Genomic DNA, 72,089 nt, shown 5'->3' on the forward strand with positions numbered 1-72,089 from the left:
GTGCATGACGCGTATGTTATGCGTAATAGCAGCATCCCTTATGTGATGGAACAGCTACAGAGACAACGTGTGTGGCTAATTGGTGACTCTGGTTACCCCAACCTGTCCTGGCTATTGACCCCAGTGAGGAATCCCCGGACCAGGGCAGAGGAACGGTACAATGAGGCCCATGGGCGAACTAGGAGGATCATAGAAAGAACCTTCGGCCTTCTGAAGGCCAGGTTTAGGTGCCTGCATATGACAGGTGGATCCCTGATGTACTCACCAAAGAAGGTGTGCCAGATCATCGTGGCCTGCTGTATGCTGCACAATCTAGCATTGCGACGGCAGGTGCCTTTCCTGCAGGAGGATGGTCCAGATGGTGGTGTTGTAGCAGCTGTGGTGCCTGTGGAGAGTGAAGAGGAGGAAGACGACGGGGACGACACAGACAACAGGGACACAGTAATACAACAGTATTTTCAGTAGCACACAGGTAAGAATCACCCACGCCATTTAACATTTACTTAAAGCCTCCTGCATCTCTACTTTGTGTATTTCCCCCCAGTTCTTTTTAACTGATTTTTGATTTTCCCTTCCCTTTTCAGTGCTGTATGACCCACTGCGTGACTTCTGCTTGGTTAGCCCATGGACTAAAGCTTATTGACATCGGTATGTTGTAAACACAAATTGACTGAACATTATTGAACAGTAATGTGTAATACATTTGTAAAGAATACAGGCTGACTCCTGAATAATTTCAGTGCAATGAGTGATTTATTTTTAGTGCTAGATATTGGTACATGATATTAAAATGGTGATGGGTGATGGTGGAGTAATGTCCATGGCAGAGTCCAGTTCTCAGTTTCACAGGTGCATTGTCCATATGCCTGTGGAAGGATGGAGCAGGGGCAGTTCAAGGTTGGACAGGGTGACAATGTGGGACAGTGGGATGACATCAGGGGGTATCTTATGCTGGCGGGTGTCTTGGCATCCTACTCTGTCTTCCTGTGAGATCTCAGGTTCCGCTTGCGGGGTGGTTGTTCTTCAGCAGGAGGTGGGGTTCTGGTGGTCTGTCGTTGTGGTGGGGCCTCCTGTCCACTAGCGCCGGCGGAGGTGGTAGGCTGTTCCTGGTCCTGGCTAGTGACAGGGGCCCTTTGTGGTGCCACATGGTCCCGCAATGTGGTTTCTATCCGGTTGAGGGCCTGGACTATGGTCCCCATAGCGGTACCGATGTTCCTGAGTTCATTGCTGAACCCCATGTAGCGTTCCTCCTGCTGTGCCTGGATCTCCGTGAACCTGGCCAGTACCGTCGCCATCGTCTCCTGGGAGTGGTGGTATGCTCCCATGATGGTGGTGAGGGCCTCTTGGAGAGTGGGTTCCCTGGGCCTGTCCTCCCCCCCCTGTCGCACAGCAGCCCTCCCAGTTGCCCTGTTTCCCCGGGCCTCTGTCCCCTGGACGGTGTGCCCACTACCACTGCCCCCAGGTCCCTGTTGTTGTTGGGGTGTTGGGTCAGCCTGGGTGCCCTGTAGTGGCGGACACACCGCTGATTGACGCGTCCTGGAGACAGAGGCATGGGCCCGCTGGGTGGGAGCTGTGCTGATATTCCCAGAGGGGGTTGGGTCTGCTGTGGCCTGTGTCTGTGTGTGGGGAACCGACTGTCCAGAGGTCCCCGATGGTCCGGGCTGGTCATCAGGTTCTAGGTCGACAGAGCTGCTGTCCTCACTGGGGGCCTGTTCTGGGGGTGGGATGGACAAATCTGGACCTTCCGTGGCGGTGTGTTGGCGTTCGGGCCCTGCAGGGGTAAAAGAGTATGGTGATTGCTTTTGTGTGTGCAATGGCGTGCATTTTGTGAGTGCCCTTGTCCACCAGTGCTGGCATTCCCTTGTGGGAGGTGTTGTGAGGGTGGTTGGGGGGGGTGGATGGGTATGTGCAGTGGTCATGCATTGGTGATGGATGTCTATGGTTTGTGTTGGCATTCAGGGGTTGGTGTTGTTTAGGGTGGGTTGTGCTGGTGAGACATTGGCAGGGAGGATGTGTGCTGGGGGGTTGAGATTGGGGGTGAGGGTGGGGGTGTGGGTTGGCATGCTGGGGGGGTGAAGTAGTTGAGAATCGACTTACCAGAGTCCATTCCTCCGGGTACTCCAGCGAGGCCATCAGGATGCAGGATGTTTACTACCTCTTGTTCCCATGCTGTGAATTGGGGTGGAGTGGGTGGGGGTCCGCCGCCAGTCTTCTGCACAGCGATATTGTGTCTTGACACCATCGAGCGCACCTTCCCCCGTAGGTCGTTCCATCGCTTTCGGATGTCTTCCCGACTTCTGGGATGCTGTCCCACAGCGTTGACCCTGTCTACGATCCTTTGCCATAGCTCTGCTTTCCTGGCTATTGTGGTGTGTTGCACCTGTGTGCCGAAGAGCTGGGGCTCTACCCTAATTATTTCCTCCACCATGACCCTGAGTTCTTGGTCCGAGAACCTGGGGTGTCTTTGGGGTGCCATGGGGTGGTGTGGATGAGGTGTGGGGTGGTGTTTGTGGTTATGTGCGTGGTGATGTGTGCGTAGATGTGGTGTGGGTGATGATGTTGGGTTCCTGTGTGTGTTGTGCTTTGCGTTCCCTGTGCTCTCTCTCAGTGTATTGCGCCTTCTCTCAGATATTTGTGGTCGTAGGGGTTTGTGGGTGATGTGGGGGTGTGTTTTATAGTTAATTGGGTGTGTGGGAGTGTTGTGTGTATGTGTATCAGGTGTGTGTATTTCAAATTGTCCAATGTGGCTGTGTTTTGTATGGGTGTGTGTATTTTGACCGCGGCGGTGTGTACCGCCAATAGAATACCGCGGTTGTAAGACCGCCGCGTGGATTCGTGGGTCAGAATGGCATGGGCGTGTTTGTGTTGGCGTGGCGGTGGAGGTTTGGTCATCTCCAGTTTATCGCTGCCCGCTGATGAGGCAGGCTTCCGTGGATGTTGGGTTTTTGGCGGTTTCACAGTTGGAGGTCAGAATGACCGTGGCGTTTTACCGCGGCCGCGGCGGTAGAATGGCGGACTTCTGACCGGCGGTAAGGGCCTTTTACCGCCGAGGTCAGAATGACCCCCTAAATTTGACAGACGGTAGTCCGTCAGGATGGCGGAGTTAATGTCCTCCACCACCCCGACCAATGGAGTGCTGTCGGTCAATCTGCAAATCAGGCCCTTAATTTTTCAAATATCTTTATATTCCTGAGTTTGATACCTGTCTCCCACAATTTAAAAATCCGTATTATTACATAATTGATTGTTTAGACTACATTACCTAGGAAAACCAGCACTTTTTTGGTATTGTCAAACTTCAGACATTCTGGGTAACATTTCCGTAGTGAGCTCTCTTGGAATTTATGTTTGCATTTATTTTATGTTATTTGAAGAATGAAACAAAATATTGAGCAAATTTGATACAAAATGAAATATTGCCACTTGTTTTCACTATATCTTTAGGCTGTACTGAGATATTTGTGTGGAGTTTGCATAAATAAGTGTATGTTTGTGATTTCACAGAAAATGATTTCCACAAAATCCATGCAATAACATAATATAATAAATATATATATATATATATATATATATATATGTATATATATATATATATATATTAGCACAGATCTGGCGTGGTCCCTCCGCACCTAAACGCCGGTGGTGCTTGACACCGAACGTGCGCCACCACGTTCATAAGTTTCCACTTTCCTCTCTTTGTAAAAAGGAGGATCAGCACTCCAAGGCGTGTGTTCAATATAGTTTATTTAGAAAAAACAACAAGAACGTGTTTCGGCATTACTGCCGTCATTGGCCTGTTGGGCTCCATCTTTGTTTACAATTTATACCACTCACATCATCGCGTCATTCGAAGTTACTTGAACCGAAATGCATTTTTCCATCTATTTCAGGAAAAGATTAGTAGTGTTTTGTTACATTTGCCATTCCATTAATTTCAATGTATAACATGTACAGTTTTATCTGATTTTAAACTCATCATTCGTAAATGCACCCTAAGCGGTCAAAACAACAGTGATAACCACACAATATCTGTGGAATGCCAGTCGTATGTACAACTATACTGCTCAGTTATTATTAATTATTATCAGTAAAGAATTCTTACTCACAATCACATTGTACTATTTTGTGAACCTCAACACTTTACACTATTGCTATTGTAGCCTACATAGAAAATATAAAATACATTTGCCGTTATATAATGTACATTGACACCTAATTTCTTCGTTCATACATGCAACTAAAAATGACATAGCGACAAAGATAGCTGCAGAGTAGCAGCAAATAGCCAAGCACTTGTGTTAAAATGCACATACTAAAAAATATTGTAAACAATATTTTGAACAGTGTAAATCCTAGTTCTCACCGCTTTTAGGCACATCATACTCATAATACTGTCTTGCATAATAACGTTATCAGCCAATTAAGAAACAAATCTACATTTCACTTGATTTGTATATACCATAGAAGCCGGCCTCCTAATTCAAAGATGCCTGCTTGTTAAATACATAGAACATTCTCAGCTGTCCACAAAAATACCATACATTCTATGTCCCTGGATTTGAAGTTCATAGTATAATAATGTACCAATAATAAAGTTTGAATTGGGAGTAACTATATCTTTCATACCCCCCACTAGAGTTCACCTAGGTAATTTCTTCCATTTTCGCTTCTTTTGATGTATATACAATTCCTCACTCCTTTTCAGTCCATTTGGTTCCTTTGTATCAAATGCTATTATATATCTAGACTCACGTATCCTCAACTTTTTCTCTCTGTCACCTCCTCTTCGATATTCCATCTATTACACTATATTTAAGATTCTTAATGGAAGTGTCTAGCCACTGGATAAGTGTCATCTCTATTCTGCACCGCTTTTAAGTGCTGCAAAATGCGTTTGTGCACTTGTAATTTTGTACTCCCTGTATACATTTTGGGACAACTGCACTTCAGAATATAAATAACAAAGTCACTTTTACAAGCATACACTCCCTTGATCCTGTATACAGTTTTGCATTTCATGACAACTGTTCTAATATTTTCACCATTTTTGCAAGCCTTACATTTAGAACATTTGAAAAAACCCTCTTTCTGGTCCAACCAGGTCTTACTGTTATCATTCTGCCTGATATCACTTCTTACTAAAACATCTTGCATCAATTTTCCTCTGCAGTAAGTAATTTGTGGGTTTTTCTTAATGTCCTCTCCTATAATCGGATCACTTCTCAACATATGCCAGTGTTTTTGTAACATCATTGTTGCTTGTCTGTGTGCCATATTATAAGTGGTTATAAACCGACAAGTTTGCCGTTTATCTGTTTTGCTCATCTTATCTTTAGGCATATCAAATAGAATACTGTCTCTTGGGCGTTGGCTTACTTTCCTGCTTGCATCTATTAATGTGGTATTGGAATATCCTCTCTCTTTCAATCTTGTCAACATATCCCTTTCAGCCTCTACAAAATTATTCCCGGTACTACAGATTCTTTTCGCTCGTAGTAACTCCCCATATGGGATACCTTCTTTTAAAGATTTAGGGTGAGAACTAGCTGCATGTAATAGACTATTGCCTGCTGTAGGCTTCCTGTATAATGTAGTCTGTAGCTTATTATTTTCTACTATGACCTTGATATCCAAAAACTCAAGTTCTTGAGTATTGATGTTACCCGTAAATTTTAAATTCAAATCATTGACATTGATATCATTTATAAACTTTCCAGCACTCTGCACATTTCCTTTCCAAATCACAAAGGTATCATCTATGTAGCACAACCACATTATGATATGATAATTCCATATATGTAAAGGTGGGCTGTTGAGAACCTGCTCCTCCCACCAGCCCATGTATAAATTAGCATAGCTCGGGGCAAAGCAAGTACCCATCGCTATCCCACACTGCTGTTCAAAGATTTCATTGTTGAAATAGAAGATATTGTGTTGAAGACACCATCTGACCATATTCATTAACATGACACTATGGCCCTCATTCCATCATTGACGGGCGGCGGAGGCCGCCCGTCAATGTTGCGCGTCAGGAATACCGCTCCGCGGTCCAGAGACCGCGGAGGGTATTCCAAGTTTTCCCCTGGGCTGGCGGTCGGCCGCCGAAAGGCCGCCCGCCAGCCCAGGGGAAAACGACCTTCCCACCATGAAGCCGGCTCGTAATCGAGCCGGCGGAGTGGGAAGGTGCGACGGGTGCTGTTGCACCCGTCGCGTATTTCACTGTCTGCAAAGCAGACAGTGAAATACATTTTGGGGCCCTCTTACGGGGGCCCCGCGACTCCCCCTCCCGCCATCCGGTTCCCGGCGGGAGAACCGCCAGGAACTGGATGGCGGGAGGGGGAGTCGGAATCCCCAAGCCGGCGCAGCAAGCTGCGCCTGCTTGGAGGATTCCTTGGGGGCAGCGGGAAACCGGCGGGAGACCGCCGGTTTCCCTTCTCTGACCGCGGCTAAGCCGCCGCGGTCAGAATGCCCCGCGGGGCATCGCCGGCCTGTCGGCGGTGCCACCGCGTCCCGCGGCCCTGGCAGAAGTAATCCGCCAGGGTCGTAATGACCACCTATGTTTGTAGAATCCTATAGGTCTAGCTCTCCAAAAATGTTCCACTGATCTCATTCCATCATCATGCAGAATACTTGTATACAATGCTGTAAGATCAAGTGTCATAAGGAGCATTCCTGGCTCCCAACTCACATCGAATACTCGTTGTAAAAATTATTTAGTGTCTTTCAGATATGAAGGTAAGTTGCAAACCAGGGGTTTCAAGAAAGAGTCTATATATTTGTGACACAAATTCAAACAGACTGCCTTGTGCCTTCAATTATAGGTCTTCCTTGAGGTTTGTCAGCATTTTTGTGTATTTTAGGAATAAGGTAGAACACTGGTAATTTGGGATGAACAAATTTCATGTATCTGTATTCATCTTCACTAATCAAACCTTGTTCTTTCCATATTAATAAAGCTTTACCAAATTCGGTTTTAACATTCTCCACATATTCCATACTGACCCTTTTGTAACAACCTTCATCATTTAATTGCTTGTATGCCTCCTCCATATAATTACTAACAGGCCAAATCACTATATTACCTCCTTTGTAGGAGCTTCTAACTACCAATTCCGAGTTCTTGTTTTTCTATAACTTTTACTTAGCTCTGACTCTCTCTTGGTCTCTTTACCTCTTAGATTTTTTAGATCTTTAGTCACTATCTCCGCAAATTGATCAATTAAATCACCCCAATATTGAGGTATAGTTGTAGATCTCTTTTTTAATGTGAACCTCCTTCTTCACCTATCTGTATTCCTTCTGCCTCTAATCGTTCCACTACTTCAGCTTCATCAATAGATTGTATTGCATTATCTTCTAATTCACATAGTTCTTTCATCAAAAAAGTCTTCAATTAAAAGAGTACATTAGATTATGTATTCTGATTCCATCTTCCTGAGAATACGTTCCCTGTCTCCTCCTTTTGTTAACAGCAACACCCTGTCAATTTCAGAGAAAGACATACCATCAATTTGTCCATCATGCTCCTGTCTACAATGTTGCGCTATTGGATAATTCCTATTGTTATTTTTGATAGCACGCCAATGCTCCAAAATACTTTTTTTAACCAGAAAGATTGTGCTACCTACGTACCATAGTTTACACGAACATATAATGACATATATTTTAAAGTCTGAATTACAGTTGATAAATTTATCAATCTTAATTTCTTCCCTTGTGGGTAATGTATATGTCTTACAATTCATACTGTATTTACAGGCCTTACAATTAGTACATCTATAAAAACCTTTCTGTTTGGTAAAACACAAATTCTCTTTCTTACTCAAGTACCTATGTACCAAAATATCACGTAAAGAACTGCTTTTTCTATATGTAATTCTAGGATAAGGGCTCATCAAAGGTCCTATCACTTCATCTGCTTTATTAAATGCCAATATTGTTTCATAATCCTCCTTACTTCATCTGAATCTGAATTGAAAGTAGTAATACAGCTCACCATATTGTCTTCACTTTCACGTTTTCTAGGAATCGGGAGGCTATCTCGTTTTATCCTAGCTACTTTACTACAAGCTTCCCTTATAACCTTCATAGGATAACCTCTATATCTAAATCTTGCTACCATATTTCTCTGTTCTTTTTAAAAAATCCGATTTGTGCACCAATTCCTTTTTGCTCTAAGTAGCTCACCATACGGGATACTCCATTTAAATCTTGGTGGATGATGACTTTTCACATGTAATATGCTATTACCTGACGTTCTTTTCCTGAACAAATTCATATAAACAATTTCTCCTTCTACTGTCACCAAGATATTTAAAAATTCCATAACCTGTTTATCGGATTTACATGTGAAATTCAGATTTAAATCATTTCTTGGTAACCATTATAAAAAAGCAGTTCTCAGGATCATCTCAAATGATAAATAAATCATCATTTCTGATGGATACAACTACCTGTGGATTCCTCACTCATTGAATTTCCCCCCCTGCGCCAGCTTTCAATGTAAATTTTCCTGTCAACGAATGAACCCAAAGGCGTTGAAGGAGCGTGAGGCGAAACTCTTTTTGATGAAATCCAAGAAGAGGGAGAAGCGGCATCGATGCAAGTCATCTTCTCCTAAGTCCCATCGGCGTCATCGTGACTTCCGGCGTCGTCGCGAATCTCGGCGCCGGTCGAGTAGGGAGCGGTCGTGCTCGAGGTAGCCTTTGTTTTCGACGCCGAAAGACATGGGAAGTTAGTCCCACCATCACTCCGCAGCCGCAGACGCCTCCTGCATCACCGGCTTTGCCGACGTCGCCTTTGAATTCACCATCTGTTTTTGAGGTTCCTCAACGTCAGGAGTTCTCACCGGCTTCTCAGACGCCGGGGTCAGCGCCGATGTCACCTCGAGCCCAGGCTCCGCAGTATCTGGCTTTCCCGGCCCCAGGTGCTGACAGTTCCGCATTTAAATGCGATGTTTGCCATTTTTCAACAGATGGCTCCAGGTGGTGGACCGGCTGGCCCTTCGGGACCATTGGCCTTCAATATGGGTGCTCCGGCTCCTTTACGACCGGCACCTTTCATGCCCTTCCTTCCAATGGGAGGTGTTGGCTCGGTGCCGGTTCCTATGGCGTCGACTTCACAGCCGGTGACACCGAGTAGATCTGGTCCGGCGCCGGAGAGTTCTCCTGTTCATCCTTTGCCTCATACGGCGCCGAAGAAATCCACGGCGCCGATGGATCTGGCGTCAGATGGATCCGAGGATTGGCGTCAGGCATCGACGTCGGCTGACGCCCTGTCGACGCCAAGGATTGAAGCCAGGCTGCATTCAAGAAGGCTTGCTCTTCGCCTCCTTGTGGAGCAAGAGTATCGGAAGCAGGCCCTGGAGGAGAGAGAGATTGAAGAACCTCTGGGAGATCTCCAGGGTTTGGATACGGCAAGTGGTTTAGACACCTCTCCAGAATGGGACTTAACATCTCCTGGAGAATATACAGAGGAGGCTGCTTCATTTCACTCTGTAATAAGGAAAGCAGCTGACTTTTTGGACCTTCCCTTGCTGGTTTCTGAATCTAAGCCCAATATTTTAGTTGGAGAACCACTTCTGCCATTTAATGAGGCTCTGGTAGAACCAATTTTAGAGATCTGGAAGAAGCCGGTGTCATCTTTGGCCGTTAATGGATCAGTGGCACGCAGGTATCGTGTGGCTCCTGCGGATCCAGGCTTTTTGTCTAGGCACCCGACCCCAGAGAGCCTGGTGGTTCAGGCTTCATGTTCATCTCAGACTGCCCCAGGTTCTTTTCCGGGGGTGCCCTCAGACAGAGACTCAAAGAAAATGGCCCAATCTTCCAAGAAGGCTTTCTCATCATGCAGTATGGCTCTCAAGTCTACTAATGCCACATGCATTTTGGGCAGATACATCTACGCCCTAATGGAAGAGATAAAGTCGTCCCATACGGAGGTGCCTCAGGAGGTGTTAAGTCTGGTCTCAGATGCTCAAGCTGCGGCAACCCAAGTGATCCAGTCGGGGCTGGACACTACTGATTCTGTGGCCAGGGCTATGGGCAATGCTGTTGCTACGAGGAGGCAGGCCTGGCTTTGTTCCTCTGGTTTTTCATCTGATGTCCAGTCAGCCCTGCTGGATCTTCCCTTCGATGGGGATAAACTTTTTGGATCCAAGGCGGACTCTGCCCTTGAGAGATTTAAGGAGAGTAGGGCCACAGCGAAGTCATTAGGCTTACAGGCCTCCCCTTCTGCTTCTTCGAGACTGTTCAGAAGATTTAGTAGGGTTTGGTCGTGGTTCATCCTCCTCCTCCTTTCGAGGCAGATTTCAACATCAACCCGCCACTGCTCTCTCCTATAGATCATACAGGGGGAGGGGGAGGGTCCGAACCAGAGGAGCCGCCAAGCAGCACTCTGCCTCTTCCTCTTCCTCTGGAGGGGTGTAGCATGGGAAGCAGCTTTAGTCTTCCACCAATTCCTTCACATACCACTCCTGTAGGGGGGAGGTTATTGAACTTTCTCCGCAAGTGGGAGGATATAACATCAGACTCCTGGGTCACCAGCATTGTGGGGAAAGGCTATGCCCTTCCCTTTCGGGAGTTTCCACCCTCCATCCCGCCCCGCCCATCCTACTGTTCAGAAGAGCATCTCCTGTTACTAGAACAGGAGGTTCTAGTCCTCCTTTCAAAGGGTACAGTGGAGTTGGTTCCAGAGCAGGAGAGGGGTCAGGGTTGTTACTCAAGATACTTCCTGATCCCCAAGAAGGATGGTCGGTTGAGGCCAATCCAAGACCTGAGGATTTTGAATTGGTTCCTCAAACAGGAAAAGTTCAAGATGCTGACCTTGGCTCAGGTGCTTTTGGCGTTGAACGAAGGAGATTGGATGGTGTCTGTCGACTTGCAGGATGCTTACTTTCATATCCCGATACTTAATTCGCACAGGAAGTATCTCCGGTTTGTGGTGGGATCGCAGCACTATCAGTTTGCGGTCCTTCCATTTGGTCTTACTTCAGCACCTCGAGTCGTCACAAAGGTGATGGCGGTGGTTGCAGCAGAGATCAGAAGAAAGGGGATAGCGGTATTTCCTTACCTGGACAATTGGTTGATCAAAGCCAAGTCTCCGGAGCTCGTGCTGCGTCACCTACAGTCGACAACCGAGTTGTTGTTTGACCTGGGTTTTTCGGTGAACGTGCCCAAATCTCACCTGGAGCCCTCTCAGAGCCTCCTGTTCATAGGGGCAGTACTGGATACAACATTGAATCGTGTCTTTCCTCCGCCTCAGCGGATTCAGGACATTCAGGCGTTGGTTCCAATGTTTCAAAGTGGAGCGGTCATTCCAGTCCTCAAGGTCCTTCGTCTGCTCGGTCTGTTTGCTTCTCGCATTCTGTTGGTCACTCACGCTCGCTGGCACATGAGGGCTCTTCAGTGGTGCCTCCGAAAGCAGTGGTCTCAACACAGAGGAGATCTTGATGGATCGGTTAAGATCTCCAGGGACGCTGCAGTGGATCTAAGATGGTGGGTTGCGGACGGCAGTCTTTCCCAAGGAAGGCCGTCCTCGCAACCTCCGCCGGTGACCAGAGTAATTACGGATGCTTCCACTCTAGGGTGGGGAGCTCACCTGGGGGACCTGGAGATCAAAGGTCATTGGTCTCCCATGGAACAGATGTTTCACATAAATCTGTTAGAGTTGCGGGCAATACGTCTGGCTCTCAAGGCCTTCCTCCCTTCCATTCGCGGTCAGTCGGTTCAGGTCTTGACGGACAATACTACCGCGATGTGGTATATAAACAAACAGGGAGGAGTAGGGTCATACCTTCTCTGCAGAGAAGCTCTGCGACTATGGTCCTGGGCAAGGGACCATCGGATTTGCTTGGTAGCAAACCATCTGTCCGGATTCTTGAACGTGCGTGCGGACAGTCTCAGTCGGCACTTCTCGACCGATCACGAGTGGCGTCTTCATCCAGATCTAGTCCGGCAAATATTCCAGATGTGGGGGATCCCTCAGGTAGATCTTTTTGCCACTCGGGAGAACTCGCACTGCCCATTGTTCTGCAGCCTCCAGTATCCGGTGCAAGGAACGTTGGGGGACACGTTTCAGATGTCCTGGTGCGACCAGTTGCTTTACGCGTTTCCCCCCATACCCTTGATTCCTCGGGTTCTGAGGAAAATTCACCAAGACCGGGCCCTAGTCATCTTAATAGCTCCGGATTGGCCAAGGAGGGTATGGTATTCGGATCTTCTCCAACTCTCTCTGTGCCCCCCGCTCCGTCTCCCTCACAGGGCAGACCTCCTCTCGCAATCGCAGGGGCAGGTTTTACACCCCCACCTCCAGAGCCATCACCTTCATGCCTGGAGATTGAACGGGGCAACCTGAGTTCCTTTTCTCTCCCGTCTGAGGTAGTGGATGTTATTTTATCGGCCAAGCGACACTCCACTAAATCTATCTACTCTAGCAGGTGGGCTAAATTTGTGAGTTGGTGTGGAGAGAGGCAAACTGATCCCTTACGTGCCCACTTATCAGATTTCTTGTCTTTTGCGTTGTCCCTGGCACAGAGGGGCTGTGCAGTGGCTACAGTCAAGGGCTATTTATCGGCCCTGTCAGCCTTTCTGTGTCTTCCAGTACAACCTTCTTTATTTAAATCTCCTTTAGTATTAAGATTTTTGAAAGGTCTCATTAATAAGTTTCCTCCCACTCCTTTCATTATGCCTCAGTGGGATTTGAACCTAGTCTTAACGTTTCTTATGGGTTCACCTTTTGAGCCCATGCATTCTTGCCCCATAAGGTTGTTGGTGTTGAAGACTGTTTTCCTTGTTGCAATCACTTCTGCTAGAAGAGTGAGGGAGCTGCAGGCTCTTTCTGTTAGGCCCCCGTATACATCCTTCTATGTAGATAAGGTGGTGTTGAGGACCAAGGCTTCTTTCTTGCCGAAGGTTGTTTCACCATTCCATATGGGTCAGACTATTACTCTCTCCTCTTTTTATCCTCTACCTCATCCTTCTAAAGAGGAAGAAAGACTGCATCATTTGGACCCGAGAAGAGCGCTGAGCTTCTTCATAGACAGAACTAAGGAGTTTAGATTGGAGGATCAACTCTTCATCGGGTACGTGGGAAAGAGGAGAGGAAGGGCAGTCCACAAGAAAACACTCTCCAGGTGGGTCATTCTTTGCGTTTAGCTGTGTTATTCTCTGGCAAAGAAAGAACCCCCTGATGGAATAAGAGCTCATTCCACCAGAGCTAAGTCGACCTCTTCGGCCTTGGCTAGGGGTGTTCCTGTGGTTGACATCTGCAAGGCCGCAACTTGGTCATCCCTCCACACTTTTGCAAAACATTATTGCTTAGATTCGGAGGTTAGGAGGGATGGCCATTTTGCACGGTCGGTGCTGCAGGATTTCTTGGTTTGACCATTCAGGCACCCTCCAACGAGTGTGGTACTGCTTTGGGACTCTATTCAATGAGTGAGGAATCAACAGGTAGTTGTATTCATCAGAAGAACGAGTTACTTACCTTCGGTAACGCCTTTTCTGGTGGATACACTAGCTATCTGCGGATTCCTCACGGTCCCACCCGCCTCCCCGTTGCCTGTCTGGTCTTACCAAGTTATCCTTGGGTGAGCGCCTCTTGGTAGTTTATGGCTTCCATATATAGTGCATATATTTATTTATGTATATAAGTACATATTTAAAAAAAAAAAAAAAAAGAGAAGATAAAAGAGTTTGTGAGATTCCTATACATAGTATGTATCTATATATATTTTTGCGTATTGACATTTTTGAGCTGATGTTTTTATCTATTTGGCATAATTAAATATTGTTGTATAAATATTTGTTTCAATTGCCTATTCGTCTCAGAGGCACGTAAAAAATGTTGATACTGACGTTGGCGAGGGCCTCTTATTGCCTGTATGACATCAGACGGCGTCGCGTGGGCAATTGTGACGTCCTCGTCGACGTGCAGAAGCTAGGAAGAACATTTCTGTCGAAAGCTGGCGCAGGGGGGAAAATTCAATAAGTGAAACACACACACCTGATACACATACAAACAACACTCCCACACACCCAATACAATATAAAACACACACCCACATCACCCACAAACCCCTTTGAAAAAAAAAATCGACAGAAAGCCAGAGATAGACAGCACTGCTTAGACAACACCATCACACAGAGGCAAATCACACCATCACCCACACAATATCCACGCACAAAACACCACACATCACCTCATCACATACACCACCCCACACCTCATCCACATCACCCTATGGCACCCCAAAGACACCCCCGGTTCTCAGACGCCGGGTCATGGTGGAGGAAATAGTTCGGGTAGAGCCCCAGCTCTTCGGGACACAGGTGCAGCACACCAGCATTGCCAGGAAGATGGAGCTATGGCAAAGGATAGTCGACAGGGTCAACGCTGTGGGACAGCATCCACGAAATCGGGATGACATCAGGAAGCGCTGGAACGACCTACGGGGGAAGGTGCGTTCCATGGTATCAAGGCACAACATCGCGGTGCAGAAGACTGGCGGCGGACCCCCACCTACTCCCCCAGAATTTACAGCATGGGAGGAGGAAGTCTTGCACATCCTGCATCCTGAGGGCCTCGCAGGAGTAGCTGGAGGAATGGACTCTGGTAAGTCAAATCTTAACTACTTCATCCCACCCCCACCCCACCTGCATGCCAGCACATACCCCCACCCCCATCACACCTACTCCCTGCAAATGGCTCACCATCACAACCCACCCATCCCAACACCAAGACCTGCGTGCGTCCACAAAGCATGGACACCCATCACCAAACCATGCCCACTGCACATACACATCTCCCCCACAAGCCACCCTCACAAACGCCCACACACAGGAATGCCAGCACTGGGGTACACGGGCACCCACCCATTGACCGATATGGCACACACTGAAGCAATAACCATACCTCTATACCCCTGGAGGACCCGAACGCCACCACACCGCCCAGGAGGGTCCAGAAATGTCCCTCCCACCCCCAGAAGAGGCCACCAGTGATGACAGCAGCTCTGTCTCCCTAGACCCAGATGACCAGCCCGGACCATCGGGGACCTCTGGACAGTCGGTTCCCCTCACACAGCCACAGGCCACAGCAGACCCAACCCCCTCTGGGAACACCAGCACAGCTCCCATGCCTCTGTCTCCAGGACACGTCAATCAGCGGTGTGTCCACCACTACAGGGCACCCAGGTTAACCCACCACCCCAACAACAACAGGGACCTCGGGGCAGTGGTAGTGGGCACACGGTCCAGGGGACAGAGGCCCAGGGAAACAGGGGAACTGGGAGGGCTGCTGTGCGACAGGGGGGGGACAGGCCCAGGGAACCCACTCTCCAAGAGGCCCTCTCCTCCATCATGGGAGTATACCACCACTCCCAGGAGACGATGGCGACGGTACTGTCCAGGTTCCAGGAGATCCAGGTCATGCAGGAGCAACAGTACATGGGGTTCAGGGAAGAACTTAGAAGCATCAGTTCCGCAATGGGCACCATCGTAGGGGCACTCAACCTGATTGTCACCACATTGCGGGACCATGTGGCACCACAAAGGGCCCCTGTCACTAGCATGGACGAAGAACAGGCAACCACCTCCGCCGGCGCTTGTGGACAGGAGGCCCCCACACAATAACAGGCCACCAGAACCCCACCTCCTGCAGAAGAAGAACCACCCCGCAAGCGGGGCCTGAGATCTCGTAAGAAGACAGAGTAGGATGTCAAGACCCCCGCCAGCAAAGGATACCCCCTGATGTCATCCCACTGTCCCACATTGTCACCCTGTCCAACCTTTAACTGCCCCTGCTCCACCTTCCACAGGCATATGGACAATGCACCTGTGAGACTGAAAAGCTGGACTCTGCCATGGACATTCCTCCACCATCACCCATCACCGATTTCCCACCATGTCCCTAAATTCAGCATTTTAATAAAAACACTTATTGCACAAAAACAAAGTGGAGTCTGCCTGTATTGTGAACAAATGTATTGAACATAATGCTGCCAAAATGTCCAGTTACACAGTGATGAAAACATACCAATGTCATACAGCTGTAGTCCATGGGGAAACAAAGCAGAGGTCACGCAGTGGGGGCCACATCGCTGAAATTGGAAGGGAAAGTCACAACTCAGTTAACATACATTGGGGGAATAGGCCAGACAGTAGAGAGGCAGGAGACTGTAAGTAATTGTAAAATGCCGGTGTTGAATCTTACCTGTGTGTTATTGAAAATACTGTAGTATCACTCTGTCCCTGTTGTCTGTGTCGTCCCCGTCATCTTCCTCCTCTTCACTCTCCACAGGTTCCACCGCTGCCACAACAGCACCATCTGGACCATCCTCCTGCAGCAAAGGCACCTGGCGTCGCAAAGCCAGATTGTGAAGCATACAGCAGGCCACGATGATATGACACACCTTCTTTGGTGAGTACATTAGGGGCACCCACTGCCGCAAGAGGTGGGAGGACATCCGCCGCGGGAGCAGAAAGACCGCCGAGGCTCTGCTGGGGATGGCCTCCCAACCTAGGAGGGGTGCCACACGGCAATTGACCCCCCTGATGTCCCGGATCCTGGCGGTGGCCTACCCCGATTTGGATGGGCGCCTGAGGACATCACAGCAGACACAAGGGGGTGAGTACCAGCTCATTCTGCTATCTTTGCGCGCAGTGGAGGTGCCTGGGTGGGGGAGGAGGGCTGTGGGTATCCCTAGGCCAGGGCAATTTCTGTAGGCTAGGCCCCTCTGTGAGGCATGGCCCTGTGCCCCCACCCCCCACCTCTGTAGGGTGCCTAGTACAGCTATTCATGGCCCTGTGTCATCTATGTGTGCAGTTGTCGTCCATAGGCTTGTAGGCCATGTCCCAGTGATTGAGTAGTGTACCCCAAGTGCGCGGCGTAGTGCAGTGGGCTTCTGTGTCTGTCCTCTCCGCCAACGGTGTCGCCAATGCATGCACTCAACATGTCTTTCTTTCTTAACCCCCCCTTTTTTTTGGTCTTCCTGTTCATGTGTGCATTAGCATCATCAGGCGGAGGAGAAGTGGCATCGGCGCACGAGGGAGCTGCATCTCACATGGCCCCGGAGGGCCATGCAACCGACTCCGAGTTCACCAGTGAGACGGAGGGCGAGGGGAGCTCCACAACGGGGACCCGTGGAGACGTCAGCGACACCGACACGTCCTCGGAAGGGAGCTCCGTTGTGGTGGCGGCAACATCCGTGCCGACCGCTACAACAGGTACAGCCGCCACCCAGCGCACCAGCTCCGCCCTCCCAGCAGCCCCTCAGCGTTCGCCCCGTGCCCGCTCGGCCAGGAAGCCGGCCATCTCCTTCGCCCCAGGCTCCTCAGGCCCTGCCCCAGTTACCCCTGCTGCCCTCAGTGCGGAGATCATTGACCTCCTGAGGACGCTCATTGTTGGGCAGTCTACCCTTTTGAATGCCATCCAGGGTGTAGAAAGGGAGGTGCATCGGAGCAATGCATACCTGGAGGGCATTCATTCGGGTCAGGCTGCCCATCAGCGATCGTTCAACGCTCTGGCCTCAGCACTGACGGCAGCCATTGTCCCTGTCTCCAGCCTCCCTCCTCCAACTCCCTCCACCCAGTCCCACTCCCCTGTTCCTCTGCCTATCCCAGCCACACCTACAGACCAGCCTGCACACACCTCAACACCCAAGGGCAGCTCATCAGACATAAGCACCACACATCCCACAAGCATTCACCCAAGCAACATCCACATGCAGACATGCCAACAGCCACTGCCTCCTCTGTGTCCCCCTCCTCCTCGTCTCCCTCCTCCCTCCCTGTGATGTCTCCACTCACACCTGCATGCACACCACCATCAGCCAGTACGTCCATCACCAGCACACCCTCCAGAACACTCCGCACAAGTGCAGTCACCACCCCCACTGCCATTTACACGTCCCCTGTGTCCTCTCCCAGTGTGTCTATCACCCCCTCTTCCAAACCACACAAATGCAGGCAGCCACCCACCCAACAGCCATCCACCTCACGACAGCCTCTGTCACAAGCACCTGCACCCAAAGACAGCACACTTGACTCTCCTACAACCACATCCTCTTCCTCCACTCCCATACCCACTACAACTACCCGTCCCTGTCTTTCTAAATTGATTTTCCTTTCCAACCTTGACCTCTTTCCAACAACTGACCCACCCCCTCCATCTCATAACACTCCAATCAGCACCTCAGCCACCACAAGCCCTGCATCTACTAGGACCATAGTTCAGGGCTATTGGAGTCCACCAGCTCCTAGGGCAGGAACATCGGCCAGCAGCAAGGGGACAGCCAGCCCACCCCCTGGGAAGAGAACCAAAAAAGTGAAGGGCAGGCGCGACAGGCCTGAGACGGCTGCCCCCAAGGACACTAGCCTTGCCCCGTCACCTGGCACATCCACAAAGGGAGGCAAGGGCCCCAGAGATTCTGCGAAGGGGGGCAAGGGCAGCAGGGCGGACAAGTCCGGCAGCAGGCGAGCTGCCCAGGAGGGCCCCACCAGCCCCATTCTGGGTGTGATGGAGGACACCCACGGGCCCAGGACTCCAGCACAGGAGGGCCCCGCAAGCGAAAGGTCGGATGGCGACTGAGCAGGAAATATTGGCCAGATCTGGTTCCCTAGGAACACAAGACAAGCACCGCTGAACAGGGCCCGCCGTGAGAAGCACCGCTGAACAGGGCCCCGCCAAGACAAGCACCGCTGAACAGGGCCCGCCATGAGAAGCACCGCTGAACGGGGCCCCGGCAAGACAAGCACCGCTGAACAGGGCCCGCCGTGACAAGCACCGCTGAACAGGGCCCGCCGTGAGAAGCACCGCTGAACAGGGCCCCGCCAAGACAAGCACCGCTGAACAGGGCCCGCCGTGAGAAGCACCGCTGAACAGGGCCCGCCGTGAGAAGCACCGCTGAACAGGGCCCGCCGTGAGAAGCACCGCTGAACAGGGCCCCGGCAAGACAAGCACCGCTGAACAGGGCCCGCCGTGACAAGCACCGCTGAACAGGGCCCGCCGTGAGAAGCACCGCTGAACAGGGCCCCGCCAAGACAAGCACCACTGAACAGGGCCCACCGTGAGAAGCACCGCTGAACAGGACCAGCTGTGAGAAGCACCGCTGAACAGGGCCCGCCGTGAGAAGCACCGCTGAACAGGGCCCGCCCCGGCAAGACAAGCACCGCTGAACAGGGCCCGCCGTGAGAAGCACCGCTGAACAGGGCCCGCCGTGAGAAGCACCGCTGAACAGGGCCCCGCCAAGACAAGCACCGCTGAACAGGGCCCGCCGTGAGAAGCACCACTGAACAGGGCCCCGCCAAGACAAGCACCGCTGAACAGGGCCCGCCAAGACAAGCACCGCTGAACAGGGCCCGCTGTGAGAAGCACCGCTGAACAGGGCCCGCCGTGACAAGCACCGCTGAACGGGGCCCCGGCAAGACAAGCACCGCTCCGCTGGGCCCTTCATCTCAAGCACCGCTCCGCTGGGCCCTTCATCTCAAGTACCGCTCCGCTGGGCCCTTCATCTCAAGCACCGCTCCGCTGGGCACTTCCTCTCAAGCACCGCTCCGCTGGGCCCTTCCTGTCAAGCACTGCTCCGCTGGGCACCTCCGTCTCTGAACTGCTCTGCTGGGCCCTTCCTCTCAAGCACCGCTGGCCCATTGGCAGGGCCGGATCTGTGTCCGGCAGGGCTTCACGAAGCACTCTGGCCACCATGCCTCCTCCATAACCAGTGGAGTCTGTAATCCACCTGATGGACTGTGGCTTTGCACTTCCCAGGATGTAACAGTGGTCAACCCACCCACTGTTTAGACTTGAGAGACTGTGGCTTTGCACTGCCCATGATGCAGCAGTGGGCAATCCACCCACTGTTTAGACTTGAGAGACTGTGGCTTTGCACTCCCCAGGATGGTCCAGTAGGCAATCCACCCACTGTAGAGACTTGTGAGACTGTGGCTTTGCACTCCCCAGGATGGTACAGTGGGCATGGAGGCCCCTTGTGGATCTGGCATCGTGGACTCATGTGGCTGAGGTGCCCCCCCTTCCCTTCCCCCTGAGGTGTTTTTATTATCTGATGCCACAGCAGTGTTCTCTCCAATGGAATAGGGTCTCGTGTGTGGGCTTTGCCCATGTGTTTATGCACATTGGCCCACGAACAATGGAAGGTTGCCAAAATGTGCCGGACTTTTGGCCTATGTATATATTGTTCATGATGTTATTTATTTTATTTATGTACTTCATATTTCACATTACTTCAAATGTGCTATAATATACTTCAATTTTAATGATCATTTTATTTTGTCTTTGCATTATTCCGTGGGGTTTGGGGGGTGTCACTCTGACTTGTTGCTCTGCATTGGTGTGTAGGTATTTGGGGGGGGGGGTTTTGCGTATGTGTGTGCCCGTAACCTTTCCTCCTCCCCCCTACCCTATGTCGTAGGTGCAGTACTCACCGTTGTCGTCTGCGCCGGCGTTCGTGCTCCTGGTAGAGGAGCAGGTAGACAATAGCTGGTAGGATGTTTAATTCGGGTTCCATGCTGTCCTGATTCCTCGTGGAGTGTATAGAGGTGAGCGTTTTCCCGTTCGTAGTCTGTTTCCGCCGTGTTTTTATCGGCGGGGCTCCCGCCCCGGAAAAGGTGGCGGATTGGTGAGTTGTGATAGGGTGGGCGGTACATTGTCTGCCGCCTGCCTGTTGGCGGTGACCGCCGCGCTGTTTGTTTGTCCCGCAGGGGCGGTCGGAGTGTTAAAGTGGCGGGCTGTGTTGGCGGTTCCCGCCAGGGTCAGAATTCCATTTTTTTGACCGCCTGCCTGTTGGCGGGTTGGCCGCCGCTTTATCACCGACCGCCAGGGTTGGAATGACCACCTAAGTCCCCTGTCCTGAAGTTCTGTAAAAAAGGTACATGGGGAAGGGTAGGGATAGCTTGCCCTCCAAGGTCCCATGGGGAACCCAGAGGGACCCACCCCCTGCAGGCCAAAAAAGAAGAAAATAACGCAAACATTGCTGTCATCCTGCAAGACTGTTGCAGGATAAAAAAAAAAAAAAAAAATGGCAACCAGGCTGTATTTTTTATAATAAGAGCCTACCCCTGGGCCAAAAACAATTTTTTATGGGTCATAGGTACGAACACCCCCTAACCCCCCTCCCTGAGTCATTAGAGGTACTGGGGAGCCCACCTCTGGGGCCAATCTTATTAATTATGGAGAGGAGGGCTGCGCAGGGCCCTCCTCCCCATGCCTCAACAGGCCCTGAGTAGCCCACCTGTGGGGTAAGTGTTAATTTTTATGGGGAGAGAGACCACATGCCCATCCTCACCATGCCTCTAAAGACCCTGGGAAGCCCATCCCTGGGGCTGAAAATGCAGCAAATGCAAAGTGGGGCTGATCCGCCTCCCTCCCCAAGCCCGAAAAGGCCCCTGGAAGCCCATCCCTAGGGCTAAAAATACATAGAAAGGGGCGGTAGGACCCTTGTAGAATAATCAAAAAATGGGTTACCTATGTATCGATGTTATTTTAGGTCAAATCAACTAGTCATTATCATTGTCATGTGTTGTTCTTTGTTTCAATTGAATGTGCTGTATGTGATATATTTGTTTTTCATTTTCTTTGTTGATAACAGGTTCGCATTGTTTGAGTTACTAATCAAAATCCTCCAACAAAGTCGTTTGTGGTTCAATTTATTTCCTGTATATATAACGGGGACAATTCGATCGGGTTCCATCACCAAATTAACACACTTATTTTATATTCTTTTATATATCTAAAATTCTTTACTTTGAACCTGCAATTATTCAATTTAGGCTAAAATGCCCCTTGAATTGATACATTAGAGTAGGTGAGGTTATTTATTTAATAAGACGAATTTATAGCTTTCAGTATCCTAGTCCTTAACATGGCTTGGTTTCCTTTGGGTGAATTTACTGTATGTTTCTTACTAATAGGGGTGGCTTGGATTATTGCCTAATTTGCACGCTAGTGTCTTCTAAGGTAATAGGTTATTGTCAAATACACATCATTTATATCTGTCTTTTTTAAGTCGTGTGTTTAAAGGAACAGTCTAGATAATCAATTTCGGGGTTTTCCCCAGACGCACTACGAGGCTATTCATTGTTTATAACCAATGTGAGTCTTTTGTTTAGTTTCATGATGATGCCTGCGTGTTTCCCGGTAGTCCGTTTTCTATGTTACTGACTTTGTGTATATTTTGATTTCCGGGTTTCAGACGCTGGCTGTAAGAGTCGCGTACTCGCGTTTCCCGCTTGATATTCAATTTCATTGAGCCGAAGACTAGCGTACTCGCCTCTCCGGTTTCTTCATAATAGATTTTGGAGCTTATTTCTGCTCATTTGGCACACGGTGAGTATCGGGGTGTGGATTCTTGAACAGGGTGATGTATTGGTTGTATGATAGAAGACCCGGATGTGGGGGTCCTTTTCGGCATTTGAATAGTTTTCACTTACGATGGATTTTGATTGATATTTGAAGGTTTAGGGTGCCCCTAGGTACACGTAATGTCATCAGTAAATAGCTTTTGGGACATCTTGAGATCGCTTTTGATTGAACAGTATAACTACGCTCCCCTTTAGCGTGGTATACAGACTATTAGAGGAGGAATGTTATTCACTTGCTATTGATTTTTGTTTGGTTTTTTTGTTAGATCTGGAGGCGGAATAAAGGCTACTGTATTGGATATTCCCTGATTTATGGACTAATTACCAGCATTGATGTACAAAACCGTACACTGGAGTATAGAAATCCTGTGATGATAGGTAACTGTATTGCGAACCTTGTGGACTCAATTCCATTTGAGTTTTTCTGAAATAAGAGGTACAATGGCATTATTATTCTTGTTTTAGATAATCATCACTTACTTTTTGTTTGATATCTCGTGGATTGTGCTTGAGGATGTTTGAAGTTGGGTCAACCTTTTGAAAAATTAAGAGGTATGGTTTTTTGTAGGTTACTGCATGACAATTGACACAGTGGTGTTGTCCTTTTTGGATTGGTAGAGTTTGATCTAGTGCATGTTAGGTGATGTTTTCCTTTTAATTACATAACTGGTTTTCTAACTTTCTATACATAAAGTTTGGAATTAGAGCCAGTGCATGTTGGGAGATGTTTCCTTTCAACTATATAATCGGCTCTCTAACTTTTTACATATGGTTAGTCCATTTGGGATTATCTGGGCCCTCATTTCACATTGTTTTTCTTTCTTCTTCTTCTTTCTATTTAGGGACACACATATTAGAGATAATGACACTATGCAGTTAAACACTTCGGCCAATTTGTTTTGGGCTCAAATTAGAATGTCCATTAAACATCTTTTTTGTTAACTTTGAGGATCAAGTTGTAGTATTTTGATTTCTAACTTAATTAATTTATTTACAATTTTAGCCCTGAAGAAGTCGTTTGGGATCGATTTGAAGTGTTCCCAAGACGAAACACGTGTTGGCTTGAATTGTACCATTTTGGAGACATGTTTATACTTATGAGGAGCAAATATTTAAAGCACTGAACGGACTTTTTGAATCTGTATTAAAAGTCGATACTTGGATTTGTTGAATTTTCTACGGATCATTCTTTATTAGTGTCTTTAGGTGTGCCGTACCATGTAATCCACGCAGCCCCACACCCTGAGCCTGAAAAGGCCAGAGGAGCCCAACCCTGGTGCTGATTCCTTTAAGGGAGAGGGGCCACGCAGCCCCTCTCCTTGAGCCACTCGTCCATGGGGAGCCCACCCCCCAGTGCTGGTTCAGCAGCTATGTCCCAGGACATAGCTGTTTCTTTGCCCACAGCAGTGCGGGCAGGGGAACCTGTGTTTGCTCTTGCTTGTTGGGAGCTTTTTTAAATCTCCGCCAAGCAGGAGCAAACATCAAGTCTTCTCCCAGCAGGCGATTGCTTCAGAAATGCTCCTGCTTGCTGGGAAAGGACTTCATATCTGTTTCACAGATCTAAATATTGTCCCCTTCCCCAGGGAGCAGCATTATCAGCTGCTCCCTGCAGGCAGGAGCAGTGCTGGCTCCCACTGGATGCAGGGAGTAGACTGGGGCCAGGGTGACCTTGGGGCTTTCCCCCCTGCTGCCCCCAATGAGGATATAGTGGGTGCCCTGGGTGGGCATCAAGGTCCCCACTTTGTGTTGAGCTGGGTGATGGGGTCCCTGGGGCCAAACTCGGCCCCGGGAGAGGGCGTATGCCCCCTTCCCCCTTTAAAAGACAGCTAGGCCCCGGGAGATGGGATTACAGGGGCTAATATCAGCCCAGGGAGGGGGGCTGAATGCCACTTTCCCATACTGCCAGGCCCCAGAGGTGGGGTCCCTGAGGCCAACTGCCCACCTTCAACATAGCGCATGGAGATGGCGTCCACATGTCCAAAATCAGCCAGGCAATGAGGGTCGCGTGCCCATCTCCCCATTGAATATAGCGCTGGGCCCAGGGAAATTGGGTCCCCAAGGGGGAGCTTGCTCCCCTTCTCCTTTAAAATGCATCTAAGCCCCAGGGTATGGGGTCCCAGGGGTCAAAATCAGCCTGGGGAGGGAGCAGCGTGCCCCCTCCCCAGCTTCCAGATGACACCAGGCCTCGAGGAATTGGGGTCCTGGGGGCCGGGAAAAGGGGGGGGCTGCACTAGACCCCAGGAGATGGGGTTCCCGGGATCCAAATCACCTTGGGGAGAGGGCTTCGCCTCTCCTGCTACAAATATTGACAGGCCCCAGGGGATTCCTCAGGTCCAAATTCAGTCTGAGAAGGGGGCCATGTGCCCCCCTCCTCATAAAAATTATGCCGTAACCAGGGGGATGGGACCAAAATTGGATCAAGAGGATGGCCACCTGCACCCTTCTCCCTACAAATATCGCCTGGCACCAGGGGATGGGGTCCCAGGGGCAAAAATCAGTCAGGTCCATAAAAAGTACGCCGTGTTCCAGGGTATGAGTTCCCGTAGCCGAAATCAACCTGGGGAGGTACGCTGTATGCCCCCTTCTCCATAAAAGTTGTGCCAGGCTCTGGGGGATGGGGTCCCTGGGACCAATATTGATCAGTTGAGGGGGATCACATGCCCTCCGTCTCAGAGAAGCATGCCACACCCTGGGGGATGGTGTCGCTGAGACTGAAATCGGCTCGGGCAGGGGGACCACTTGCTCTCCTCCCCCTACAAATATCGCTGGACCCCAGGGGATGGGGTGCCCCAGGGCCAAAATCGGTCTGTGGAGGGGGACCATGTGCCCTCCTCCCCAAACAAGCATGCCAGACCCTGGGGGTTGGGGACCCCAGGAACAATATTGGTTGGGGGCATGTAAACCCCCCCCCCCCCCCATTTAAAAAAAAAAAAAAAAACATCCGGGGGGTGGGGGGGGTCCACAGGGCCTGGCCCTATGGCCAACCCCCCACTGTGTACGGCCAAAGGCTATGTGGACTGTGTGTAGTTGGCTGTATGGGGGGTCGTTAGCTGCAGGCCTCGATATTCACGGCGGGGGTTTGCATTTACATACAGTAATCAATTATTACTCAACTTTAAAAAAAAAACTAGAAATTCACTGAGAAAAACAAAGGTTAAAGTAATTTTAGAGTTAGGTCTGAGTATTATTATTATAATTTTTTTTGAAACCTTAGAAATTCACTGAAAAAACAGAGGTTAAAGTAATGTTATAGTTACATGAATTTGCCTGTCAATATTAAAATTGTTAACTAAGAAAAACACAGAAATTCACTAGTTATCGTTAGGAGTGCTAACTACTTCTGATGACTACAACTACCTGTGGATTCCTCACCTAATGAATTCTCCCAATGCGCCAGCATTCAACGGAACTTTTCTTCCCAGCTCTGCATGTCCACAAGGACGTCACAATTGCCCGAATTCCACGTGACGCCGTCTGACGTCATTGAGGCAATAAGAGGTCCTCGCCATGCTGACGTCAGTTCCCTTTTTACCGTGCCTTCGAATAACGTTTTTTTCTCCCGGCTCTTGGGGAGCTACTGTTTCTCTGAAGAGATACTTTCCAGTTAAAATGTCTCCACCTCGGAAGTCCGGCTTCAAGCCTTGTAGGGAATGCCGGAGTTGTATGTCGGTCATGGACCCACATAATGACTGTTTATAGTGCTTGAGCTCAGGGCACGACGTGAAAGAGTGTGGTTTCTGTCAACAAATGAATCCAAAGCTTTATCGACGCCAAGGATAGAGGCCAGGTTGCGCTCGAGGAGGAAGGACCTCAGACTATTGGAGGAACAGGAATATCAGAGACAGCTCCTAGAGGAAGGTGAGATCGCAGAGCCCTTGGGGGACTTTCTGGGCTTGGACTCTGCCAGTGGTCTCGATACTTCCCCAGAGTGGGACTTGGCCTCTCCAGGTGAATTCACTGAGGAAGCGGCTTCATTTCACTCAGTGGTTAGAAAGGCACTGGACTTTTTAGATCTCCCATTACCTGCAGCTAATGTGAAAACCAATATCCTCACAGAGGTGTTACATCTGGCTTCGGCTGCTGCAGAGCCACTCCTGCTGTTTAATGAGGCTCTCACTGAACCAATTATTGAGGTTTGGAGGAAACCAGTTTCTTCAACGGCAGTTAGCAGATCAGTGGCGAGACAGTACAGAGTGGCCCCTGGAGATCTGGGCTTCCTCTCTAAGCATCCGACTCCAGAGAGTCTGGTGGTTCAGGCATCCTGCTCCTCGCATTCAGCTCCTGGTTCGTTCCCTGGGGCTCCTTCAGACAGGAAGTTGAAAAGGATGGAGCAGTCGGCCAAGAAGATCTTTTCATCTTGCAGCATGGACCTGAAGTCCGCTAACGCAACTTGTGTGTTAGGAAGATACATGCATGCCTTGATGGACGCTGCTAAGGCTGAGATGCCAAATTTGTCCCAGGACATGCGGGGTCTTTTGGCTGAAGCTCAAGCAGCAGTAACTCATACAGACAGGGTTAGATACTGCAGATTCAGTGGCCAGAGCGATGGGGACATCCATTGTAACCAGGAGGCATGCTTGGCTGAGGTCTTATGGTTTTTCCTCTGATGTGCAATCAACTCTTTTAGACTTGCCATTTGATGGAGATAAACTATAAGCTGACTTTGCCTTAGAGCGCTTCAAAGAGAGTAGGGCTACGGCTAAGTCCCTAGGGTTGCAGGCTTCTACCACGACCCCGTCAGGTCATTTAGAAGGTTCAGGGGTTTGGTCGAGGTTCTTCCTTTCGGGGGAGACTCCAGTCTGCAGGCCCACAACCATCTACTCTTCCCTATAGGTCATTTAGAGGGAGGGGTAGAGTTCGAACCAGAGGAGCCACCCAGCAGCACCCTGCCTCTTCCTCCGGGGGGTGCAACAGGGAAAGCAGCCTTAGTCCTCCATCCATTCCCTCCCATACTTCTTCTGTAGGGGGAAGGTTGTTTCTTTTTCTCCGCATGTGGAAGCTGATCACATCAGATTCCTGGGTCATCAGTATTGTGGAGAAAGATAATGCACTTCCCTTTCGGGAGTTTCCCCCTTCCATCCCTCCCCGTCCCTCCTTTTGCACGGAAGATCATCTCCTGTTCTTGCAACAGGAAGTTTAAACCCTATTATCAAAAGGTGCAGTGGAGTTGGTTCCAGAGCAGGAAAGGGGTCAGGGTTGTTATTCGAGATATTTCCTGATCCCCAAGAAGGATGGTCGGTTGAGACCTATCCTGGACCTGAGGGTTTTGTACTGGTTCCTCAAGCATGAGAAGTTCAAAATGCTGACCCTAGCGCAGGTGCTTTTGGCGTTGAACAAAGAAGATTGAATGGCGTCTGATGACTTGCAGGAAGCTTACTTCCACATCCCTATTCTCAAGTCACACAGGAAGTATCTCCGGTTTGTGGTGGGGACGCAACACTATCAGTTTGCGGTCCTTCCTTTTGGTCTTACTTCCACGCCTTGAGTCTTCACAAAGAGGTGGTGGCGGTGGTTGCAGCGCATCTCAGGAGGAAGGGGATAACAATAACGGTTTTCCCTTACCTGGACGATTGGTTGATCAAAGCCAGGTCTCCAGAACTTGTGTTGCGTCACCTGCAGATGACAACCAAGTTGTTGTTCGATCTGGGCTTTTCGGTAAACGTGCCCAAATCTCACCTGGAGCCAACTCAATGCCTCCTGTTCATAGGGGCTGTACTGGACACAAGTTGAATCGGGCCTTTCCTCCGCCTCAGCGGATTCAGGACATTCAGTCATTGATTCCAATGTTTCAAAGTAGAGCGGTTGTTCCAGTCCTCAAGGTCCTTTGTCTGCTCGGTCTGTTCGCGTCATGCATTCTGTTGGTCACTCATGCACGCTGGCACATGAGGGCTCTTCAGTGGTGCCTCCATAGGCAGTGGTTTCAACACAAAGTAGATCTCAAGGAGTCAATAACGATTTCCAGGGTCACTGCAGCTGATTTACGATGGTGGGCTGTGGACGGCAACCTTTCCCAAGGAAGGCCATTCTCACTGCCGCCTCCGGTGACCACAGTGATAACGGATGCTTCCACTTTAGGGTGGGGAGCTCATCTGGGGGACCTGGAGTTCAAAGGTTGTTGGTCTTCAGTGGAACAGATGTTTCACATCAATCTGTTGGAATTACGGGCGATATGTTTGGCTCTCAAGGCCTTCCTCCCCTCCCTTTGCGGTCAGTCGATACAGGTCCTGACGGACAACACTACTGCGATGTGGTACATCAACAAGCAGGGAGGAGTAGGGTCGTACCTTCTCTGCAGAGAAGCTCTACGGATTTGGTCGTGGGCTCGGGACCATCAGATTTGCACAGTAGCAAACCATCTGGCCGGAGTTCAAAACGTACGTGCGGACAGTCTCAGTCGGCACTTCTCAGCCGATCACGAGTGGCGTCTCCATCCAGACCTGATCCTGTACATCTTCAGGATGTGGGGATTTCTTCAGGTAGATCTGTTTGCCACTCGGGAGAACGCACACTGTCCGTCGTTCTGCAGCCTCCAGTATCCGCGTTTCCCCCCATACCCTTGATTCCTCGAGCCTTGAGGAAGATTCGCCAAGACCAGGCCCAAGTCATCCTAATAGCTCCGGATTGGCCTCGAAGGGTGTGGTACTCGGACCTTCTCCAACTCTCACTGTGCCCTCTGCTCGGTCTCCCTCTCAGGGCAGACCTCCTCTCGCAGTTGCAGGAGCAGGTTTTACACCCCCCACCTCCAGAGTCTGCACCTGCATGCCTGGAGATTGATTGGGGCAATCGGAGTTCCTTTTCTCTCCCAGCAGAGGTGGTGGATGTTATTTTATCAGCCAGGCGACACTCCACCAAATCAATCTATGCTGGCAGATGGGCAAAATTTGTGGCTTGGTGTGGAGAGAACTAAATTGATCCATTACATGCCCATTTGTCTGACATTTTATTATTTGCGTTGTCCTTGGCGCAGAGGGGTTGTGCAGTTGCGACTGTTAAGGGCTATTTGTTGGCGCTGTAGGCCTTTCTGTGCCTTCCTGATCAACCCTCCTTGTTTAAATCCCCTATAGGTGTAAGGTTCTTGAAAGGTCTTACTAATAAGTTCCCTCCCTCTCCTTTTATTATGCCTCAATGGGATCTGAATTTGGTACTCACATTCTTGATGGGTTCACCGTTTGAGCCTTTACATTCATGCCCCTTAAGGTTTTTAGTGTTAAAAACTGTTTTTCTTGTAGCCATCACATCAGCTAGGCGAGTGAGTGAACTGCAAGTGCTTAGCGTAAAACCCCATTTCACTTCTTTCCATACGGACAAAGTGGTGCTGAGGACCAGGCGGCTTTCCTTCCGAAGGTTGTTACACCCTTCCATTTAGGGCAGTCCATTACGCTCTCATCCTTTTATCCTCCTCCCCATCCATTGAAGGAGGAGGAGAGACTTCATCGGCTTGACCCTAAAAGGACTTTAAGCTTCTACGTTGACAAAACAAAAGAGTTCAGAGTGGAAGATCAGCTCTTCATCGGCTACGTGGGGAAGAGGAAGGGCAAGGCAGTCCACAAGAGAACACTATCCAGGTGGGTCATTCTTTGCATTAAAATTTTTTATTTTTTGGCAAAGAAGGTTCCTCCTGCTAGAATTAGAGCCCATTCCACCAGGGCTAAGTCGGCCTCTTCGGCTTTGGCTAGAGGTGTTCCTGTGGCTGAGATTTGTAAGGCCTCAACTTGGTCTTTCCTCCATACTTTTGCGAAGCATTATTGCTTGGATTCAGAGGTATATATATATATATATTTGATGATAGATGCGTGTACATATATGTGCTTTTTATGTGTGTTTATATATATATATATGTATATATATGTATACATGTTTATAAATATATTCGATATATTGATGTTTTTTTATTCAAGGTTTTGTTTTATATTTGACTGATGTGTTCATGTCAGGTATGTATAGTCGGTAGTCACCTGTTTGCCTTGAAGGCACGTAAAAAATGGTGAAAACTTTCGTCAGAACGCCAGCGAGGACCTCTTATTGCCTCGATGACGTCACACGGCATCGCGTGGAAGTCAGGCAGTTGTGATGTCCTCGTCGACGTGCAGAGCTGGGAAGAAAATTTCCGTTGAATGCTGGAGCATTGGGAGAATTCATTAGGTGAGGAATTCACAGGTAGCTAGTGTATCCACCAGAAAAGGTGTTACCGAAGCTAAGTAACTTGTTTATCTTGCACCCTCGCAATGCACTGCTTATGACCACTGAGGACATCATCCAAGCTTCATTTTCCCACATATTGTTGTATACATGGTTTTGGCTTTACACGTATCATAGTTCACATTAAATATCAACCACAGATATATGGGAAAACCTTATTGAGAATGGTGTTCATTTTGTGTACAACTGTTCAGAGAAAGACAAAATAGGGAATGCCAATTCCAAAATAAATTCCCTTCTATGTATCAAACCCTTGACACACACCAAACCTACGTTAAGAAATTAAGTTGGTATCAGTAGAGAACTGAGTACTGTAAACAGTGTTTACTCTATGGAGAGAGTTCATTCTATACCTCCCTGTTTGCAAACAGCGAAATTCTTATGACAAATACAACATGGAGTATTCAAAAGAATCTACCCAGTGTACATTCTATGCAACAGTTGACAAAAAAGACACTATTTGCTAACAAAAACCAAGATCTGAAGGTGCTAAAGGTCATACTACCTGCACCCTTTATATTGTGGTGAAAACTTTACAGATAGCCCTTCTTCTGAAGCAAAACAAACGTGCACACACTTCCATGCTAACTATACATTATCATGGTGACACAATTCTCTCTAATAACTCAAGGCTGCTTGCAAAAGTTTGTACCTACTACATGGAATCTTTCTCCTGTTGGAAACTTTTTATGCAGAACCAAAAAGTTGTGCGGAACATACTGAATACAAGTCAGTTGTCACTTGCACACAGAGAGATTCTTGAATGCAAACATTAAGAACGTGTTCAATACCTCTACAGAGCTATTGTGCATTAGGAGCACACAGTGTTTGTAAACACTTACACTAATTAGCTGCATCCAAGTAATTAAAGTAACAAAATTATGTAGAAAAGTACTATAGTAGTTACTCGCCACTATATAAACTGTAAAGCAAACTTGCACACCCATTGGATGATGTCATCACTGATTTTATCAGTGATGCCACTAGTGGTGTCATAAATGATGTCATAGAACATGTGATGAGTGATGTCATATATGAGGTCATAAGCAGTGCATGATGGGGGTGCAAGTTCTAATTTGCGCTGCTAACTATAGTTGGTGAACTTCTGTGTGTTTTCTTTCCAGTTCAGAACGTTTAATGTTGAAGCTGACAAATCTACCCAACTATAACTTTAACTTAATACAAAAATCCTTTTATGAAACGTAACTATGTTACTTTAACCTTTGTTTTTTTTTATATATATATATATATATATCCACCAAGCAAGTCCCGAAATACTAAGGCTCAAAAAAGTGGCGGTCCGACCATGGTTTCGGGAAAACCATGAATTAAATCAAACAAATTCTTGTAACCACAAGAAAGGTCAGGACACTGAACAAGGCTACTGCTGAAACGCGTTGGGAGGAAGAATCTGTGTGACAGTAAAACTTTTATTTTCACTGGAAGTGTCCTGACCTTTCTTGTGGTTACAAGAATTTGTTTGATAAATATATATATATATATATATATATATATATATATATATATATATATATATATATATATATATAAATATATATATATATATATATATATGTATATATATATATATGAATATATATATATATATATATATATATATATATATATATATATATACACATACATACATATCTATATACTGATATACATATTTAACTCACAGTCCTCTCTGGCTGAGACCCTGCAACCTTGTGGGCGTAGCTGTGTGGCGCCCACACAATCTCACAAATATTATAACCAAGACGTGACAAACGCCAGAACATGTTGGGTTTCGTTTGAAGTGTTCACTCAGGATTAAAGAGTTGACTACAACATGAGCTGAATCTCAGTGTCATGTCGACACAGGACTACGTCTTCACGCTGTGAAAGAGTGGTTGTGATATATTCAACTAGATATTTTATATATATATATATATATATATATATATACATATATATATACAGTTAGGAAATAGAATTAGAAGAACATAGAAATTCACTTAAAAAAACAAAGGTTACAGGGACGTAATAGTTAGGCCCACATTTTAAACGTACCAAACCATAGAAATTCACCAGTTATAGTTGGAGTTATTTCAAGTAACTATAACTCATGCCCTAAGGTAACTATAACTTGCGCCCCCACCATGCACAGTTTCCTCATCAATAACTTTCTTGCAAATGTTGCAATGATAATTTCAATTGTGCCATAGAAGAGGTCATGACTGACGTAATGTAATGTGTAGTTGGCAGTGCATGTCGAGGGCACAAGTTATAGTTACCTTAGGGCATGATTTATAATCCCCGGAGCTGTGGGGGGTGGCCCCCGCATTAAATTACTCTTGGCCCCAATGAGGTAGCGGTCTTTTGGGCTGCAGGGGGCCCCCTTGCACACAGTTTAATGAATGCCCCAGGGAGGTGGTGGTCCATGGAGCAGTGGGGGGCCGGGTGTCTCCCCATTACAAATATCAATGCTCTCAGGACTTGTCCCACTCGGGGCCTTAGATATTAAGAAGTGTGGGAGCCTCCACTTCATTTAAAAAAAAAATTGCTGTGGATTTGCAACCCCGTTGCGATTCTGTGGTAGAAATTGTTTAAAAAAAAGCTCTTTAGCCTTCAGATGAGTCTCTCTGGGACCCCAGCACTAGCGCTAAGGAGCCTACCCTGGCCCCTTTTGATTTTTTAATGTTTTTTTTTCTGGGACTCTGCTAAAGCCATGTCCCAGTCTGATTGGCTGCCAACACTTCAACAAGGAAGTGTTGGCAGCCAATCAGATCTCCGCATGAGATCGGGAGGAGTCATGACTCTTTCAAGTCCCTATATATACAAACTTGGATTTCCTTTAATATCTCTAAAATTACTGAACAGATTTGCACCAAATAACAAAAAGGACTCTTTCTGGACCAAGAGGTACCTTTCTGCGAAATTTGGTTTAATTCCGTCCAGTGGATCGGGTGCTACTGCTGTTCAAAATCCCTATGAGAATTAACATTAGAAACGCTCCTTTGTAGACCACCCCCTTTTTCTCAGCCCCTGCTTGATGGATCACCCCAAAACTTTCCAGACAGCAGCTGACGTGACTGTCTGATTTTTTGGGGAAAATTTCATGAAGATTTGTGAAGCGGCGCCAAAGATACAGGCATGTAAAAAACTGCTTTTTATATAGATACTAGGTCCTACCCATAAGTACCTAGTGGCGACCGCCACTAGGTAATATATATATATATATATATATATACATATATATATATATATATATATATATATATACACGCACATACACATAGATTCTTGCAGACATGTAGACTCATACATATATACCAGGTTTTGTATCAGATGGGTAGGCTCAGTAGTCTGATATGCACTATCTGTTTGGAGAGAAAGCTAATAATCTGCTTGAAGATTTGAAGTGGTGTACTCCCAGAATATCAAGGTAGAAATCTCGAGGGCACTATTGTAGCTACAATATCAAAGGACAAAATATTGAAAAGTAAGTATGGATTTTCTATACCTAACTCTTCATATATGTATCATGACTATATATGTGTGTGTGTGTGTGTGTGTGTATACACACATGTAGATACATTGTTGGATAGATAGATAGATAGATAGATAGATAGATAGATAGATAGATAGATAGATAGATAGATAGATAGATAGATAGATAGATAGATTTGAGGTGCATAGATGTGGAGTTAAGAATATTAAATCTACACTTTGTCTATAAGCACTTACCTTTCAATAATTTGTTCCTCAATATATATATATATATATATATATATATATATATATATATATATATATATATATATATATGTATATTCTATTCATGATATTAGTGTCTCACAATATTCCTAGCCACGATATCCCATAGTACAATCTTTCAAGTAGAGTGAGATGACTGCAAGGGCTTTAGGACTGGCTTCCCTATCTATCCATGGTGTTTCATAAGCAGTATTGTAGTTTTTTGAGCACATGAAGACAACAGACACTGCAACAACTTCAAGTGCCTCAACAGTTCTTTTGAGATCAGGGAGGACTTGCTGCTGGAAAGGCCTATGAAGGTCAAGTGTCCTCCTCTGCAGCCTCCACTCATCCAGCAGCAAGCAACCTCTGAATTCCCCTTGTGTCTTTTTTTCATTCTTACCACTTCTTTAGTCTGGTGTGGATTGTCTGCCGAAATAGCAGGGAATTTCCTCAGACTAATCAGGGCTCAAAAAATCATAAAAATGTTAATCGACCTGCGGGTCGAGTAACAAATAATTTACTCGACCTAACTGTAATATACTTGCCCCGTAAACGGGTCTCAAATTTTGTGATCCTAGGCAAATAGTTTACAGAGTCGCCTTTTTCTTAATTCTCACATACGATTGCACATTCAAATATGTGAGCTCAGCATTTCTGCAGTACAAAAAAACCTCTTTTGTTTGATTAAGTAGACTAAAGTTTGCTACATGCATCTAAAAAATCGAGCCCACATACCCATGAAGTCTAACACACATAACCTAGGACTTCCTTTAGTTTACAAACAACATTACCATCAGAGCAGGAGCGTTTCTCCGTTTGTTTAAACACTCAGTTTGAATAAATATATTACTAAACCATGATGTGGTACATATTGTCATCTACGCACAGTAACTTTCCAAGAAATGTCCAAAAACCTCTTCACTAACTTGCAGCTTTACTGATAAAACGATATAGTGTATTAACAATCTGTGAAAATTGGGTTTCAGAAAACATATCTTTTGCATATAAACATGTAAAGTATTCTGATTTGTTTTCATCCTATTAAAATATTTTTTCATCACACAGAAATATAAAAAAGGGCTTTCACAACTACTGAAATATTTTTTTAAATGTTTGCACAGTTGACTTAGTCATTTAAATGTTGTGTGTTAGGAAAAACGTGACACCCAATATCCTTTTATTTTACATTCTAAGCAGCAGGTCACACCTTCACCTTACAAAGTCCTGGAACTCTGCAGTCAGAAGGAAAATTAATTGTAAGGAAAACTGACTTTTGACCTCTGTCTGTGAACACAGAGCAAATGTGACATAAAACAAGATTTAAAGGCATCTTTTATTGCCCCTCCACTTTTCAACTGAACAGAACACCTGTTTAGTGTCAACTGGCCAGAAGGGAGGAGTATGTATTAAAAATAGCACAACCTGATCAAATAAGACTCACCAATGGGAGTGGTTCAGTGAATTTATCGAGCCCTGCTAATGGGTCCTACAGTTGTTAGTTTAGGGTTACATTCATCATTATCTGCAGGGATATCCAACTGTAGCCCCTTTTCCTGCCCCCACCCCAACAAAATATTTTGATGAAGAAGGTGGCAGCATTATTACAGAAGCAGCCTATCTAACTTATTCAGACTTTGTAGAGTGGGAAGGATCTTTATTCCGGATTCTGTTAAGCGTATTGGATTTTCAGTTTCTAAAATAAATATGAAAGCAGAGAAGTTGACTTTACTTTGAGTTAGGTGCTTTTACTTCTGGAAGATCGTGATTAGATGGTATCTAGATTATCAAGATTCTTATATCCTTATTCTCTTTGTCTAGTAAAACCAGCAATTTCTGAGTTTCCCTGCAAGAGAAGTGCATTACCAGTTCAAAAAGGTGCATTTGGGGCTGCTATTAGCTACAAGAGTTTTAGCAAACGTTATAGTGGTAGTGGCAGAGCATTTGAGGAAGAATTCACTGGAAATATATCCATATCTGACTGTCTGGATGATAGAGTTAACATCTCCTTTTCAAATATGCAAATGTTTGTTGGTTACAACCACTCTTTTCCAAAGTTTGATTCTTTCTGCCAGCTGGAAAAAGTCTTACCCAATTTCTTTTGATTTGTTATATACAGGCAATTTTAGATGTTGGTCTCTTGAGGATGCTTTCTGCTTTCAGGCCTAAGGGACGTGGGGCCAGATGTAGAAAGCTTTTTGCATGACGCAAACTGCGAAAATCGCAGTTTGCGGCATGCAAAAAGCCTTTTGCGATGCTCATTCACAAATTGCGAGTCAGTACCGACTCGCAATTTGTGAAAGCGACTCGCAAATAGGAAGGGGTGTTCCTTCCTATTTGCGACTCGCATCGCAATTCAGAGTTGCTTTGTGACCGCGAATGCGGTCGCAAAGCAACTCGCAGTTACCACAAGTGTCACACTGGTGGTAACTCATTCGCAAAAGGGAAGGGGTCCCCATGGGACCCCTTCCCCTTTGTGAATGTCGACAAAAATATTATTTCAGAGCAGGCAGTGGTCCTATGGACCACTGCCTACTCTGAAAAAAACGAAACCAAATGGTTTCGGTATTTTTTTCATTCTGCAACTCGTTTTCCTTTAAGGAAAACGGGCTGCAAAATGGAAACAAAAAACTGCTTTATTTACAGAGCAGTCACAGACATGGAGGTCTGCTGACTACAGCAGGCCACCATCACTGTGAGTGCAGGGACTCGCTGTGGGGTCGCAAAATGCGACCCACCTCATGAATATTGATGAGGTGGGTCTTTGCGACCCCATAGCGAGTCACAGTCGGTGTCTGAGACACCGTACTGCATCCAGATTTGCGATTCGGAAATTGCGAGTCGCACCGACTCGCAATTTCCGGATCGCAAATCCGGACCTTCCTACATCTGGCCCATGATTCTTCTATTTAGTATCATCCCGATTGTGCCAGTCAAGTTAGGGTTGTAGTTAATGGGTCTGAGGACTTACTGTCCGTTTTTGGTTTCTTGTGTCTGTTTGCTTATGCTAATCTTTCAGTTGCCTCTGCCTAATCAGTTATTTGAGTTTTATGGACAAGATGTTTATTAGTCCACATGCTGAACAATTGCAGTGGTGCAAGAAGGTGGATCATTTGCAGAAGGGAGAGTAATTTTCCTATGTCTCTTTTTTTAAGGCAATTCCTGTCACTGACACATTAAGGTGCCCTTCAGCAGAACCTGACGTTCAATGTGATGTGGTCGGAGGGGGATAGGAGATGTCACATTCATCTCCCTATCTTTGAAAGCCTTTTTTCCTTTGATCCATGTCAGTTAGGTGCAGGTTTTCAAGGAAAGGACCACAGCCAAGTTGTGTATAAATAAGCAAGTGGGAACAGGAGCTGGTCAAAAGTTCATGTAGAAGAGAAGGAGAAGAAGACAGTAGACTGAGCAGGATGACTAAGGTGAACATCAGAACTTCCTTCACCTAAAAGTGGTATCCAAAGTTTTCAGTGTTAGGAGACTTCCAGGTATAAATCTCTTTGCCACCAGAGACAATAGTTTTTGTCCCAGGATTTATTCCAGGAAGTTCACATTAGGGAAAAATCAAGGTTGTTCAGCCTCCATTATCCATTTTCAGAGGTCAGTGAGGCAAAGAATCATTTGCAAGTTTTGCCATTATCCAACAAAGGTGATTTTGACTGCTCCAGGGGAACTTACTGTTCTTGGTATTTAGGTCTTTTTCATCTCAGCTTTGCTCTGTCTTGGCTCCTTTCTCTGTGAGAAGATATATTATGCCACAAAAGGGATTAGAGCATCTTTTATCTGAACACCAGGATTCTCAGTCTTCTTGGTTGACTCTTGAAAGATTGCTTTTTTGAAAACAGTAGTAATTGAAACAGCTAAACAACATCTTCTAAAGGCCATTCACAAACAGTATGCATACCTCCTTCACAGTACAGAGTCTCCCACAGATTGAAGAGCAACGAGCCTCTCATAAACACTGCTTGAATAGCGATCTTGTCCAGTCCTTATTAACTTTAGTGGCCTGTGTTTATTTAAATCAACAAATAGACCAACCCAACAACCCCACTAGAAAGACCAATGTAAAGGGTCACAACATGACCTCAGATACAACAAACATTGGATCCATTGCTCTGTATCAAATGGTGGCCCCAAGATCATTAGATTATCACTATCCTACACTTCCATGAATGACAGGCGTGCATTTAAAAAACATTATTCTAAGGGATTTGGCTTTTAGGGTGTCCCATACAGTGTTATTTTTGGTTTTGAATTGCTGATGGTAGTGGGCAACTACCATATGGGGTGCACTCTGCCCTGGACAGCATAACCCTTTTCTTTTCCCCTACTCTTTTTGCGTATGACTTGAGCTACTTATGTTAGAGAACACTGTGTGCCTATGCCTTGGAGAGAAAGTGATTCCACCAGTAGGGATGAAACATAAAATCATAGATCTCGCTCATGAAGGTTTTGTTGGTCATAAGCATAAAAGAAAAAAACTGCAGCAGAAGAGAGTAAGATCAAGAACTGTTTGGATTGTGGCAAACATGACGAAGCCACCCAGACCAGACTACCTCTCCTTACCTGTGTAAAAGTTTCTAATAGACATATGTGCAACTAACTTTTGACATCATAGGAACCCTTGATCAGAAAGCTTTGTGTGGGCGCTTCGTTTTTTGGTTAGGTTGACTATCACATGTGCTTGGTGATAACAAAGTATGTTCACCAAGTAACCACAGAAATCCTTATTAACTTTTTGAGAAACACCTTCCGTGATGAAGGCATACTTGAAGTACTCATCACAAAGGTGTGCAATTGTACATCAAATCAAAGGCAGGAGTTCCTTGCTGAGTTGTCCCTCAAGCATCTCAGGACAGCCCTTTACTGCGCAAATGGCTTAGTTGAGCAGATAAAGACTGCATGCAGAGAGTGAAAGTGATGTGCGTTTTAGCTAGTAAATTCTTAGAAGATACTATTTGGTCTTATTGTGCCGCTGCCAATAGCATATTGGAGTATCACCCTTTGTTTCCCTCAAGGGGAGAGCTCTGGAACTCTGTGAAACCTAGAGGTGGTTATTAGTATAACACATACCTTTGCAGCTCTCTTCCTTAAACAAAACTAATGTCCTTATTTGGTTGAATAGTAATGGCTAGGGGTTCGACTGCCAGGGCAAATAGCAAAGATGATAGTGGACATCCCTAACGGGTGCCTCTGGTAAGGTGGATCAGGCTTGTATGCTGTCTGTTAATACAGATTTAGGCAGTTGGGCAGACATAGGATGCCATGATCTTGGTGGTCATGCCCAGGCCTAGACTGATCTTCTGGAGGACCGCATCGAGAAGGATCCAGCTCACCCTGTCAAAAGCCTTCTCCACATTAAGCGAGAGAAGACAGCACTGGATATTACGATGGTTGGAGTTTTGTACTGTAGGAGGCTGGCCTGGGTTGTAGTGGATGTGAGAAAGAAGCCTCTTTCTAGCATGGTTACCCCCACTTTTGGCCTGTTTGTGAGTTGTGCGTCAGTGTGTTTTTTTACTGTGTCACTGGGATCCTTGCTAGCCAGGACACCATTGCTCATAGATAAAAACCTATTTGTCAGTGTGTTGTGCATGTCTCACTGGGATCCTGCTAGCCAGGACCGCAGTGATCATGGTTTGTGGCCTAATGTGTGTATTGTCAGTAGTGCTTGACTGTGTCACTGAGGCTCTGCTAATCAGAACCTCAGTGCTTATACTCTCTCTGCTTTTGAATTTGTCACTGTAGGCTAGTGACTTCATTTACCAACTTTAATTGGCACACTGGACCCCCCCCTTATAAGTCCCTGGTATGTGGTACCTAGGTACCCAGGGAATTGGGTTTCCAGGTGATCCATATGGGCTGCAGCATTTCTTTTGCCACCCATAGGGAGCTCAGACAAACCCTTGCACAGGCCTACCATTGCAGCCTGTGTAAAATAACGCACGTTATTTCACAGCCATTTTCACTGCATCCAAGTAACTTATAAGTCACCTATATATCTAACCTTCATTTGCTGAAGGTTAGGTGCAAAGTTACTAAGTGCAAGGGCACCCTTGCACTAGCAAAGGTGCCTCCACATAGTTCAGGGCCATTTCCCAGGACTTTGTGAGTGTGGGGACGCCATTACATTAATGCACTACATATAGGTCAATACCTCTATGTAGCTTCACAATGGTAACTCCGAATATGGCCATGTAACTTGTCTAAGATCATGGAATTGTCCCCCCATTCCAAATCTGGTTTTGGGGAGCCAATTCCATGCATCCTGGGGGCTCCACTATGGACCCCCAGTACTGCCAAACCATCTCTCTGAGACTTGCACTGCAGCTACAGCTGCTGCCACCTCACAGACAGGGTTCTGCCCTCCTGGGGTCTGAGCAGCTCAGTCCCAGGAAGGCAGAACAAAGCATTTCCTTTGGGAGCAGGGTGTTACACCCTCTCCCTTTTGAAATAGGTGTTACAGGCTGGGGAGGGGTAGCCTCTCTGAGCCTCTGGAAATGCTTTGAAGGGCACAGATGGTGCCCTCCTTGCATAAGCCAGTCTACACCGGTTCAGAGACCCCTTTTCCCCTGCTCTGGCGCAAAACTGGACAAAGGAAAGGGGAGTGACCACTCCCCTGTCCATCACCACCCTAGGGGTGGTGCCCCGAGCTCCTCCAGTATGTCCCAGACTACAGCCATCTTGCTTTGCAAGGTGTGGGGGCACTCTGAAGGGCTCTGAGTGGCCAGTGCCAGCAGGTGACGTCAGAGACCCCTCCTGATAGGTCCATACCTGATAAGGTAGCCAATCCCCCTCTTAGGGCTATTTAGGGTCTCTCCTGTGGATTCTCTTCAGATTCTGCTTGCAAGTTTCATTCAGGAATCCTCTGCAACTACTACTTCATCCTCTGACCTCGGATCAACCGCAGCCTTCTCCAGGAACCGCTGTAACAGCAACAAAGTATCCACAAGGGATACTTTTCCTCTGCAACTTCAGCTCCAGCCAGCAACTGCAACAGTTTCCACGGTGTGCACGTACTGTGGACTCCCTGTCTTCATCCTGCACCAGAAGGACCGAAGAAATCTCCAGTGTGTTGACGGAGTCACTCCCCTGCTCATGCAGGCACCTTCCAAGACGACGACCGGTACCCTTGGACTCCTGTCACAGCGACAAGCGTCCTCCTAAGGACACAGAGGGTGGTCCCCTATTGACATAGGCTGTCCTGAGGCCCTACTGATGCAATTTGGAGGAGGTAAGACTTTGCCTTCCCGGAGAGCGACGGTACCCCTGTGTACTGTGTCTTCTTCACCTCCTGAGGCATTTGTGCACTATTTGCAAAATTCCTTTGTGCACAGCCTGGCCCAGGTCCCCAGCACTCCATCCTGCAATGCTCAACTCGCTGAGTTGTTCTTCGGCGACGTGGGACCTTCCTTTGTTGTGCTGCACCAACTGAGTTTTGCACCTCCTTTGTCCCCGCTTTCTGGAACTCCTGTGGGTGCTGTCTGGCATCCTGAGGGCTCTCTAAAGTGCTGAGAGCCCCCTGTTCCTCCTCACACAGAGTTGAGGCCCCATCGTCATTTTGACGCAAAACGCATATTTGTCGCAACCAAGGCTTGTTGCCGACTTCCAACATGAAATCACGTCTGCATCCATCTTCACATTGTGGGACATCTTTTGCATCATGCAGGAACCCTCTGGCATCTTCGTAGGGTGCATTCCTGCAGTCTTCGACTAGCCGGGGACTCTTCTTCTGCACCCTCTTCTGGGTTGGCAGGGGCTCCTGTCCTTCCTGGAACTTCATTCGACTTCTTGACTTGGTCCCCTTCTTTTGCAGGTCTTCAGGTCCAGATATCCAGCAGTTGTTGTTGGCAGACTTGGTTGGTTACTGCAATAATACACATCTTGAGGTGTAGTTTGTCCTAAGGAAACTTGCAGTACCTTACTTCTGCTTTTCCCGGCTCTGGGATGGGGTAATTTACTTACCCTTACTGTATTCTTACTCTCCCAGCTATTCTGCACACACTACACTTGTTTAGGGGGGAATTCATGATTCGTATTCCACTTTCTTAGTATATGGTTTGTGTTGCCCCAGACCTATTTTCTCCAATTTTCTATAGCATTTCCTATTGTTTGCACCGTTCCATGATTAATTACTTGTCTAATTTTGGTGTCTAGTGTATATATTGTGTAAAATACTTATCTCCAGAAGGAGTATTGTCTCTAAGATATTTTTGTTACTATGTCACCCAAATAAATACTTGTATTTTTGGTAACACTGAGTATTGTCTTTGCTTGTGAATAAGTACTGTGTAACTATAAGTGGTATTGCACGAGCTTTGCATGCCTCCTAGTTCAGCCTAAGCTGCTAGAACACTACTACTTCACTAATAAGGGATAACTGGACCTGCTATAAGGTGCAAGTACACAAGGTACCCACTACAAACCAGGCCAGCCTTCTACAGTGGGTATCTAAGGTACGTAGACCTTATACCAGGTCCAGTTATCCCTTATTAGTGAAATGTAGTCAGTGTCTAGAAGCCAGGCTCCCTAGAGGTAGTGTGGATGAGCAGTCAAGGCCTATCTAGGAGACATGCAAAGCTCATGCAATACCAAGGTGGCAAGGCCAGTGCCACCAGGTGAGACAGAAACTGTCTTGGGGTTTTCTACACCTACCCCAGTTTCTATGATGGACCTAAAAGCGAACCCAACCACCTTTACTTTGACTTTTGCCAGTAGTCCCACCACTATTACTACTACTACTACTAGGGGGACTAGAAGTTGAAGTGGGTGTAGTATTATTGGTAGGCTCAGGGGCTTTCCCTGGACAGGACTTGTCCCCAGCCTATGGCTTTTACCTCTGTACACATTGCACCAAGGCTTTTTGTTGTGTGTAGAAGAGGAAGAAGAAGTGTTATCCCACCCCAGAAGAGTGTTGTGGATGTGAAGAGGAATCTTTATTTTTATATTTGTCCCCATGCTTGTCCTGAGACTTTTCACCATCTTTCTTCTTTTCTTTGTTACCCCCTGTATGAGCTTTTCTGCTCGCCCTTGTTCTGACCCATTTGTCTGCCTTCTTTCCCAATTCTTGGGGAGAGGTCAGATCTGAGTCTCCCATATATTGGTGTAACAAATCAGACACGCAGTTATTCAAAATATGCTCTCTCAATAGAAGATTATACAAGCCCTCATAGACAGACACATTGCTGCCATGTAACCAGCCTTCTAAAGCTTTGACAGAACAGTCTACAAAGTCAACCCAATCCTGTGAGGATTCCTTTTTGGTTTCTCAGAATTTTATTCTGTACTGCTCTGTGGTGAGCCCAAAACCATCTATGAGTGCAGTTTTTAGAATACCATAGTTGTCTGAGACCTCCTCCCTGACAGTGATGAGTCTGTCCCTCCCGTTATCAGAGAAGGACAACCAGACAATAGCAGCCCACTGCCTGTGAGGGACCCTCTGAACTTTAAAGGCCCTTTCAAATGCAGCAAACTACTTTTGGATGTCATCCCCCACCTTGTATGGGGGAACAATTTTATGTATGTTTCTAGAGTGAATGGTGTCCTCCCCCATAACTCCCGGAACTGCTGCTGCCACCATGGGGCACTAACCCCAACCTCTGCCTCTCTCTCTCCACAGCCAAGGCCTTCCTATATAGCACTTGCTGTTGCTGCTGGATCCTCTACCTGGCCTCGTCCAGTCTCAGTTTCCTGAGCTCCCTATCTATGGAGTCATCAACTGGAGTTGAACAATGAGATCTCTCAGAAACTGAGGTGATATGAGAGTGGTCAGAGGTAGATCTTTCCCTATCCTTACTAACCCTGGTAACCCAACCTCTAGGTATAAAGGGAGCCCTCCCAGAGTGACTGCCCCTCCCACTGCGAGCTACACTAGATAGTTTGCTAGGGGGAAGATCTTTTGAAGAGCCCTCCCCTGAATCTACAGGATGATTCCCTGACTCTCAGGGTTCCGAATCTCCCTCCCACTCCTCCTCTTGGTTATCAGCATGTTCCTGATCATCCTGGAGAAGAAGACTTAACAGAAAATTCTTCTTAGGGTTCTTCCCTACATCTAAGCTTCTCTCTGAGCAAAGTCCCCTAGGTTCTTTGTAGGTCATGCCCTCATAGGAAGTACCCATGACCTCAGAGCTAGGCCCAGCAGTAGACATAGTGTAGTGAGTGTTAGGGTAGTGTAAGTGAAAAAGGAAACCTACTCTACCTAACTTCTAGTCTCTAAGAAAGGACGGTAAGAGACTAATAACCCTTACTAGGTATATGTATGTATAGCTCTTGGTATAGAGTACACTTTCCTGTGGAAAGCACCGGTGACAGAGTGATAAGGCAATTGCAAGTACTTATCACACCCCTGCACCACCAATGTAGGAGGCTGGCCGGGTTTGTAGTGGGTACCTAAGGTACTTACACCTTATACCAGGTCCAGTTATCCCTTATTAGTGAAATGTAGTCAGTGTCCAGAAGATAGGATCTCTAGAGGTAGTGTGGATGAGCAGCCAAGGCCTAGCTAGGAGACATGCAAAGCTCATACAATACCACTGTAATCACACAGTACTTACACACATGAAAGAAAATACTCAGTGTTACAAAAATAGCAGTACTTTATTTTGGTGACACAAATGCCAAAAATACCTTAGAGTCTATACTCCCTCAGGAGGTAAGTAATATACACAGAATATACACTAGAATGCAGAAATAGCTCTAAAAACAGTTAGAAAACAGTGCAAATAGTGAAAATCACAATAGTTAGAAATTGGCCTACGGGAACACAAACCATATACTAAAATACTGGAATACGAAAGTCGGTTTCCCACCTAGGCAAGTGTAGTGTGTAGAGGGGCACTCGGAGTGTAAAAAAACACCTAAGGTAAGTAATAGAACCTACCCCAGAGCCCAGGAAAGCAGGAGTAAATCACAGTAACTTTCCTAGAACACACCAGGACACGTGATAGAAGATTATTCAAGAACCAGAAGAGACTGCAAGACATCAATGATAGATTCCTGCACCTGAAGACTTGTGGAAGAAGGGAACCAAGTCCAAGAAGCACTGAAGGGTCGAGGGAGAACAAGAGCCCCTGCTAGCCCGGATGAAGGTGCAAAAAATTAACCACCTGTGAAGAAAAACAGTCAGTACTGCACCCAAGAAGATGGATGCGGGTTCCTGGTTAGTGCAGATGATGTCCCACGCTGGATGGATAATTGCAGTCTGGTTTGCATCGCTAGATTCCATCAACAAGCCTTGGCACACGCAAAGCTTGCAGTTAGCGGAAAATGCCGCTGCCCAGGACCAGGAGGGGCCTGGTGGACTCTACCAAGGAGGGAGTGACAGAGGGGGCTCTTAGCATCTCAGAGAGACCTCAGAAGAGCAGGCAGCACTCACAGGAGTCCCATAGCACAGGGACAAAGAAGGTGCAAAAGGAGGCCAACACAGCACTACACAGAGGGATCCCACACCGCCAGAGAACCACGCCGAAGACTGTGCGTTGCAGGAAGGACTCCTGGGGGCCAAAGCTGCACGGCGCACGAAGAACTTTGTGGAAGGATGCCAGCAAGCCTTGGCAACTGCAAAACATGCATTATACGGGGGTACTGTCTTGCGTGCGGAGGCAAGCTTTTACCTCCACCAAAGTTGGACAGCTGGACTTCAGGACCGTCAGGACCACTTCAGTCCACCACCCATGTTACTGAATCCACACACGTATTCAGGAGAGGGGACCCAAGCCACCGATCGTCGCTGCAGAGGGGTGCCTGCTGAAGCAGGGAAGTAACTCCTTCACTTCAAGAGAGATTCCTTTGTTCTTCTGGTGCAGGCTGTCTTCTGAGAATGCTCGACCGGGAAACAGTTGCAGTTGCTGGCAGGAGCTGAAATTACAATGTTGCAGAAGTCGTCTTTGCTTATTTGTTGTGGTTGTAGAGGTCCTGGAGGGTCCAGATGCAGTTTCTTCGGTAAGAAGGTAAAGTAAAGGATGCAGAGGATTCCTGCTGGAGTCTTGGAATCCGGATTTGAAGAACCACCCAAGAGAGAGACCCTAAAATTGCCCTGAATGGGGACTTGGTCAGCTACACAGGTACGCACCTATCAGGGGAGGGCTCTGATGTTACCTGCTGGCACTGGCCACTCAGATGCTCCCATAGTGCCTCACCACCTTGGAATCCAAGATGGCAAAACGCAGAGACACTCTGGAGAAGCTCTTGGCACCACCCCTGGGGTGGTGATGGACAGGGGAGTGGTCACTCCCCTTTCCTTTGTCCAGTTTTGCACCAGAGCAGGGACTTGGGGTCCCTGAACTGGTGTAGACTGGATTATGTAAGGAGGGCACCATCTGTGCCCTTCAAAGTATTTCCAGAGGCTCTGGGAGGCTACACCTCCCATGCCTGTACCACCTATTTCCAAAGGGAGAGGGTGTAACACCCCTCTCCCAAAGGAAATGCTTTGTTCTGCCTTCCTGGGCTTGAGCTGCTCAAGCAACAGGAGGGCAGACACCTGTCTGTGAGGTGGCAGTAGCTAGGGCTGCCTGGAAAACTTCAGAAGGCTGTAATGGCAGTACTAGGTGCTCTAGGGAGCCCCCAGAGTGCATATAATCATACGACCAATACTTGCAAAAGCCTTGCGGTATGAGTCCAACATGTTTGATACCAAACATGACCATAGTCGAAGTTACCATTGTGAAGCTGTACATAGGTAGTGACCTATGTATAGGTCACGTGTAAAATGGCATCCCCAAACTCACGAAGTCTCGAATAGTGGTCCTGGATGACGTGGAGGCACCTCTGCTAGTGCAGGGGTGCCCTCACACACAGGTACTCTGCACCCAGCCTTCAGGGTTGGAAGGCCTGGTATATGGGTGACTTATAAGTGGCCTGGTGCAGTGTAAATGGCTGTGAAAGGGTGCATGCATCATTTCACACAGGCTGCAATGGCAGTCCTGTAGAAGCTTTTGCATGGGCTCCTTATGGGTGACAAAAGAAATACTGCAGCCCATAGAGATCCCCTTTAACCCCAATTCCCTGGGTATCTAGGTACCATATACTAGGGACTCATAAGGGGGCACCAATATGCCAATTATGAGTGGAATACTGTGTTAGCAGAATCCAACAACAAAATTTAAAGGGGAGAGAGCATAAGCGCTGGGGTCCTGGGTAACAGGATCCCAGTAACACAGTCAAACACACTGACAAAAATGCCAAAAATGGGGGTAACCATGCTAGAAAGAGGCTATTTTCTCACATCTACCAGATGTGCAATCCGGCGGACATTATCTGCACCTTGCCAATTGCGACTAAAACCAGCCTGGTCAGGGTCTGTGAGGCCAGGGAAGTATTGCTCTAACCTGTAAGCCAGGATATTTGGAAAGATCTTGCTGTTTGTGTTCAGAAGAGCTATAGGGCGATAGGAAGAACACAGTAAGGGGTTCTTTCCTGTTTTGGGGATGAGGGTGATCTCGGCAGGTACTATGGTAGGGGTAAGTCCTGTGTTCTGGGTGAAGGAGTTAAACAGTGCCAGTAGGTGATCTTGAATATTGGGAAGGAATGCCCTGTAAAAAGTGACAGGGAGCCCATTGGGGCTTGGTGTCTTCCCGACTGGAAGCTCCCATAAGCTATGTGGATACGATAGGGGCCTCTATAATTTTACTGTGCAGCGGATCAAGCGGATCTCAATCGCAGTTGTGTAAGTAGGCATCTGTCAAGTCCAGTGGGATATTGTCTTGCGCATAGAGAGTTTGGTAGTAGCTGTGAAAGGCCTGTTGCTTTGCCCTTTCTAAATGTTTGAAATATGGGCCTTAGCTTGGTTTTGGCGCAGTTCACAGGCAAGCGGGATGCCAACATTGTCCTCCCCACTTCATAGTATTTCTGTTTCAGAATCAGAAGGGGTCATTCCACATTGTTGGTCCTATGGACTTTCAACTGTCCTCACAGAATCACAGGCTGTCTCTTGTTGCACCTGGTAGGGGCAGTCTGGTCAAGGCGCTCAAAGGCCTTAATCTCAGCCGCCAATCCTCTCCCCACCAACAAGGACTCCCTCGCTCTTACGACAGCAATGGTCGAGGTCATCCCCCTGATGGTGGCCTTTAACCCATCCCAAAATGTGTGTAGTAATGTGTCCGGGAGCCCTTGGGTTCACAACAGTCCACAGCCCCCTTTTGGACCTCCTCTGTGTCTTCCGGGTCTCTAAGTAGTTGTGGGGGAAATCGCCATGGTGGCGGACCTCAGCGTGGGCCAGTGCACCAGCCCATACCAGCTCCACATGTGTGGAGATGAGATGGCTGGCGTTTCAAGGTCGAAGAGCAGTGAAAGTGTGGGGAAGAGATAGTCAATGCAGGAGTATGAGGCGTGGACAAGAGAGTACAAGGAGTAATCCAGAGTGTCAAGGTGCCTGTAGCACGGGGCGACCACCAACCCCAAGCCTGTGATATTGTGCTTATGCTGAGCAGGTAACACTCCAGTGTCTTGGTAGGTGGGCAAGCTTCGTTCAAGATCCAGGCCCCAAACCTGGTTGAAATTGCATACCTTGTTTGTCAGCAGGTCCAGGACAAGTCCCTGAATGTACAGGTCCTGTACCTGATTGAGGGCATAAATGTTAAGCACTGTTAGCAGGCTTATGCCCCTTAGGATGTTCAGTTTAAAAAAACACCCATCCTTGTACTCAGTACACTTCAGGACCCTGCAGCAGAAGTCTGCCTTTTACAGGATGGCTACCCCCAGCGTTTTGGTAGGAGAGTGGGCCCAAAAACAATGAGGATATTTTGAGTGGGATAAGCGGGGCTGTCTTCCCTCAGAAGGAGTATCTCCTGGACGAAGATGATGTCCACTTCCGGTTGAGGAAGGTATAGTCAAACTTGCTTGCGCTTGGTAGGCAAGTTGAGGCTGTGGACATTGAGAGGTTGTAGCTTAATGTGCTGTGCAGTGTCCATGGGGAGGACAAATGTATGTAGCTTCTGCGTAAGCAGATGTGCCCAAGATAGTGCTTGGCAGGGCACAGAGGACTCCTGCTTTCTGAGTGTTGAGTAGTTGGAGATCCTGGAGTCTTGCTAGGGTTTTCCCAGATTGGTGGGGAAACAGAGTAGCCTTAGTATCAATGCGGTGCCAGCCTATATGTGGAGGTGCAGAGTTCTGACCAGAAAGAAATATGTAATCCTCAGATCACAGTACACCTGATCAATATCAGAGATATCATGTGCCAGGTCCTGGAAACAGGACTTGAATTCAGTTTTGAGGGATCCTATTTCAGAGCGGATATCTTTCAGGAATTGATCAATTTAGCCCTGTGTGATGGGCACTGGCAATCCTCCCCCATCTGCTGCCAGTGGAGTGGTCTCTTTCGTGTCCGTACCCGCTGTTGAGGCCTTGTGCCAGAGCAAAGTCACTGAGGTCTCCTTGGCGGGCTTGGGGTGCAGCATAGGGTGGTAAAATGGGCACAGGAGAACAAGGGCTCAATGATGAGCTGATTTGATTATCCACTGTCTTCCTCACTCTATGGATTGCACCACAATTTCAGGAGAGGGGAGAGAAATCAACAAGACTTGGCTAGCGGCAGCAGACACCCATGTCCCAAGTGGCTGTTAAGTAGGAAGGAAGCGCCCCTGAAGCGTTGACCAATATGGCAAGGCGGCTTGTGCCTGAAAGCCCTGAGTGTGTTGCAGGGTCTGCCTCCCTCAGAGGGCCCGAGCGTTCACCTGCCATGTATCTAGGTGGCTGCTAGCTGTTTTTCAGAAAAATCCAGGGGGATGGGGAGCTTGAATCTTACACCCCTGCAAACAGGCCCTCTACAGGTCGTTCCCAGTTCACAATGTACTTTGGAGGGTGGCTCAATCAATGCCCATGCAGTCTCCTGCTTTCTCCCCGTGGATGCTTGGGGAGCAGTGCAGGGGATTCAGTTTAAGGCCTGCTAGGTGAGCCTCCGGAGTGCTCAGAGTAGAGTTGCATAAGTGTCCCAGGCTAAGGGCAAAAACAGTAGGTTCAGCAGCTGTTTTAATATGCCCCAGTCACAGCCAGGGGCAGAGCAGAGCAGGCACCAGCGCCCCTAGACAGGCCCCCAGTTATGAAATCTAGCAAGCATGGAGAGGCCTCCAAAGGATCAGGTCCTGCTACTGAAGGCTGGCGTGCCAACCAGGCGCGGGTCCTTGGGTCCAGGCAGTGTCCCAGCTGAGGTCTGTGCACTGGCAGTCGCTGCAGTGCTCGCCAGTGGCAGCCCCATCCACACCAACTCAGTCTTTGACTGCAGGGAAGGGGGATCTATAGCTGCGGTCTCCCTCCTGAGCCTCTGTGTTGCCAGGTAGATGTCATGGCAGAGGGGTCTCCAAGGCCAGACACAGAGGTGGGGTCCCAGTCTAAAGTGGTTTCGGGCTGCGCGCCTTTGAGGCTTGGCTGCTGCTCTGGATGGCAAGGGGTAAGGAGCTCAAGGCCTGATTCAGGGTGGACTGTGTGGTCAGGCTGACCACCCAAGATGGTGGATTTTCGGAGCCTCTTCAAACCTCGAAGCGGCGGCCAGCTCAACAGGGCCTGCAGCTCCTTTTGGCGGTCCCACTAGTCATCCCAGCAGACGCCTGAGCAGCTGTAGTGGAGAGAGGGCTACTGTAGGGCAGACCCTGGGGCGATGAAGCAGCTTAGAAGGCCACAGGGTTCCAGAGCTGAGATGCGACACACCTCACTCCATTCCTGTCCTGGCCACGTCCCTATTCCAGGTTTTTCAACCACCTTCACATGCCAGAAGCAGTCAGTGATCTCAGTAAGACATCATCCTGATTATGCATTGTGCAATTCAGGCTCTAGATTTGTATCTCCTTCTTTTTCTCTTCTGCCCTGGCAAAGTTTTTATTAGAGAGCCAAGAGGCATGTTGGTTGTCTTGCATCTTGCTGTACCTGGCCCTTTTTACAGGGTCGTCCCCAAACGTGTTGCCTTCCTCCTCCTATTTTTTTCTGACCTCTTTTTGTTGGCTCTAGGACTCTGAGCACTTCCTCACTTCTGATCAGTGCTAAAGTGAATGTGCTCTCCCTTCTAAATTTGGTATGATTGACCTGGTATAGAGGCTCTGAACAAGCCTGCAGTGACTTGTACTGCTTGTCATGCAACGCTTGTGAGATGAGTATAATGAACCCGATTCATATATGTTTTGCTAAGAGTAGGTACAACTATTATAGGATGCATGGTTTACTGTTGGGATTCGGGAATAAGCCAGCAGTATTGCATGGGTAAGTCACAGAAATATTTTTGTAAATCAAACCCTCTCAATTGATCCTAGAGTCTGACATAGCCTCATGAGCATGACTGGGCTGTTTGGAGGTAGAGAGACTCACTAAAAAGGCTAGGCCAAGGACAGAGGCAGTGAGATTTGCCTTTGAACTGCTTTGGCCGACATGAGCAAGAGCTCTTTTTAATGCCCACAAACTATGGAAACCTTGTGGGACTAAAAGGCATGGACACTGGCAGACCGTCCACCGGACAGAGGCCATAGCCTCACTAACTAGCAGAGGATTAAATGTCCTGCTTAGAAATCCCCCGCAGCTGCTGCTCAAACTTGCTTCACATCACAGAAGTTTTTCAGGCAAGCGCAATGTTTAAAGCAATCGCTTAGCAAACTTTTTTTTCAGGGACAACACACTCCCAAAGCAGGAATTTGTTTTCTCTAATGCAAAATATAAATGGCCCAAATGTTAACAGTGTTTTCCCCCTACAGGTAGTGTCCATTCTGCAATTTCCCTGGCAGTGTGCACCATGTTTCGCGTTGCAAGCACGGGCATCTTGCCCTCAAGAGGGTGGATAGGGTGGAATGACCATCATTGTGACCTGGAGGACCTATTGCAGATGGATTGCCAGGTTTGTAGTTTTACCAGCTGAGCCAGTGGATACTTGGCCAGGGTAAACCTGGCACTTTCTTTTCTCTAAATATAATGCGGTGGAGCAAGGCGATGGCGGGCTATGTGGGGGGAACTAGCCATGCTCATTGACAGAGGATTTTCTCAGGAGGTCTGATGATGCATCTGCTGCGAGCCAGAAAAAAAAACCTGTAAGAAAGTGAGTTGGGGTTGGGTTCTCAAGAGCGACTGGAGAGGCTAAGGCATGAAATGGTTTGGTCACAAGCCTCTGTCTGCTGCTCCAACCCGCAACATACTGAACAGTTCCCTTCCACCTCTTTTGCTTTCAAAATGGCATTGAGGCCCTAGATGTAGTGCCAAAAGAGGTTTTCTGAACAGGGCACAATTCTTGGAAGATTTCACTTGCAAGAGAGGAATGGTAGGAAGAGGTTTTTTCTGCTTGCCAGGGAGGTGAGCACCCAGAAGATCGGTACCACAGTGCTGACATGTGTGGTGCTGTCCCTGGTGACCCAGCTTGTCTGGGTGGCATCAGGGATAGTCGAATATGAAGGCAACAATGCTTGTCAAGCATAAAGGAGCCGACCCCTGAAGCTGACAGTAGCCAGCACAAAGTGAATCCGTAGAAAACTAATATTGAGGAATACCTGAGACTGTCTTTAATCACCACAGGTGCATTTCACTGTGGAAGCCCTTTAACACCATGCTTCCTAAAGAGGTTACATGAGGACCTCCAGAGAGAAAAACATTTTTTGCCACTCCACACAGCTTCAAACTCAGAAAACAGAGTGGAAAATCAACAAGAGCAACGCCATGAGTCTGGCTAGATGCAATGGGAGTCTGTGAGATCTACGCCCTGTAATAAAGTCTGAAGGCCAATGTGGGAAGCATTGTTTACAAAGTTATGGCAATTGAAGCGAATTACGGAAGAGGACTGTGAATTTTTCTCCATGTGCATTGGGACCATCTGTAGGAAGGTAGCCTCTTTCTAGCCTTGTTTGTGAGTATATGTCAGGGTGTTTTTACTGTCTCACTGGGATCCTGCTAGCCAGGACCCCAGTGCTCATAGTGGAAACCTATTTGTCAGTGTGCTTGATATGTGTCACTGGGATCCTGCTAGCCAGGGCCCCAGTGCTCATAGTTTGTGGGCTATATGTGTTCCCTGTGTGGTGCCTAACTGTATCACTGAGGCTCTTCTAACCAGAACCTCAGTGTTTATGCTCTCTCTGCTTTTAAAATTGTCACTGCAGGCTAGTGACTATTTTCTCCAATTCTTATTGGCATACTGGAACACCCTTATAATTCCCTAGTATATGGCACCGAGGTACCCAGAGTATTAGGGTTCCAGGAGATCCCTGTGGGCTGCAGCATTTCTTTTGCCACCCATAGGGAGCTCAGACAATTCTTACACAGGACTGCCACTGCAGCCTGAGTGAAATAACGTCCACGTTATTTCACAGCCATTTTATACTGCACTTAAGTAACTTATAAGTCACCTATGTGTCTAACCCTCACTTAGTGAAGGTTAGGTGCAAAGTTACTAAGTGTGATGGCACCCTGGCACTAGATAAGGTGCCCCCACATTGTTCAGGGCAATTTCCCCGGACTTTGTGAGTGCGGGGACACCATTACACGCGTGAACTACTTATAGGTCAATACCTATGTGTAGCTTCACAATGGTAACTCCGAACATGGCCATGTAACATATCTAAGATCATGGAATTGTCCCCCCCAAGCCAAATCTGGTATTGGGGTGCCAATCCCATGCATCCCCGGAGCTCCAGCATGGACCCCGGGTACTGCCAAACTAGCCCTCTGGGGTTTTCTCAGCAGCTACCGCTGCTGCCAACCCTCAGACAGGTTTCTGCCCCCCTGGGGCCTGGGCAGCCCAGTCCCAGGAAGGCAGAACAAAGGATTTCCTCTGAGAGAGGGTGTTACACCCTCTCCCTTTGGAAATAGGTTTTAAAGGCCTGAGAGGAGTAGCCTGTCCTGCCCTCTGGAAATGCTTTGAAGGGCACAGATGGTGCCCTCCTTGCATAAACCAGTCTACACCGGTTCAGGGATCCCCCAGCCCCTGCTCTGGCACGAAACTGGACAAAGGAAGGGGGAGTGACCACTCCCCTGTCCATCACCACCCCAGGGGTGGTGGCCAGAGCTCCTCCAGTGTGTCCCAGACCTCTGCCATCTTAGATGCAGAGGTTTGAGGGCACAATAGAGTCCTCTGAGTGGCCAGTGCCAGCAGGTGACGTCAGAGACCCCTCCTGATAGGCTCTTTCCTGGTTAGGTAGCCAATCCTCCTCTGAGGGCTTTTAGGGTCTCTCCTGTGGGTTTCTCTCCAGATAACGAATGCAAGAGCTCACCAGAGTTCCTCTGCACTTCTCTCTTCAGCTTCTGCCAAGGATCGACCACTGACTGCTCCAGGACACCTGCAAAACTGCAACAAAGTAGCAAGAAGACTACCAGCAACATTGTGGCGCCTAATCCTGCCGGCTTTCTCGACTGTTTCCTGGTGGTGCGTGCTCTGAGGGCTGTCTGCCTTCGCACTGGAAGACAAGAAGAAATCTCCTGTGGGTCGACGGAATTTTCCCCCTGCTAACGCAGGTACCAAACTTCTGCATCACCGGTCCTCTGGGTCCCCTCACATCTTGACGAGCGTGGTCCCTGGAACACAGGAGGTGGATCCAAGCGACCCCGACAGTCCAGTGATCCTTCTGTCCAAATTTGGTGGAGGTAAGTCCTTGCCTTCCCACGCCAGACAGTAATCCTGTGTACTGGGTGATCTGCAGCTGCTAGAGCTTCTGTGCACTTTTGCAAGACTTCCTTTGTGCACAGCACAGCCCAGGTCCTCAGCACTCCATCCTGCATTGCCCAACTCGCTGAGTTGACCTCGGGCTTCGTGGGACCCTCTTTTGTTGTGTTGAGACGACCTCCATGCTCAGATTTCTTGAACGCCTGTTCAAGTGCTTCTGCGGGTGCTGCCTGCTTCTGCGTGGGCTCTTTGTGTTGCTGAGCGCCCCCTCTGTCTCCTCATCCAAGGGGCGACCTCCTGGTCCTTCCTGGGCCCTGGCAGCACCCATAATCTTTAACTGCGACTCTTGCAGCTAGCAAGGTTTGTTCGCGGTCTTTCTGTGTAGAAACGGCTCTGCTTCGTCCAGCACGCCGTGGGACATCTTCTGACCAAAGGAGAAGTTCCTGGCACCTTCCGTTGTTGCAGAATTTTTGGCTTCTTCCACCCAGAGGCAGCCCATTTGCACCTTCATCTGGGATTTAGTGGGCTCCTGCCCCCCCGGACACTTGCGTGACTCTTGGACTTGGTCCCCTTCCTTTACAGGTCCTCAGGTCCAGGAATCCGTCTTCAGTGCTTTGCAGTCAGTTGTTGTCTTTGCAGAATCCCCTATCTCGACTTTACTGTCTTTCTGGGGTAGTAGGGTAACTTTACTCCTACTTTTCAGAGTCTTGGGGTGGGGTATCTTGGACACCCTTAGTGTTTTCTTACACTCCCAGCGACCCTCTACACACCACACCAGGCCTGGTGTCCATTCGTGGTTCGCATTCCACTTTTGGAGTATATGGTTTGTGTTGCTCCAGGCCTATTGTCTCCTATTGCATTCCATTGTGTTCTACAGTGTTTGCACTACTTTTCTAAGTGTTTACTTAACTGATTTTGGTCTGTGTGTATATTTTGTGTATTTAACTTACCTCCTAAGGGAGTATATCCTCTGAGATACCTTTGGCATATTGTCACTAAAATAAAGTACCTTTGTTTTTAGTAACTCTGAGTATTGTGTTTTCTTGTGATCTTGGGGCTCATTCTGAGCCCGGCGGGCGCCGCCCGCCTGGAGGGAGCCGCCAAATGACCGCACCGCGGTCATAAGACCGCGGCGGCCATTCAGACATTTCCTCTGGGCCGGCGGGCGCTCTCCAAAAGAGCGCCCGCCGGCCCAGAGGAAATGCCCCTGCAACGAGGACGCCGGCTCAGAATTGAGCCGGCGTAGTTGAAGGGGTGCGACGGGTGCAGTTTGCACCCGTCACGTATTTCAGTGTCTGCATTGCAGACACTGAAATACACAGTGGGGCCCTCTTACGGGGGCCCCTGCGGTGCCCATGCCATTGGCATGGGCACTGAAGGGGCCCCCAGGGGCCCCGCGGCACCCCCTACCGCCATCCTGTCAGGAACAGGATGGCGGTAGGGGGTGTCAGAATCCCCATGGCTGCGGAGCGCGCTCCGCAGCCATGGAGGATTCCCCCGAGCAGCGGGAAGTCGGCGGGAGACCGCCGACTTTCCGCTTCTGACCGCGGCTGAACCGCCGCGGTCAGAATGCTCGTGGGAGCACCGCCAGCCTGTTGGCGGTGCTCCCGTGGTCGGTGGCCCTGGCGGCCACCGGCCGCCAGGGTCAGAATGACCCCCATAGTCCTATATGATATAAGTGGTATAGTACGAGCTTTGCATGTATCCTAGTTCAGCCTAAGCTGCTCTGCTATAGCTACCTCTATCAGCCTAAGCTGCTAGAACACTACTGATCTACTAATAAGGGATAACTGGACCTGGCACATAGTGTAAGTACCACAAGGTACCCACAATAAACCAGGCCAAGCTCCTACACCATCTGCATATTCCCTTCCCCCAAGATCAAGGGAAATGAGTGATGATAGTTTCATGCCCAGTAGGACAGGTTAACCATCACTGTGAAATGCTGACCCCTTGGCAGATGGGCCTCCAGGTCAGAGGTTTACAACGAATGTAGCCAGCGGAGGCCCTGCCTGTGTAAACCTGGCATTTTAAATAACTCTAAAAAAGAGAAGCGCACGTACTGCAGGATGGGGCAGTGCTCTTGCAACGCCAAAATTATAAAACAAGCACTGGCAAACCAATAGGTCTGGCTTGTCCACCAGCCTTTTGGCAATCCTTGTTTTGTCATAGTTTTTGCAAAGCGTTATTGTTTGGGAAGCTGCCAGGCATTTGTCAATCTAAACAAAAACAAATGACAAAAAGCAAAAATGTTTTTTTGGGCTAAAAAAATTATGCATTACCAGAATACTCTCTCGCACTGAAGGGAACTACTTAGTGTGTAGGTGTGCTCCTTGTGAAAGGGCAGAATGCTGTAACTCATTGCCCCTTGATGCATGCTAGAGTGTGTTGAAGAAAAATGTGAATGACAAAACCACAGGCAAATGGATGAAGTGTATCTGAAAACCCCTATAAGTACATATGTCACACACGTAATTTTAGTAAAACAAAAGGTCATAGCTGACACAGGCCTAAAAAAGTTAGTGATTCTAGCACTGGATGCCAGTTTTCTTCCCTTTAGGGAAGAAAAATGAAGGAAAGAGGGGAAGGAAAAGAAAGAAAGAGAATGAAGGAAAATAAAAGACAGAAGAAAGAAAGAAAAAGGAAGCAAACAAAGAAAGGAAAGAAAAAAGGAAGGAAGATAGCATGAAAGAAGAAAAAAAGGATAGAAAGACTGAAGGAAGGAAAGGAAAAAAAACCTGAAGGAAAGAAGGATAGATAGAAAGATAGAAGTAAGTAAAGAAGGAAATAAATAAGAATGAATGGAAGAAAGCATTTATAAAAGCAGAAAAGAAGGAAAGAAAGCAATAGAAAGGGTAGAAAGAAAGGAATTAAAGACAAATAAGGAATGAATGTAAGAAAGAAGGAAAGAGAAAAAGAAAAAAGAAGGCAAGAGAGAACTATGGAAGGAAAGACCCAAAGAAATGAAGGAAGAAGGAAAAAGACAAAAGAAAGTGTTGCGAGTGCTGCAAATTAAACACGATAATAGCCAGTTTTCTTCCCGTGCAAAGCTTACTAAAGAACCATTGGTGAAATTGTGCCCAGAATAAATGTGTTCTGAAGAATTGTACTCTCATGAATTCAAATGTATAATATTGAAACTTTTGATTTGTGTACCTAGTAAAAAGAGGATAACTTAACAGAACAGTTTCAAAACGACAGAATCTGTCACACTGTCAAATTCCAGCAGTAGGAGAACATCCTTGGCAGAAGACAGAAACTTATAACACGTGGGATGTGGCCTGTGCTCACTTTTGGTATAAAGTGTCCCACTTTCACCTCAAGATCTAAACTCAAAGACAACACTAAATTAATTATAAAGTAAAAACAAATACACTGGCACTGAAAGGAACTACATTGTGTGCAAATGTGCTCATTGTGAAAGAGAAAATTGCAGTCACTGTAAATGAAGTTACCCACTGACTTAAGTAGGATGACCCATTCCGGTAGTGGGCAACAGCAAAATATGAATGACACAACAACAGACCAATTTATGAAGAGAAATGGCTGAAAGCCCCCTTAAGTAAGTATATTATATCTATAACTTGAGTAAAATCAAGAGGTCTTGGCTAACGCTGGACCTAATGAGGCCCTTAGTCAAGGAGCATTCTTGCCTCCGGCCACGTGCAGCTAAGTGTGCCCCAGCTCTAGATTCCTTCAGAAGCACTGGTGTTCCAGTGTGTCTATATCTCAAGCAAAACGTCTTCCACAGCATATGGTAACAGTGGATTTATTGATTGCCTGAAATGCTAGTTCTGAAGTTGAGACTCTTGGTTCACTGATTAACCTTACCCATAAATTCCTGGGGAGATAGGGAACAGTGCTTTGAGGGATGAATGTATAATTGCCCCTGTAAGTGGTGCTCTAACTGTATGTTTTTATTTATTAATAGGAAACGAGGAAAAATAACTCAGAAAACAGTGACCTGAGCAAAGGTAACCAGATGTCAGCCACCCAAATAGGTAAGATATAATTACATTTTACTTTTCTTTCATGTTACAGCAGTCTTCAGAGTATCATTTACTGCCTTTCATTTTTATAGTGCATAAAGCGTTGGATTTATCTAGTCCCATCCTTTTCCTGTTGTATATTAATTACGGGGGCAGCCATTACAGTTATTCTTATTGAGAAATGCAGAGGATGCTTTAGTCCTCTTTTCTTAAAATGCCTGACTGTGTTACTGATATGGCTAGTTCCTCCTTCATTCGAGTTCAGGGATGTTTCGAAGTGGCTGTCGGCGAAAAGCAGACATTTTTATTCTGGTATGAAAGAAGTACATAAACATATAAGTGCGGTCATACAAGGCACTATCTCTTACCCTCCGAGCCTCTTTACTTCCAAGCCCACAGCCCCTTTCTGTGTGCAGTCGAACGCAGAGATCTTGCGTACACTGTTGCTTTGTACCAATAACCTCTTGAGTTGTGGGTTACACACTGCTTTAGTTAGTTGTTGACCAGTTCTTGTGTTTCAATGAATGTGCAGCGAAAATCCAGAAATTATTTTGTATCATTTTATCAAACTCGTTCAGAGACGGCTGCCACGGATACGGGCTCATCCACGTAGCCATATTCAATGAGTTTATTAAAATAATATAAATCCATTTATAGATCCGTGTCACACATACATGCACGCTCGCCGTTAGCCATCTAGAAATGGGTACAAAGAGTCTTAAGATGGGCGCCTACTGATATGCCAGCCGGTCATGACCAAAGCCTACTCTATGTACATTGTAAAGAGTAGGTGTAGGCAAGAGAAAACTAATGCTGTCTATGGCCTACATCTAATAAAAGGCTAATTCTGATGGAAATAACTACCTGTGGATTCCTCACCTAATGAATTCTTCCAATGAGCCAGCATTCAACGGAAATTTTCTTCCCAGCTCTGCACATTGACAAGGACGTCACTATTGCCCGACTCCCACGCGACTCCGTCTGACGTCATTGTGGCAATAAAAGGACCTCGCCGGCATGCTGACGTCAGTTCCCTTTTTTCCGTGCCTTCGAAGCATAACGTTTTTTCTCCTGGCTCTTGGAGAAGCTACTGTTTCTCGAAGGTGTTACTTTGTTAAAATGTCTCCACCTCGTAAATCAGGGTTCAAGCCTTGTAGAGAGTGCGGGGGTCGTATGTCGGTGACGGACCCGCATAATGAGGAGCTCAGAGCACGACGTGGAGGAGTGTGCTTCATGTAAAAAAATTAACCCGAAGGCACTTAAGGAGCGAGAGGCCAAGCTGTTTTTGGCCAAGGCTAAAAAAAAAGAAAAGCATAGACATCGGAGGTCATCTTCAAGGAAGTCCTCGAGGTCGCATAAGAGGCGGCGTTGACATGATTCCCGGAGCCGTTCGGAGAGGGACCGATCCCGGTCGAGGTAATTATCTATTCGGCGGCGTCCGACGTGGGATGTCAGTCCAACGGTGACTCCTCAGCATGAGCGCCCTCAGGCTTCTCCGGCGCCGTCGGTGTTTGAGGTGGTCGAGCCTCCCCAGAGTCCTGGCTTCTTGCCTGCAGCGCAGTCGGAGGTGCCTGATCCAGTGCCAACGTGCAGGAGTATCCAGCATTCCCGGCTCCAGCAGCGGATCCCGTGGCGTTCTTGAATGCTATGTTTAGTATCTTTAACTCCATGGCCCCTGGCCGTGCATCGGCTGGTCCCTCAGGTCCCTTGGCTTTTGGATTGGGCGTTCCAGCTTCGTACAAGTCGACGCCATTCATGCCCTTCTGTCCAGCAGAGGGTGCTGGTCCGGCGCTGTTGCCGTCGCCGAGGAGACCTTCGACGCCGATGGCTTCTGTGGATCCGGTGGTGCAGATGACTTCACCACAAATCCAGTCAACACCAGGGAAGAGAACCCGTTTATCCATGACGCCGATGGATCCGGCGTTGGATGAATCCGGAGACTGGGGTGTGTCTCCTGGGCCGCGTCAGCCGAGGTCGTCGGCGTCGGCCAATTCGATGTAGACGCTGAGGATAGTGGCCAGGCTGTGCTTAAGAAGAAGGGCTCTGAGGCTTTTGGAGGAGCAAGAGTATAGAAGGCAGCTCCTGGAGGAAGGAGAGATCGCTGAGCCCCTGGGAGACAGGGTTTGGACTCCGCGAGTGGTCTTGATACTTCCCCTAAGTGGGATTTAGCCTCTTCTGGGGAATTTACTGAGGAGGCTGCCTCGTTCCATACAGTGATAAGGAAGGCGGCAGACTTTCTGGACCTTCCGCTACCGGCAGCTGAGGTAAAGACGAACATTCTGACGGAAGTCTTTCATCCTGCTTCGGCTGCTGCAGAACCACTCCTTCCGTTCAATGAGGCTCTTACAGAACCGATCCTGGAAGTTTGGAGGAAGCCTGTATCTTCGACTGCTGTAAGCCGATCGGTGGCAAGAAGATATAGAGTGGCTCCTGGGGACCCAGGATTCCTCTCTTGGCATCCGACTCCAGAGAGTCTGGTGGTTCAGGCCTCGTGCTCCTCATGTTCGGCTCCTGGTTCCTTCCCTGGGGCTCCATCGGACAGGGAATCGAAAAGGATGGAGCAATCTGCCAAGAAGGTTTTTTCTTCATGCGGTATGGCCGTTAAGTCTGCAAATGCCACTTGTGTTTTGGGCAGGTATATTCATGCCCTGATAGACGCGGCCAAGGCTGTGCTACCTGATTTACCTCAGGATATGCAGGGTCTCCTGTCTGATGCGCAAGCAGCAGCGACTCAGGTTATTCAGTTGGGGCTGGATAAGTTGGACTCGGTGGCCAGGGCAATGGGCACATCTGTGGTCACCAGGAGACATGCATGGTTGAGGTCTTCTGGATTTTCAACAGATGTACAGACGACCCTGTTGGACTTGCCATTTGATGGGGAGAAGTTGTTTGGTTCCAAAGCTGACTCTGCCTTAGAGAGCTTTAAGGAAAGCTTCTACGACCACCCCGTTCAGGTCTTTTAGAAGATTCAGGGCGGTTTGGAAGAGGAACTTCCTTTCGGGTTGACCCCTACCAGCAGGCCAACAACCGTCTAGCCTTCCCTCTAGGCCCTATAGAGGACGGGGTAGGGTTAGAACGAGAGGAGCCACCCAGCAACACCCTGCCTCTTCCTCTTCCTCCGGGTGGGTGCAACAGGGAAAGCAGCCTTAGTCCTCCATCCATTGCATCCCATGCTTCTCCTGTAGGGGAAAGGTTGTTTCATTTTCTCCGCATGTGGGAGTTGATCACATCGGACTTCTGGCTCCTCAATATTGTGGTGAAAGGTTATGCCCTTCCTTTTCGGGAGTTTCCCCCTCCCATCCCTCCCTGTCCATCCTTTTGCACAGAAGACCATCTCCTGTTGTTGCAGCAGGACGTTCTAGTCCTTTTATCGAAAGGTGCAGTGGAGTTAGTTCCAGAGCAGGAAAGAGGTCAGGGTTGCTATTCAAGATATTTCCTGATCCCCAAGAAGGATGGTCGGTTGAGGCCGGTCCTGAGGGTTTTGAATTGGTTCCTCAAACAGGAGAAATTCAGAATGCTGACTCTAGCGCAGGTGCTTCTGGCGTTGAACAAAGAAGATTGGATGGTGTCTGTCAACTTCCAGGATGCTTACTTTCATATCCCTATTCTGAAGTCGCACAGAAAGTATCTCCGGTTTGTGGTAGGGTCGTAACACTACCAGTTTGCTGTCCTTCCTTTTGGTCTTACTTCAGCACCTAGAGTCTTCACGAAGGTGATGGCGGTGGTTGCAGCAAATCCCAGGAGGAAAGGAATATCGGTATTCCCTTACCTGGACGATTGGCTGATCAAAGCCAAGTCTCTGGAGCTTGTGCTGCATCACCTGCAAATGACAACCCAGTTGTTGTTTGATCTGGTTTTTTTTGGTAAATGTGCCCAAATCTCACCTGGAGCCCTCTCAATGCCTCCTGTTCATAGGGGCGGTACTGGACACAACATTGAATCAGGCCTATCCTCTGCCTCACGGGTTCAGGACATTCAAGCGTTGATTCCAATGTTTCAAAGTGGAGTGGTTGTTCCAGTCCTCAAGGTCCTTCATCTGCTCGGTTTGTTAGCTTCTTGCATTAAGTTGGTCACTCATCCACGCTGGCACATGAGGGCTCTTCAGTGGTGCCTCCGCAGGCAGTGGTTTCAGCACGGAGGGGATCTCAAGGAGTCGATAAAAGTCTCCAGAGACACTGCAGCAGATCTACGATGGTGTGCTGCGGACGGCAACCTTTCCCAAGGAAGGCCGTTTTTGCTACCACCACCAGTGGCCACTGTTATAACGGATGCCTCCACTCTAGGGTGAGGAGCCCATCTGGGGGACCTGGAGGTCAAGGGTCATTGATCTCCAGTGGGACAGATGTTTCATATCAATCTGTTTGCGGGCGATATGTTTGGCTCTGAAGGCCTTCCTCCCGTCCCTTTGCGGTCTGTCGGTTCAGGTCCTGCAGGACAACACTACCTCAATGTGTTACATCAACAAGCTGGGAGGAGTAGGGTCGTACTTTCTTTGCAGAGAGGCTCTGCGGCTCTGGTCCTGGGCACAGGACCATCAGATTTGCTTAGTAGCAAACCATCTGGCTGGAGCTTTGAACGTAAGTGCGGACAGTCTCAGTCAACACTTCTCGGTCGATCACGAGTGGCGTCTCCATCCAGACCTGGTCCTTCACATCTTCTTGATGTGGAGATTCCCTCAGGTAGACTTCTTTGCCACTCGGGAGAACGCGCACTGCCAGTCATTCTGCACCTTCAGTATCCGGTGCCAGGAGCGTTGGGGGACGCGTTTCAGATGTCCTGGTACGGACAGTTGCTTTACACGTTTCCCCCCATACCCTTGATTCCTCAGGTTCTGAGGAAGATTCGCCAAGACCGGGCCCAGGTCATCTTAATAGCTCTGGATTGGCCAAGAAGGGTGTGGTACTCAGACCTTCTCCAACTCTCACTGTACCCCCGCTCCGTCTCCCTCACAGGGCACATCTCCTCTCGCAGTTGCAGGGGCAGGTTCTATACCCCCACCTCCAGAGCCTGCACCTTCATGCCTGGAGATTGAATGGGGCAATCTGAGTTCCTTTTCTCTCCCGCCAGAAGTGGTGGACGTTATTTTATCCGCCAGACGACACTCCAACAAATCTATCCATCCTACAGATGGGCAAAATTTGTTGCTTGGTGTGGAGAGAAGCAAATTGATCCTTTACGGGCCCATTTGTCGACATTTTATTATTTACGTTGTCCTTGGCGCAGAGGGGTTGTGCAGTTGCGACTGTTAAGGGCTATCTGTCGGCACTGTCGGCCTTTCTGTGCCTTCCCGATCAACCCTCTTTATTTAAGTCCCCTATAGTTATGAGGTTCTTAAAAGGTCTTACCAATAGGTTTCCTCCCACTCCGTTTATTATGCCTCAGTGGGATTTGATTTTAGTTCTTACATTCCTGATGGGTTCACCGTTTGAACCTTTACATTCATGTCCGTTAAGGTTGTTGGTATTAAAGACTGTTTTTCTCATAGCCATCACGTCGGCTAGGTGAGTGAGTGAACTCCAAGCTCTTAGCGTTAAACCCCTTTTACTTCTTTTCATGCGGACAAGGTGGTGTTGAGGACCAGGGTGGCTTTCCTACCAAAGGTTGTTACACCCCTCCATTTGGGACAATCGATAACGCTCTCGTCTTTCTACCCTCCTCCCCATCCATCAAAAGAGGAGGAGAGACTGCATCGGCTTGACTCGAGGAGAGCATTAGGTTTCTACATTGAGAGAACGAGAGAGTTCCGGGTGGACGATCAGCTCTGCATTGGCTACGTGGGGAAGAGGAAAGGCAAGGCTGTCCACAAAAGAACACTGTCCAGGTTGGTCATTCTTTGCATAAAAGTATGTTATTCCTTAGCAAAGAAGGTTCCTCCTGTTGGAATTAGAGCCCATTCCACCAGGGCTAAGTCGGCCTCTTCGGCCTTGGCTAGAGGTGTTCCTGTGGGTGAGATTTGTAAGGCCGCAACTTGGGTTTCGCTCCATACTTTTGCAAAGCATTATTGCTTGCACTCAGAGTTTAGGAGGAATGGCCATTTTGCACGGTCCGTGCTGCAGGATTTCTTGGTGTGACCATTCAGGCACCCGCCACCGAGTGCGGTACTGCTTTGGGACTCTATTCATTAGGTGAGGAATTCACAAGTAGTTGTATCCTTCAGAAGAACAAGTTACTTACCTTCGGTAACGCCTTTTCTGATGGATACACTAGCTACCTGTGGATTCCTCACGGTCCCACCCGCCTCCCCATTGCCTGGTTGGTCATACCAAGATTTCCTAGGGTGAATGTATATTTTATTGCATATGTATATATATGTACATATATGTGGTATATATATATATATAGGTATTTATATTTGTATATATATTTTGCTGTTTTTATTTGATTAAATATTACGTATTATATTTGATGTAGTCAGGTCAAGTATGTGATGTCAGGTGTTCACCTGTTTGCCTCAAAAGCACATAAAAAAATGGTGAAAACTGACGTCAGCACACCGTCAATGTCCTTTTATTGCCACGATGACGTCAGACGGAGTCGCATGGGAGTCGGGCAATAGTGACGTCCTCGTCGACATGCAGAGTTGGGAAGAAAATTTCCGTTGAATGCTGGCGCATTGGGAGAATTCATTAGGTGAGGAATCCACAGGTAGCTAGTGTATCCACCAGGAAAGGCGTTACCGAAGGTAAGTAACTTGTTCTTTAGGTACAAAAAGACTGAAACCTGTGACTTTCAGGTTACTATAGTATGAAGTTTGACCATCAAAATATATTCCTACCTTTACTCCAGTATTAGCCTTCCCTCAGATTTTCCACCACACGTAGTGCTTAGGAATCTCCTCTGAGTTCTGCTCAGTTCTTCTCTCAGATATTCTTTTCTGAGGAGATTTGGATTATTTTTCTCTTCAAAAGTTCTTCCAAAGTGGGTGCTTCAACCTTTCAGCCATGTCAGGGACACCTACGAAAGGGCTTTTTAGAGCCTGTGCTACCTGCATGAAAAAGAGGCGTCATGTGGATGACCAGCATAAGGACTGCATTTACCGTCTCTATCCTAACCATAAAACTAGAGACTGCAACGATGTAGGACTTTTTCTACTAAAACCCTAAAGGACAGAGAGGGCGTCTTCTCATTTGGCTACAGAAATTGAAGTCCAGAGACAATCTGCTTTCTGATGAGGACAGTACCTCCTCTTCTGTGTCTGTGGTCAAGAGGACTTTTTCTACTAAAACCCTAAAGGACAGAGAGGGTCGTCTTCTCATTTGGCTACAGAAATTGAAGTCCAGAGACAATCCACTTTCTGATGAGGACAGTGCCTCCTCTTCTGTGTCTGTCGTCAAGACACCTGTGAAGAGACAGTCTGAGGAAATGTCAGGCACTCAGGAACCACCTAAAAAAGTTTCAAAGAAATCATCTGAGATGTCCTCAAAAATATGTAGCCCATCAAAAAAGGGAAAATCAAAAGCTTCAGAGTTGAAATCTGGAAAGAAACTGTCTCTGAGTCCTCATCGCCACCTTTCAGACTAAAACATACTTTCAAAAAGCCAAACTCTGCACCGTCGACGGGACCATCATCAACGGTAACACCATCGATGGCCCATGCCTTAACGATGACATCTTCCGTCGTCACATTGTCTATGTCAGCGGCAACTACTGCATCCTCGTCGACAGTCTGGTCATCCTCATCGACGGTGCGCCCTATCTCTTCACCTTCACAGCAGTCTTCGTCGGCGCGGCTCTTCTCACCAAGGTTCTTACAGTTGACGCTTCCGTCGACGAAACACTTGTCGGCGCTTCTACTGTCAGCAACGACCTTACCGACGATAGCCTCGTCGACGACGCTTCAACCGATGACGGCCTCGTCAAATGATGTTTTAACCATCAACGCTCCCGCCGGCGACGACGGTTATTCCATCGGAACTCTCGTCGACGATGCCTCTGTTGATGATGCCTCCATCGACGATCACTTTGTCAACACCGCCACCGTCGATGACATCTCACCTCTTGTCGACGATCAAGATAACGGTAAAGACACAGAGACCATCTACCTTAGCTCTGTTCTCGTCGACGCAGCTGGCTAATCTAAGGAAAGTAAAAAAACATCACTTGACCCCCTCAATTACATCTCCTAGTAAGGTCCTGAGCCTACTACCTTTGCATTTGTTGGACGAAGATGACTCAGAAGAGGATGGACTCTATGGAGTGGCCAGCAGTCCATCTCAGTTACGGGTCAAGTGTCAGGAGTATTCAGACGATGATGATTTTTATTAGGACCAGCACTATTACGAGCAGCAACAACTGGGGCTGATAGGTCTCCCTCCCGGCTTGGAGTTGGACTTGCAAACAATACTGGTGGATTATAGGTAACATATCCCGCCAATGCCTACATCAGGGCATCAGCCGACAATTCCTGCAGTTTCAACAACTGCAACCTTTAACCCCTACTAGGCCTCAAGCTTCTCCTCAATTTATGCCTGCGCAGGGGCAAGCCCTTTTCGGATGAAGATGCTGAGGAAGGAGAGATCCATACAATGAACGTTGAATGGGATGACTATATTATTCCAGCACCTGCCTCTCCTGCAACACCTGTTGTGGAATTTCCTCCAGAGGATATCGGTGGCTTTCATAACCTGCTAGAAAGAGCAGCCAAGCAGTTTGATCTACCAATGCCTGCTACTCAACAGAATTGTTTCCTATACGATTTCAAGGAGCCTCACAGGAAAACAGATAGGGTTATCCTAATAATCGACCATGTTTGGAGCCAGGGCTTGAAGATAATGCAGAATCCTGCAACGGTTCCTGCAGTGCTGCCTAGGTTAGACAAAAAATATAAGTCCACAGATGATGCTCCTGCTTGCCTCACATGCCACCTGAAACCAGACTCTGTAATCTCACTGGCAGCGCAACAGCATTCTAGGAATCCTTCCACACTGTTATCCACACCGCCAGATAAAGAGGGGAGACACCTGGATAACAGCGGAAAGCGTTTTTCCTCAATGTCTGCCATTGTAGTAAGAGCTGCCAATTCTTTAGCGCTCCTTGGAAGATACTATAGACAGCTCTGGTCAGACGTGTTTCAGTGTTTGAAGGAACTCTCAGAAGGTTCCAAGATGGAGGCAAAAAAGGTGCTGATGTAGGGACAGCGTTCTTCAGCGGAAATTATTGATTGCGCACTCGATATTGCAGCCATGGGCTTTAGGCTGCTTGCTGGGTTGGCTGTTTTAAGACGTCAGGGCTGGCTCAAAGGCACTAATTTTCGACCCGAAATTCTGACGAAAATTTTAGATCTTCCCTATGATGGAGAGGCGCGCTTTGGGAAGCACGTCGACAACGCGCTTCAGGCTATAAAATCGGACACTGAAACAGCAAGATCATTACGCACTCTGCAGTACTGGAAAGTGCCTTTTTGTGGAGCCAGGGGCAGAGGACAACCTTCATTTAATGGAGGATATCAGCACTGTAGATATCCATCGTATTCCACCTCTTTCCAGGCTTCTAGACCACAGTATCAGCAGAGACAGCTGCAGTCCCTTACTCCAGGCACTATCACAAAAGTAAGCCTGGACGACAATCTAAAGAGATTGCCCATAGGCAATGACTGCCTCAAGCCGGTTCTCCCCGACTCTTCCCCTAAAGTCTTCCATGGAATATTAAAACATCATATCCAGTGCTGGCAGCAAATAACCAAGGACAAATGGGTGCTGGATGTAATTCAATTTGGACACCTCTTAGAGTTCGTTCAGATTCCCCCGTTAATGCCTCCACTCTCGGCTCGACAAAGACATCTTCGTCTGCTCAGCTTAGAAGGGGAAACCACGCTGAGCAAAGGAGCCCTAGAAGTTTTGCCATATTCCCACAGAGGGGAGGGTTTCTACTCCCGTTTTTTTCTCATTCTGAAGAAATCTCGCTTATGGAGACCAATCCTAGACTTGCGGGAGCTAAACAAATACCTCAAAAAACAAACATTCCGAATGGTCACCCTACAAGACGTCCTACAACTTCTAAACTGAGCAGACTATATGGCGTCTTTGGACCTTCAAGATGCATATTTCCATATTCCAATTCATCCACTACACAGAAAGTTCCTAAGATTTGTGGTGAACGGCAAACACTTCCAATTCAAGGTCCTTCCCTTTGGGCTACCTTCGGCACCACAAATCTTCACCAAATGTTTGTCCCCAGTCGCAGCGTTCCTAAGAAGAAAGAAGCACCAGATTTTTCCTTATCTAGACGACTGGCTAGTGAAAGCTTCCGACATCTAGTCTGCGCGCAAGTCCGTCAAGGCAGCCCTATGCCTTTTCAAGGATTTGGGCCTTGCTCTAAACCAGGAAAAATCATTCCTCCAACCTTCCACTCAGTTAGCCTTCCTAGGGGCTATATTGGACACACAACAGACCAAAGCCTACCCAAAACTGGACAGGCAAAACAAGTTAATCTCCCTAGCGAAGCGAATCCAAAGGAAAAAGTTTCCTTCGGTTCGTCAGTACAAATCCTTACTAGGGATGATGTCATCAGGTATAAGCCTCATTCCTCACTGTCGACTTCACATGCGTCCACTTCAAGAGGAGCTGGACAAACAATGGAAGCAAGCACAAGGATCCTTCGAGGACACAATCCACATAACACCGCTCATCGTAGCTTCTCTTGATTGGTGGACAATACCCGAAAACATTTCACAAGGTGTGCACTTCTTGCCACAGATTCCTCCACTGACCGTAACAACAGACGCATCACTGACCGGATAGGGTGCATGTCTGTAGGACCTACGGGTGAGCGGCAAATGGCTCCCCTCTCACCATCTCTTTCACATTAACCTTCTAGAGCTGAGAGCAGTGTATTATGCTTTTCAAGCCTTCCTCCCAAGAATTTGAGGATCGACGGTGCTTGTCAGAATGGACAATACCACCACAATGCACTATCTCAACAAGCAAGGAGGAACACGTTCACACCTGCTATCTCATGAAGCGCAGACCAATTGGAACTGGTGTATCCAGCACTCAGTGCACATAACAGCGGAGCATGTCCCAGGCCTGCAAAATACCATTGCGGACTCATTGAGCAGGTTGGCAACATCCCTTCACGAGTGGGAATTAGACCAGCGGACACTGGATGGAATAGTCGACCAGTGAGGAAGACCGAATCTGGATCTGTTCGCAACTTCCCAGAATGCCAAATGCCAATATTACGCACATTCGCATCACCAACAGGGATCGTGGGGGGACGCATTTTTGATCGCATGGTCAGGGATTTATGCACACACCTTTCCTCCAATCCCTCTCCTCACAAGGGTAATCAGAAAAATAAAGTTGGAGCTCTGCCAGATAATTCTAATAGCTCCAGCGTGGCCACGTCAACCTTGGTACACTGAGTTACTTCTACTATCCTCATGTCCACCCATCAGGATCAAACAAATTCCGGAGCTGTTCAGCATCAACCGGGGGCAAGTCAGACACCCAGATCCCAAGTCTCTGAGCTTATCGGCATGGCTCCTGAATTCAACAAATTTGGCCGCTTAGACATAACAAATGACTGCAGGGACATACTGGCTAAAGCACGGGCAGATAGCACGAATAAAACGTACCGCCTGAAGTGGAAACAATTTTATTTTTGGTGCGAAGCTCAGAATATACACCCTCTCTCCTCCACCCCAGAAACAGTGTTACCATACTTCTTACAGCTAGCACACTCAGGGCTTGCCCATACGTCCATCAGAGTCCATCTATCAGCTATCCCCGATATAGGAGAGTACCAGGCAAACCATCCTTATGTTCTCTGAGATTAATGAAGCAATTCTTGAAGGGTCTCCTCAGATCCTTTCCTCAGGTTAAAGCCCCGCCACCAGCATGGCAACTTAACATCGTCCTCGGCCAGCTGATGAAGGAGCCCTTTGAGCCCATTCACAGGGCAGACATTAAGTACCTCACATGGAAGGTGGCTCTCCTCCTTGCCCTTACTTTGGCAGAAGGGTCAGTGAAATCCAGGAGCCTTTCTTGCAATTCAAAAATGATAGAGTGATTCTGCACACCAATCCCAAATTCATCCCTAAGGTGCGTTCGGATTTTCATATTAATGAGCCAGTGGTGCTAAAGTCTTTTTTCCCGAACCCCCAAACTACTGCGGAAAGAACACTGCATTCGCTCAATCTTAAAAGATGCATCAAATTTTATTTAGACAGAACGAGATCGTTTAGGAAGACTAACCAGCTATTCATAGCCTTCAGTACCTCTAGAAGAGGGCTCCCTGTAACTACACAGACTATTTCTCGTTGGATTAAGGACACAATAGTTTTCTGCCATCAGAAGGAAGGTAGACCATTGCATACAAGTGTGTGAGCACATTCCACCAGAGCAATATCTACATCCCGTGCACTGTTCGCAGGTGTTTCAATGCAGGACATCTGTTGTGCTGCAACATGGACGACAGTTCATACTTTTAATCAGCACTATTTCCTGGACACAGAGTTGCTTCAAGATGCTGCGGTTGGGCAAGCAGTCCTCATAAATCTATTCCAATGAAGGTGAGCCATTTTTAGCCCTCCATCCGCTTGTTTTGTATTAGCTCACATTTCTTTATGCTTTTCAGACTGTGGACCGCAAGAAAGCTTAAGAGAATGTTGTCACGCTCTTTCACATATAGAATGCTTTGTTGCTATTAAATATGTCGAAAATGTGTTATTCACTGCTTACTATTCGGATTCAAGTATGTGAATCTATGAAAGTTCCAATACTGGAGTAAGAAATAAGTTACCTACCTGTAACTGTAGTTCTCCAGTATTGGATACTTTCATAGATTCATATGCGACCCACCCACCTCCCCTGGGGAGTTCACCTTCATTCCCTCAGTATTATTTATATTGCAGCACTAGTGCTTGGAAAATCTGAGGGAAGGCAGCTCCTTACAGGAGGGTTCTTGAGGGTTGTGTGATCTGATTGGTTGGCACTAGAGGGTGGTGTGATCTGATTGGTTGACATTGGAGTTGTGTCCTTTTTTACAAAACTACTGTGATTTGTTTCTAATTCTAAGGCCTAATGCACTTAATTTGTATTATGCCCCTGAGCATAGCTTCTGTATTACACCAGGGACTCTCATCTCGGCGATGGGGAAGGATTCAAGCATGTGAATCGATGAAAGCATCCAATACTGGAGAACTACAGTTAGAGGTAAATAACTTATTTCATACCTTCGTGCCACGTTTATCAACTGGTAAGATGGGCTAGCGGGCTAAGGCACATGCTGCAGCAATCT

Source organism: Pleurodeles waltl, chromosome 11, assembly GCF_031143425.1.
Source record: "Pleurodeles waltl isolate 20211129_DDA chromosome 11, aPleWal1.hap1.20221129, whole genome shotgun sequence".
In the NCBI taxonomy this organism is placed as follows: domain Eukaryota; kingdom Metazoa; phylum Chordata; class Amphibia; order Caudata; family Salamandridae; genus Pleurodeles; species Pleurodeles waltl.